Below are 60,948 nucleotides of genomic sequence, written 5' to 3'. Positions count from 1 at the left end.
TTCGCTGCCCTCTCCCCTCCTCTGGGCTAACGATCTGTGATGGTGCTGTTACTCTGCAGCATCCCTGAAGGGAAACAGCACCCGCCTCCACACTATCTGCCAGAAACCATCCTGGAGCAAGGAAGAAAACAGAGTTCAGACTGAGGTACCAAAGAGTTAACATTCTTCTAGGTTTACAGACATATTTGTAGGACTTGTACTATGTCACATCTATAGCCATGAGATATTATTTTTATGCTGTAAACTTTTACAAAATATGTTTTTAAAGAAAAAAAAAAAGTTTAAAATTAAAGGTGTTTCTTTTTGCAAAGTGTCATCTCCTCCTTTCCTCTGCCTAGTTTCAGCTGTTTCCACCTGCATCAGCTCATATGGGGTTGGGAATACAGCTTAACCGTGCCACGGGTGAAGGCTAAGCACGTTAATACGCTGTGCATGACCCCAACGCTTAGCAAAAGCCAAGCTGGGAACCAGGCAGAGAGAAGCCCAGGGAGTGAACCCAGGCATGTGGGAAGGAGCAGGGGCTGCAAACAGGGCAGGACCTTTCCCAGCTCTCCGGTACCGGAGCAGCCCGTGGGCCACGCCGCGCCGAGCGGAGGTGAGTGGATGGGAGGACAGCGGAGCCATCGGAAGGTGCAACAGGAACACGCACATCCTGCTGGTAACACTGCTCTGGGATGGGGTGAACATGTGGGTCACCAGACTGGAACAGTGCAGGGTCGGGGGGAGGTTTGGGAACACCACGGTGCAGTTCATTTCTCTCCATGGAGTAATGGCTCAGTGCAGTGAGGAGCTAGCAATGGGAACAGGGCACCAGCGGGAGGCACAGAGTGCCTCATTCCTGGCTCTCCTCTGAGCTGAATTCTCCTGCTCTCCTTCTGGGAAGAACAATTACTTCCTAAAGATGAAACCCAGAGTGCAGGCTCCCCACACTATCACCATCTCATCCCAGCTCCTTCTGTCTCTCTCCTTTCCTACTGTTCTCCTCACCTTCCTCTTCATCCCACCCCAGAAGTGCTGCAGATGGGACACAGTCACCTCCTGGGGTCTAGCCCAAAGCTGCCTCCTCTCTGCAGCTTTGCTGAAACAGCTTCTCTCAAAATCCACCCCAGACTGCTGAGCAGAGCTGTTTGCATTCAGCTTGGAGCCACACGCTTGGAAAGGCCGAGGTTGCTGCACAAAGAGCGTTTTGAATTGAGGCTCAAACCTATTGACTTTGTTCCAGTTTTCAGGCTGTCTGATGCCGTCCCAGGGCAATGGCGAGCTAGCAGCAGTTGTGCCCATTTGCACAAGGATTCACACTTCCCACTTTCTGGAAACTCTTTGTATAGGGTACAAAGACCCAAAGCACCAGTTGCAACAGGAGACAGGTTCAAGTCTCAGTCTCCTCTTTCCAGCCCAGCCTGTCTTGGGTTCTTATCTCTATTCGATTTCCTAAAGAGGAGGTTTTCAGGCTCCCCAACCAGCTCAGGTTCATTCTCCCCAGACTTGCTCTGAGTCACCTGGCACGGCTCAGCCATGTCAGGGCATTTTTCTCCAGGAGCTGATTCAGCAGTGGAAAAAAAAAGCCCACCTCATCTCTGGAGAGACTGAAAAAAAAAAAAAAAAGGAAAAAAAAAAGGTTTGAAGGTTTGCAGGGAAGCAAGGAGGGGGTTTGTTAACGCTCAGCTAAGAAGCTGGCTCATTCTCACCACCTGATCCTCGTCCAGCAGACCTTTCACATGTGGAGACACAGTGAGAAGGAGCTGCTAGGAGGGAAATGAGAAGCTGCACTGTGGGACCTCCAGCAAGACATTTTCCCCACCTGATAGAAGTTTCTCCCCTCTTTCCTAGCAAGGACGTATTATGGGACAGGCACATTCCATAGGAGCCCAGGGAAGCATAGGAATTCAGACTGTGCTCTTGGAGGCAAACATGGCCTGCTGTACCAGTCAGTCTCCCCGCAGAAGGACTTTTAGCTAGTTGGGCACCAACAGCTGACCCAGGACATGGCTATTTCCCACCTGCCGCTGGCTGCTGCAGGGCAGTTGAGGCACTCAGCGATGCTGTGGCCAGCTGTGTACCTGGACAGGCCTTGTGCCATCTCCTAGCATGGCCATGGAGGCCTCCACCATCATCCTTGGGCTTCAGGCGACCCAAAGCAAATAACACCCTTCTTGCCCAGAGCTGCTTGGGCACATAGGCCTGCCTGGGCAAACAGCATCAGCTGGCCATGCAAAGCAGAGGTCTTCTGCATAAAGCTGAACCTGTACAAGACTGTGGCAGATTTCATTATGGTTGTATCAACCCGCTTGCAAGGCTAGGGAAGGAAGCTCTGATCATATGAGCTGTGCCCATCCCAGTAGCACTCCGGAGGCTGAGCTGCTGCTTGCAACTTCGGCATTTGGTGGGTGCCACCCTCAGGCAGGAGTAGACTGCCCATCCACGAGGCAGGAAGCCCAGCAGATAGCCTGTCCACCAGCCTGAGCACCCTCACGTGTGCCTAGCCCAGCTTAGGAACCATGTGCACTAGCTGTGACTTGTCACCTGCAGACTGTTTCCATCCGAGATTTCTGCAAGGGGCTCCTTAAAGGCAAGAAGGGAGACTGAGAGATTGCTTCCCTTCTCTGTTAATAACCTGTCTGGTTTAATATTTGCTCATACTAGTGAGTCAGTTCTCTGAGCTGGCATTTGTTCCTGGAAAAAAAAAATTAAGAAGAAGAAGGAGGGAAACAAACATCCTTTAAAAAGCCCCTTTGGCTCAAAAGGAGGAAAGATAATCAGCCAGACATATCCCGCGGCCCAGTCACTCTCCAAGGCCCCAGCTCTGGGCAAGAGCCCCCCAGCACACCACGTTGTCTCCGCTTCATATTCTTCTTCCCTATGTCCTGCCAGGAAAAACTGCTGAGAGGAAATCTTCTCCAGCCAGAAACTGCTGCAGCTTTGCTCCGGACTCCTGCACTGCTCAGCTTCCTCGTGCTCTCCAGGCATCTCTCTGGCCAAAACCTAGAGCTTTCTACTCATTCTCATGACTGTTAGTCATGTTCAGCAGACTCAGCCATGTTCTCATCTCTTGGCCCCCAAGATATTGCCTTCCCAGCATCTATCTAATCTCCAAGGCTTCCCTTTGGAGAAGCCCCCAAGACCATTCCCCTCCAGTCTGCAGAAGCACAAGGAGGACTCCTCTGACAGGGACTTTTGACCTGTAATTGCAGATACCACAGCCACCTCTGTGCAGGCACATCAGTAAATCCTGACTCTTTTTGTCTAAACAAGGCAGCCCATCTTTCTGACAGCTCCCTGCTGACAGCAGATGAGCAGCTATATCTCAGTGCAGCTAATTCATAGCCCCAAAGCACCCCTGGAGCTCTTTCTCAGCCCATGCTACCAAGTAGGGCTTACAACTTCCTCACCCAGTGCTGTCACCATACAGACCCTTTGCTGCAAAGTGAAGCTAAGCAGTGTTGCAGCAGAGAGCAAGGTGGACCCTGAGTCTCCCTTGATATGCTAATGTTTTGCTGACATGACTGTCCCTTAGCAAGCTGAGTTGCTTCAATCCTATCCTCACCCCTAAGAGAGTTAACAAGGTACCTCATTAGTGCTCCCAGGTGCTGATCAGGCTGGCAATTAGAAACCACCTGCACAAAGCTTCCCTGCCAAAGCCTTTCCATGAGATGGAAGAGCCTTGCAGGTAGGAGGATGGCAAGGTAGATGGGATGTGTTCCCTGGGGTCAGGGAGAAGGGTCTTTGGTGTAGCTTGGCAGTGGGTCCCTGACTGCTGTCCCTTTTGATGGCTTTGAGATGGCTCCATGATACTGGCTGGAACAATGCAATGTCCCCACAAGGCTCAGGACCCATCCTGTGGTTCATGTCCTCTACTGAAACAAAATTATTTGTTGTCCTCTTGGGCCTCTGCTACTCAGAAGCCACCTTGGGCCTAGCCTGAGACCTCTCTTAGGACCCGCTGCAGGGGAGTTGGTCCACCATGCCCCTGGGCAGATCCTTGGGGCCCAAAGCTGGCAAGAGCCACAAGGCCTGAGGTAAAACTTATCCTGCTGAGGTAAAACTTCACCCCCTGCCACCCAGGTAGATGCCAGCCTGTCTCTTTTCCTCCCCAAACAGGAGGTGAGAGTGCAGTAGCCCTTGTAGGGCTGGGTGGCCATAGCCAGGGTGAATCAGGGCAGCTCACCCTGAGGCCCCTTGCTGCCCCTCCTGCGCGGACTGAGTTTGTCACTGATGACGTCCCAAAACAATGCTTTTTTTTTTCCTTTTCTTCCCTCCCATTTCAAAAACAAGCTAAAAAAAAAAAACACAATTTCTTAACTTGTGGTCGACTCAGAAAGCAGAAGCTCTTACCGAGAGAGCGCTGGGGACGGCGCCCGCGCAGAGAGGAGCCTGCTGCCCGCGTGGGTCTGCTCGACCACCCGTGGGGTCTTTGCTGCAGCCCAGCTCCGAGCTGGGGAGGTGCCACCATCATTGGGAAGATGGGCCCTGGCCTCCTGGTGCTTCTGATCACCACCAGCATCTGGCATGGTAGGTCCATGAGCCCTCCAGAGCTCCCCTCTGTTACCACGTCTCCCCAGGGCGGTTTTAGGATGTGGTTCGGGTTTCCCGAGAGTGCAGAGATGTGGGAGAACCCTGTAGTTCAAGCCTGTTGTTGGGCGACATAGGGTGATGGCCCCCTGGGGCTTGTCCCTGCAGAGGAAGGAGAAATGCCACAGTTTGACCAAAGCATAGTCGGCTCCCAACTGTGAAGGATGCAGCTGGGCTCCCGATCGTGTCAATCCAAACCCCAAAGTACTTGTGCGGGCCTGTGGGATGGGATGTGGCAGTCAGGCAGGTCCAAGGAGCCTTGGAGGAGGCAGATAGCGGGTGAGGGAACTCTATGGTAGGTGTTTAGCTGCAGGAAGAAACAACAGCGGCTGTAGCATCGTTCAGGGCTGGCTGCAGTGCAAGAGGAGGACAGCAGTGGAGAGAGGCTGTGTTGCTAATCCATGTTCATGTGCTGAGGACTCCTGTTGGCTCCCTCTTTCCTTGCGAGGGGAAGGCCAAGATGTGCAGAAAGGCTCTTGGCAACAGTGAGTGAGGTGGTTTGGGTCTGAAGGTGGGTTAGGGGGGAGAAGAAATGCAGCAGAAAGTGTGTCCCAAGGGAAGCTTTCTGGCAAAAAAATAAAAAAAAAATTAAAAAAAAATTAAAAATAAAAAATTTTGCATACATGAGACAAGAGCTGGATATGCTTGGCCTGCAGGTGAGAAGAAGCTGGGAAAGATACCTTTAGCAGCCCCTTTTGCTGCACTTCTTTGCCAATAGGAGAGTGGTGGGTGAGGACTGCTGTTCTTTGGTGGTATTGGCTTGTGCAAAAGGGCAAGAGAGCCACTTGTTAGACCCTGTGATGGAAATCTAACCCAGGCAGCCACCAGAGGAAGGCAAATACGCTCGGTTTTTGAGGCCAATGAGATGGCCAAGAGGTGATAGCTCATTACCTTAAGACAGTTGAGATGTACAGCCAAACACAAAGAAGTCAGCTCCTGTTCAGGGTCCTGTGTTCCTGATCTTGCATATCAAACACTGACAGGCTCTCCACTCTTCTCGTCCCTCTTCCCTTCATTTTCCTGCAGACTTCATTCCCTTCAAGAGATGATGAGACTCTGGGCAATTCCCCCTCAAAGGTTATAATCTCAGTAGGGAAATATTTGGCATATAGCAGGGAGATGGTGTTTCCATCTCAAGCCACTGCTGCATTCATGTTTTCATCCTCAGAGCTTTGCATCTGTCTTGCTATTGTACTGCACAGTGTCTCCGTTCAAACCACATCTCCTGCAAGCTCTGCTGTTCCCAGACTTGCTGTGCTGGGAGCTGAGTTGTGAAGACTGCAAGGTCCTGCAAGAACCTCCTGTTCTGGTTCAGGGAGTCTGGCCTGAATTCCTTGCCACACTTGTTCTTGCTTCCAACCCCTTCCTTACCAGCTCCTGCTGCCATTGTTGCACTCTTGAGGAGCAAATATGTCTTCAGCATCTTTGGATCCAATTTTATATTTGAAGTGTTGCTTTCTGAGTCACAGGGTCAGGACATTGGAGCATCTTTTGCGAGATTCTCCCCAGCTTTGCCTTTTGCTGAAGGAAGTATTTTTAATACTTTCTTCTCCTGCCCCAGGCTGCACATAGGACTTGATGTTTAATCACTTATATGATTTAGCCCGCTAAAGAGAGTGTTGCTGCACTGATTATCCCTGTAAAGCACTGAAGAGGGTAGTTGGGAGAGCATTGATTTGTAGAGACTGTTTGTTTTTTATGGGTTTTAAGGTAATAAGGAATGGACGCTCCTGATGTACATGTGTGAGATCATAGCAAGATCTGTCAAGATCTCCCCAAAAGCTTCCCTAAAGCACCTGAGTGATGCAAGTCGCCAGTCATGACATCCTCATAAGGCAGTTTGGCACATTAGGGAGATAAACTCATGCTGTTCTCAGTCTCATATTTCTTGGCTATCTCCAGCACAAAGCCCTGGCATGCTGAGGTTGTTTAAACAATCCCTAGGTCATTTGGAGCCTGATTCCCTTCTCCTGCCTTTTGGATTTTGGGTGCATGTTCTGAGAGTGTCTATGGCTGATGTGGTGTGACCCACCGTCAAATGCAGTATGGGCTGTGCTGCCTTGAGACCTGGCTTTTCACTGCAGGATAGTGTTGGGCACTCAAATCCCAGCTTCAGATAAAGGAGAAGAAGGATTTGAAACCCAAGGATCCCATGTCCATGTTCTCAGTTATCTGGAGAGGTCTTCCAACAGGTTTTGGCTTTTTTGTTGCGGATGAATCTAAGCCTCTGAGGAAGAAGCCCCAAGGAGAGAGGCACACTGAACCTCCTTCTCTCCACCCAGTACAGCAGGTGACTCTCTCAGAAAGTGTCCCCATAGACCAATTCCTCCCACCACCCCATCACTGTGGGAAAAGCAAGGGGAGCCCAGACCTGATGTGGGTCCCTCCAAGGGCCAGATTCTTGCCCCCAGGATCAAATCAAGGGCCTGATGACTATCTTCTGTGCAAACTCACTGAGCCTCCAAGTCTTATTAGCCTCCATTTCTCCTTAACTTGCCATTTCTAAAACCTCAGCAGAGCAGAGCTATATTTTGGCTGTGATCAGAGAGGCAGGGATGGAGCCTGCAGCTGTAACTAGAGGTCATGGTTACACAACCCGAGTGTGGCAAAACCTTTGGCCGGCAATTACCGGCAGTGTTGAGGAAGCTGCTGAGGAGCAGCAGAGAGACATCCCTGGGCTTCGTGCAAGATTGCACACTGGTCAGCAGGGAGCCAGCCTCCGCCAGCAGCCCCGCTTCCCCATTCCGAGGAAGGGGACAGGGACCTCTGAGTCATCTCCCAGTGCATGCAGAGGATTGGGCTCTTGGATGGCCTTTACCTGGGAGAGCCCTATGGTCAGTGTCCCTGTGTTCTGTCCTGTCCATCCTCACCTGTGCAGAGCGCTTTTGCCATTCCTAAAAGTCTTCAGTGACCTCTTGAAGGCTGCTGGCTTCTTCATTGCAGGACATTAGGTACAATAAGCACTCCGGGACCCTTTCCAGCTGTATTTTGGGAGCTGTTAGAGACTGATAACAAGGACGCTGAGTGACAAGACTATTGCTTCTGTCCTGTTGTTGTGGCCCCATCAAGGACCAGTTATAACATGGTCTTTTCCCAAGCTGGTCTGAATGCAGCCCTGTGAGAAGGGAAGTTTGGCTCCCTCATCAAACCATGCTGAAGCCTTGGATGCAGACGGATAGCCAAAGCGTAGAGCTGGCAAGGCAAGAGTGTGTGGTGGTAGAGAGGAAAGCAACAGAGATGTGTCAAGCCCTGCTAGAAAACACAGCTTAGCAAAGAGGGAGGAATGCTGCACCTCGGATATGTGGAAAATGTGGCTTTGCAGAGGATTCTGGGATATGTTTTTCTCCACTTTGGGAATAAATGAGGCTTTTCCTCTTTCCACAGACAGATAAAAACATCACAAAAAGAAGAAAAAATAATAACCCTGAGGAGATAAAATGTCAAACATTCCATGCTCCCAGGCTCCCTGGGCCCCGCTTCCTCCTCCGGGACAGCAAGTTTGATTCAGGCCGTGTTTGGGTTTCCCCGGGGCAGCTGCATCAGTGTCACGCACCAGCAAAGCTCTCCAGGGGCCCAAGGCTCCTGTAGCTCTTCCCTCCGTTGCACAGAGAGAGGGAGACTTCAGGCCAAGGCTGCTTTAGAGATGCTGTTTGGGGTCTGCCGTGGCAGCCCTGAGCAGAGCAGGGAGGGCAGGGTGTGCGTTTGCACCCCAGCCACCCTGTTCCTCGCCAAGCAAGGGCTGTGGACAGGACTGAGCAAGGGCGCATGCTTCTTTTGCCAACCCCCTTAGAGGGACAGTGTCCTCTGCCCAGAGTGGCATCTGGGGACTGCAGTGCTTTAAAATGTCCTTGCTGCTGCTGCCCATGCCCACAACCAGCCTTCCATGGCTCTCTTCCTTGCAGCAGACTTGGATAGGGAAGGGCTGTAACCTCAAGCCACTGCTCCCCTTCTCCTTGCAGATATGCAAGTGCAGCTGGATGAACGGTGTCATCATGGGACATTTGTCCTTTCTTACTTCCTGCCAGGTTGGGGCCTTTATGTTTCCTTGGACAACAAATGTCTCCACCTGCAACCTACAGAGCCCCTGTGAGTTGAGGTCTGTGTCTCCAGCAGTTTGGTGCATCCCAAGGCCAGATTTGCCCCTTGTTTCCATTGCCACCACCCCAGAGCAGCTCTGCTCTCCGGGATGACACCCCTGCTAAGAGCAGCTGGCTGATAACTTGGGCAGATGCCTTTCTTATTATTATTATTTAAACCCTAGTGCATGTCCCTTTAAGATGTGAGGATGGGTTAGCAACCGGGAAGAAAAGCAGAAGTGGGAGAATAGCCCTGGATAGGGGACGGAGTGGGGGCGCAGAGCCCCCCAGGCGCGGATAGCCATTTGCAATGTGTTTCCTGTCCTCGGCGAGGGCCTGGCTGGGGGTGGCGGTACCACTTCTGCCCTAGCTCCACGACACTGATTCATTTCTCACTTCCCCCCACCCTAAATATAGGTGGTGAGTCAAAGAACTTGCTGATGCAGCAAAACAGGGGAAAAAAAATATTTCCTTCTGGCGCTGAGAGCTGGAGTGGGACTTTGGTTCCCCTTTAATCAGACAGTGGAGAAGCCATCTTCAAGGCAGAAATGGCATCGGAAATCTGGCTGGATTGCAATAGCAAGTGACAGCATACAAGTGACAGTGATAGAATTATGGCTTTGGGCTTGCATGAACCATTTACTTTCATGTGCCTTAGTTTCCCATTCCATGAATAACAGTGTTGACTGTTCACTTCCTAATACATTGATGGGAGGAAAAACAAACTCTTTGGCTCTGTAGCTGTCTTTATACCCTTCAAAATCCACTCCTTCACAAGTATAAAAGTCAGGCTTCCCAAAGCACCTGCACCAAACTCCTGCTCTGAGAAGCTTTCCAGGCTGCTTCTAGCTGATGATAACACCAGGACAAAAAAGAGAGCTCCATCCACTGGGCTTGGACTGAACTTCACCAAATGGCATTATCAGCTCACTGAACTCCTGCAGTACTTCTACTTCCACTACAAAAGGAAAACCTCTTGTGAAAAGAGGCAAGACTTAACAGGAACTATTTCCAGGTAGCACCTAGCCTGATCAGTTCTAGATGACTGTATTTCCTTTACAGTACTCTGCACATCTAGATATGGCTTCATTTCCCTTCTCTGAAATTCACTCTTGAAGGTTCAGGTCACTGTATCAGTCTGGTGAGGTGGGAAACGGCCAGAGTAATGTGACACAAAAAGGAGGTCTGCATCCCAAACCCAGTCTTAAGATACTCTATGTTCAGCAGTGTGAACTTCAGCAGAGCATACTAAAGGATCATTTGTGCATCTTCCTCCTCTCTCTTTTCTGTTTGCAGGCTCAGCATCCCCAGTGATCAGCCCTGACAGCCCTGCTGTGGTGGTCAACACGGGTGATCCAGTCACCTTGCGCTGCTCGGGAGATTCTGAAGTGGAATGGCATGGCCAAAAGAATACATCCACCAACCACACCAGCAGCACGCTGAGTATTCCCGAGGCCACTTTCAGGAATACAGGCACCTACAAGTGTGGTTATGTCAACAGCAATGACAAGGGCATCGCGTCTGTGCATCTGTTTGTTCGAGGTAACTGTTGTCCTCTCCGCACCCACGTGCAGGAGGAGTGACCTCCTTTGAGGGAGCAAAGCCACTGTGCAGGTCCTCTGTATGGCTGTGGCCCTGCGTGTCTGGGGAACAGTGCAGGCTCCTGTCAGGACTGTGGCTCACAGCCTGGAGGTCCCTGACTGAAGCATTAGGGTAAGGCACACAGCACCTGCATCTCCCGCAGATGAATGACTGGCATGAACCTCTTCCTCCATTTACCTTGGTTTCCCTTCCTGAAAAAGGGGATGAAGGCCTGTTTTTGGTTGTAACATGCAATGAGATCTGGAAATTAGGGAAAAGCTCTATTCTCAATACCCGTGATATGGAGGAGATTCACATTAATCATGTCCCCACCATGTGAGCTGAACCCTAAATGTTCTTTTATCCCAAAAGGAGTTATGCTTCCATTATGCTCCATGGTGGAGTTACCCTTCCCTTGCACCAGGGACACTGTCCTGCACAGGAAAGGTGGAGATCTTACGAAACAAAACCAATACCATGGCTAAAGACTGAAGAGTGCTAAAAATGCTTTTTAATTTCTTGTCTGTAAGCACTCATAACTTGCTAGCTCTGCTTTCCTCAGCTGCCTTACCTGCAAAAGGACTTGTCATATAAGGTTTGGAGGCTGAGTGAACCATGCATTAAGCAGGGATGCTCCCAACTCCTAATGGGTAGCAATGCTGGAAAGGACTCATCTTGGCTAGAATGCTTCCTTCAGCTTTAAGGCCTGCTTTCCAGATCTGATTCTTTGGCCTGTTTTTTGTCCTCCATAGATCCCAACAATGTGTGGTACACTCCAACTTTCCGGATTGTTGTGACTGAAGGCAGCAATGCTGAACTCCCTTGTCTCATCACGGCCCCCGAGTACGGATCCAGTGTGACTCTGACAATAGACAGTGCTTCTGGCTACCCAAGGGGGACCAACTATTCTTTCAGTGCAGAGAAGGGAATGACACTCTACAATGTGCAACGCCAGCAGAAGGGCTATTACTATTGCCAAGCAGTGATAAATGGAAAAATAAAGAAGTCATCAAGAATAAGACTGATTGTAGAAGAAGGTAAAGGGCTGGGGTTGCTACTGTCCTCAGGGGAACAGCAATAGCTCAGTTGGCCCCAGCTTTTCCTTCCATAAGAAAAAGCTCCTGAGGCTCCCAGGAAAGATCCTCTCAACCTACAACCTTTTAAAGGTCTTTAAGGAAGGCAAGATATGAAATAACACCAGCTTTTGATAAATTGTCTCCTTTAGGTAGGTTTCCATGGGGCTTGGGGTATTCCAGTCATCACAGGCACTACCATAGAACATCCATTAGTCTCCCTGACACTCTGAAAGTCCTCGGGCAGCCCTGGTGTTCAGAACATAACTATTGCACAAGGATCCCCTTCCCTTTCAACTCATAGTGTTGTTTAGTGCAGTCTCACCTGGCTTTATTGTTTCCCCATATACATACGCATACAAAAAGGGGCAATATTCCCTACAGAAGAAAAAACCAGGGTGTAAAGAATGAAGGGAAAACAGAAGGCAGACAGTCTTTGGGGGGCAAGTGGGTCATTGGGCCAGCCAATATTGAAGTTTTTCATGCTTGCCTTTATCTAGCCCTCGAGAAGCCTCTGTCAGTGATGATCGACCCAAGGGAGCATGTGCGAATCATGGGTGAATCTTTCACAGTCACTTGCAGAGTAACTGCTCCTTCCCACAAGTACAACATCGAATGGGTGGCAGCGAAGCACGTAAGTTGGGGGCACAGCTTCAAGGGTGGATAAGGCCTCTCAGGACACCAGGGAGAAAGAACCACCACGGACCTAAGCTGGCTGCAGCAAAGTTTGATACTGCCCAGCCAAAGTAGCTATTAGCTATTTATACTTTGGCTGTAGATATCTTAATATGGCCATCCTTTCCTTTAGGTGGCACAGGGTTAAGAAACACGTGTGTGCTGTCAGGGTCATCCTTCAGGAAAGACAGAAAGGGACAGGACACATTCAGGACACCTGCAGTGGAATATCTGCCCTGATTACTTAGCTTTAATATCCCTCTTTTTCTCCATAGAGATGAATTTTAGTAACCGGGGTTCTATATCAAAGCTCGGTAGCCCAGAACACACCATGGTGGATACGTTTGATATAAATATTGTTTTGTTCCATCCAAGCAAGTGCTTGATGCTCTTTCCCTGCCTGACAGGCCAAGAGAACTACAGACATTAGCTTTGAAAATGATCACTACATCATCAGTCACACCCTGATCATCCCAGCGGTGACAACGGAAGACAGTGGGAAGTACATGTGTATAGCCAACAATTCTGCAGGATTCAAGAATGTCTCAACATTGCTGCGGGTAGTAGGTGAGTACTTCCCAAAAGGGCCAGGAGGTGTGAGCTGCATCATGCCTGGCCCTGAGTATTTGCTGCTTCTACCACCTTCTCCTAGTTTGTTGGAGACATCATTCTTGCCTCTGTGTGAAAATGCACCCAAGAACTGTGCAGTTGCTAGGAAATGAACTGCTCACTTGATGTCTTGAAGAGTAGGAGGAGATTTTTGGGTCTAGGTGAAAAAAACAGAGAGCCTTTCTTGATTTCGATGTGTTTTTCTAAACATCTTTGAAACAAAACAAAAAAAAAAGCAGGGTATGGCCATAGTAAAGCCTTGTTTGGCTTTAGTCAGCCATCCCAGACATGCTCTGCAATATTTCCAGGTGAGAAGCCAAGAATTTAGCTAAGGGTAGATCTTCTATAGATGGTGAGCAGATATAGTTAGCAGTGTGTAAAACCTCTTGTCCTATGTAATTTCTCTAGAGTTCCCAAGCTCTCCTTGGGTCGAGTGTAATCCAAGCCATCGTGGCAGAGAGGAAATTTTAAAGCATTTTGATGACATGAAACATGCAGTTTGAGTAATTTCATCCCATCCCCAGTCTCGTAGCTGAGGCTGCTATTTCCAGTAATGATCCATTTGTGAAGCTGGTGTAAGCTTGTTGCAGGATTTTCTCCTCTCTGTGGACATGCCTGCTGACGGCCCTGCTCTCCTCTGTCCTTCAGAGAGAGGTTACGTGATCCTGACCCCAGTGCAAGCCACCAGCCAGGAAGTTGCCTTAGGAGAGAGTCTGAACCTTCAGGTCCTGATTGAAGCTTACCCTGCCCTTCTCCGCTGGGGCTGGAAGCACACAAACTCTTTGAAGAAGTCTTCGACCACCACACTTAAGAGCAAAATGATCTCTGGAAACAACTGGTATGTGCTTTCTCTGTTCTACATGAGCCATGGCATGTTTCCATGTGAGACAACCAGACCCCATCCAACTGGTTGACAGAAAACCTTCTGGTTTTAAAGAGGGAAACTGTTTTGCCTTTCTGTTTTCTGCTTCCAGCATTACCAGGAAACCACAGTGAGCAGGCCTGATCAGGTCAAGGAGGGCATCACCCTTCTCTAACTTGATCGTTTTCTCTTTAGAAAACCTTGGCAAAGTCACTATCACATTTGTTTGTTCAAGTTTTCCCTCTCTCAGCAGGAAGAAATTGCAGGGGTGGGTGTATAGGACAAAAAACCTGAATTCTTGCACTGCCCCTCAGACCTGTGCCACACTGTGCTGCCTGGGGAGCTCATGCACCAGCAGCCCCTTGCATGTCCCATGTCAAGGGAGGCCAGAGACATCACTGTGAGGTTGTGACAGGTTCTGATCTAAGGGGAATCATCCTCCTCCCAAAGTCTACAGCCAACCCAGATCAAAAAGGAGGCTGAAAGCAAGAGACTGCCCTGTTCGTTGGGTGAGATTTGGCAATTCCCCTTTCATTTTCTCAGAAACCCGAAACAATCCACAAGAGGAACTGTGTCACCCAGCAATGGCTTTAGAGTCAAAATTCATTTGAATCAGGATCTGGGAGTTGTCCTGGGGGCAGAGGGGAGGGGACGCTGGGAGCTATTGACTTGGTGGGTTAAGAGATAGAAAGAGTGAACTACTCTCACAAAAACACAAGGACCAGCATGTTCTGTCCCTTCCCAGGCAGTGATTTGCATGTTAAACTCTATTCCTGAGCATTTGCCTACCTGTAGCCTCTCAGAAGCATGGTGCACTCTATGGCAAAAGCCCTTTCCTCCAAGGGGAAGCTTTTCAACAACTGGTAGGATCAGACCCTCCTTCCTTCCCCAAGGAAGGAGGCAGCAGCTTTCCCACCAAGTCTGGAGGTAGTGATGGGAAGGGTTCACCTGCTCCAGGGCACAGGCAACAGCCACATTTTGCAGAGCACAGAGCAGACTGTGTGAGATTTCTTAGCACAGCTTTCCTCACGGGCCTTATTCTCTCTGTGGGAGCAGGTACAACAACACGCTCTTCCTGAATCGTCTGCAGGAAGGGGAGAATGGCCTCTATACGTTTTATGCCCTAAACAACGACACCAACGCGTCGGTTACCTTCAGCATCTCTGTGAAATGTAAGTGCTCTGTATTTACCCTTCCTTCATCCTGCTTGCCCTGGGTTTACTGCCCAGGAGGCAACGAGCATGGCTGAAGCACCAAGGCACTGGGCCAAGACAGCTTCCAGCCCGATGCCCAGAGTGTATCTGGGCCCGGTCCCAAACCCAGACATAGCACAGGAATTGCTATGTTTTATTGTCGATCGCATGGAAGGTGAATCAGAGCACAGGGAACGTGATCTTCCCCTGGTCCTAGCACCCACTGCCTCTCTGCCTTCCCAACAGCCGCTCCAAGGGTCAGCGCCGTCAGGGTGCCAGCCAATGACTCCAGCATCCTTCACTGCGTGGCCATCGGCTACCCTGCCCCACGCATTGAGTGGTACCAGTGCCCCATTCATTCTACCAGGTAAGAAACACCCTGGAACCTGGGCCAAGTGACACTTACAGCACGTAGAGGGCACTTGCCTTTGCAGTGATGGCATTTTCTGAACCGCAACACATCCTCGTGAAGGCTGGTTTGCAGGTCATGTAGCCAGCCCAGTAACTTTGCCCAGGGACATTGCCCTGCTGAAGAGAGTTGTTCTCAGGAACTATCCAAGGTGAGGGGGCTGGTACGATTATGAAATTCCTGAGCATGAAGAGTTCAGCTACTTGTGATTCATATTTTTCTAAGGCTTTTCTAACAAGTATGTGAGTCTCTCTGAGAAGTGCCCTGGCATAGTTTGCTGTAAAGCTGTATTCTGGTTGGTCCTAGACATTTTTCAGGTTTCTCCTAGAAGACCCCACTGTCCCAAGGCTCTGCCAAGCTCTACAAAGCCACCAGTTGCAAACGTCCTCAGCTGCAGTGTGATGGGGTACACTGCAGCCCCAGACAGGGTCTCCCCCATTCAAGGAGGAGCGAGAACATAGTGATGGCCACATAAAGCCAGTCAAAGCTATGTGTCAATATAGGGCCTTGATGTTCACGAAAGGTCTTTATTTCTCATAGAGCTGCAGCCCTAATTCCAAGTGTTTCCTGACTGCTTGAGACAGGCACCAATTCACTCACGAGGAACTACCCAGCAGAGAAACATTCAATTCTCTCTTCTATGGTATTTCTGCAGATTCAACGAGGACTATATGTTGCTTCTGAATGACTCCAATCCCCATGTGGTGGAGGTATTGCCTTTCCAAGAGGTGAAAGTGGAGAGCATCCTCCCATTCCAGAATCTGGGTGACAACTTCACCTTCTGCTGTGCGGCCATTAACAGAGAGGGGAATGCCTCTGACATGCTTCACTCCGTCACCGTCACCAGTAAGATCCAAAGGGAAGATTTTTGCAGGGAGGATTTAGGCTTTGGGAGGGTCTAAAGGCTTGCATCATCTGCATGTTCATGCTCACATCCTTGCAAGAAGTGGAATAGATTCCACAGCCACTCATGGTAGGGAGGCTGTGGTATTTGCCACTCCTAGGAGGTGAGTGGGGGTTTCTGGCTGGGCAGAGACTGAGCTGTGCAATGAACGTTCTGTAATTGCAGGGCTTAGTTCCATGTGCTCAGCCCACTGGAGCCTGGAGGCTGCAGCTTTTGATGGGTCTGTTCTTTCTGCAGAGGTCTCAGTCCCCAGTCAGCCCAACTTGCACCTCTTCTGTCCTGGTGCTGTTCGTGTGCTGAGGGAGGGGAGCTGGCGTGGCTTTGGGTTTCATGTTAAGAGCCACGGGGATTCAAGGGAAGATGTTAGGGATGCCATTTCTCACCCCTGTTTCTTTATTCCTCCAGGAAATATCGTGGCTCCCCCAAACAAGCTCTTCAACCCCATTCTCTCCGCCTGCATGGGCACTTCGGTCCTGCTGCTCCTCCTACTGCTCTTCCTCCTCTACAAGTACAACCAGGTCAGACTCCCTGTTGCTTAGCAAGGGCTGCAGGTCCTGCCCACCCTCAGAGAGCACTCCGCTTGGGCTGGCAGCTACAGGCAGAAAGCATTCAGCTTGGAGATACCAGACAAGAGGAGCCAGGCTACCTGCCCCCTTCCCAGCTGCCTCCCAAGCCCCTCAGGAGTTTCCTGCTGCCAGGCAAAGCCCATGAGGCACCAAACCCAGTGTGTGAACAAATCTTCTCCCTTAGATCCCTCAGGCTTGCAGAACAGAGCTGACTGCAAGCATTGATCTGCACCAAGGGTGCTTGTTCTGTGCTGTCAGATGCAGCCAGTTTTGCATGAATCTACAAATTGAGTTAAATGGGGAAAAAAAAAAAGAAAAAAGAGGGAGGGGGAGGTTATGCAATTGCATCTACTGCCTGCTTTATTTAAAAAAAAAAAAAAAAAAAAAAAAAAAAAAAAAGCTGTCTCCATAGGGAAACAGGCTGATGTCAGAAGGCAGTTGTCTCCAGGAAGATTTGGTCACTATTTTTACTCAAGAACTTGCCCCATTTTCTCTGCAAGATTCCTTTTCAGCGTTTGGATTCCTTCTTGTTTTTCCTGTAAACTGCACCAGTCAGTAGCCACCTCCGCTTCATCAGTGGATGAAAATCTCCTGTTTTTCAGTCTTCCCTTTGGCACATTCCTCTCCCATTGAGGTTCAGTTTTGCAGGAGAGCTCTGAAGTGCCTGGTTGTCACAAGATGCAGCAGAGCACTCTCCCAGGCAAGGATCCACAGCTTTGCATGGAGAGCTGTCCTTGTTCCCAAGAAACCTCTGCACCAGCTGCAGAGATCTTCCCTTGTGGAAGCAGATCTGGCCAGTAGTCCATAAAGGGAGATGAATGGAGGTGTGAGCACAGCTCCAGAGAAATAGCCTCTAGGAGGGCTTAGCAAGTCCCAGGGAACCAAGACGTGTTTGATCTTGTGCCACCCCTGGGCTTCTTGAGCCATGGCCGAGTGCTGCATTGGGAGGTGACTTGTTGAATGGAAAAGAGCAATGCTCACCCTCCTGGAGAAGGCAACAGCAAATACACCCAGTGCAGGTTGCACTGCTTATGACCACTGCTGGAAACACTTTCTTGGAATATTACAGAGGTGTCTTTGATGGACAGCCTGGATGGACACAGATGTTTAACTCAGGCAAACAAAAAAGGAGCAGAGTTTAGGAGAGAACAGAAACAGATGCTTTTCATCAAATTGCAGGAGATGTGTTTGCTCCAGGCTTTGTCCTTCACTCCTTTGCTAACCCCACTATGGGCATCTCCCCGCAGGCTGCATCCTTCTCCGTAACTATCCAGGGGAAGTGGTGAGGAGAAGCCTTTCTGCACATACCCTCCAGGAGCTGCGACCTGGTGTGATTCATTGCAGTCTGGCTCCTGCTTCCCCATGTCTGGTCTGGTGGCCCTGAGACCCTTGGTGCCACTCCGAGGTGCAGGTCTCTGCCGGTCTCCACAGACCACAGCACAGGCTGTGCACAGCGCGCTCGTGCCAAGCTCCTTCATTTCCCTTCCCTGCATTTGTGCCCCTAGGCTGGCTCCCTAGTCCTCCAATGTGACACCCAGCCTAAGCTGGCAGCTGCCTCTGCCCACAGGCTCCAGCACTGCTTCTCCCTGCACTCACCGGGTTACTTCTGCCATAACACTGGTGGAAAAGAGAAGAAATTCTTACTTCTCTTTCTCCATTTCTTTTTTCCCTGTAAGGGAAGCTGAGCTGGGCCAGCTCCACCAGTCTGCTGTGCTCAGCAACCCAGGGTGCCCGGGCAGGAGGAACAGCTGGAGATCTCTCTCCAGCACAGCTGGGCACTGGTCAGTCACTGCTCAGAGGGGACAGGCTGGGTCCCCCAACACTGCTGTCCCCAGTGAGGCCCAGGGGCTTCCTTGCTAGGTGGAAGAAGCAAGGGGGCCTCCTTCAATCATGGTGTAGGACCAGGAGATTTTGCATCAGCAGTGGGACTGTCCTGTCTAGACCCAGCTTCCCTTGCTCAGCACAGATTTAGAGTGAGCAGTATTTGGTGGTTTGAAACCCAGGACACTGCTGTGTGCTTTCAGGTGGGAGCTGGAGTGTGTGTTGGGACAGGGGCACCCTCGGGCCTGCAGGAACATTGAATAACTGAAGTCTCTTCCTCACAGAAACCCAAGTACCAGGTGCGCTGGAAGATCATTGAGGCCTGTGAAGGGAATAACTACATCTTTATTGACCCCACTCAGCTGCCATACAATGAGAAATGGGAGTTCCCCAGGAATAATCTCCAATTCGGTGAGAAACCTTCCTTGCTGCTTATGTGGTGGCAGGCAGCTCACTGCAGGGCTGAAATGCTCTAAAGGGCAGAATCAAAGCAACTAGGCTACATCCAAAGCTGCATCCAGATATTAAAGCAGCAGCATCAACCAGGCCCTGCTGTTTTTTTCCGTTCAGAATGTCAAATGCTAGGGTACAACCTCCCTCCATCTCTCCCTTTCTTCAAGAAAGGTTGAGAGGATCCCATCCCTCCTCTTACATCTAGTTTGCTCATAAGGCATAGAGCTATTGAGCCCAATTTTTGGACATTCCTTCCTTCAGACTATCTTTGCCTATAGTAGCACTTCCCTTAGAAGTACCAGCTTCTGAGCAAACATTGCTCATGTACCATCTTGTCTGGGCTCAGCAGGAATCTACCCATCGGACCTTCTCAATGTTGTGTGCTGGACAACTACCTAATCTCTTTTTAGAAAGGATCTTATAAATGCATCTCTTTCTTCTGCAGGAAAAACTCTTGGAGCTGGAGCCTTTGGAAAAGTGGTAGAAGCTACTGCTTTTGGGCTGGGTAAAGAAGATTCGGTCCTCAAAGTGGCTGTGAAGATGCTGAAATGTAAGCCCAGAGCAGTTTGCAAAGGCTTCAGGCAGGATGTGGGGTGTGTTTGTCACATCTGCTGATGCTTCCAGGCCGTAACATCTACTTTTTTTGGACATTTCTGTGATAAGCACTAGATAGATGAGCCATGTTGTTTGTGGATGCATAGCCAGAGGCACACATTCCCCTCTGACTCTTTCCTCCCTTTGTACCATCTCTGTCTCTACCTTTTCTGTTTTCCCCCATCACTTTCTTCTCTGTCTTGTCTCTCACCCACTCCTTCACACAATCCTTCTCCTTTTGGCTTCCAGCATCAGCAGACACAGACGAGCAGGAGGCTCTCATGTCTGAGCTGAAGATCATGAGTCACTTGGGACACCATGAGAACATTGTTAACCTGCTGGGAGCATGTACCCACGGAGGTAGGATCCCACCGCCCTGCTGTCCCCGGGAATCCCACACACACACCCAACCTACTCACTGAGGCTGTTAATTCTCTTCAGCCTCACAAGGGAGAGGTACCTCATGAGCCCGCTGGTCTTTTCTGATCCTGTAACTCTACAAGGTTCTATGGGAAAATATATAAATATTTTCCCCAGCAGTACAGCCTTCACAAATAGGTGATTTAGAGGGGTTTAGGTGCCTGAGACAAGCACACTGACTGATGCTTATTCCGGAGAAGGAACTTTCCTTATAGAAACCCCCTGTACTTCAAGGTGGAAGTGATGGGTGTCAGCACAAGCTCGGGAAGATCTGGCCATGTGAAGCAGCATGGATTCTGCTGCTCTTCCTCAATACACTCTGCCCTGGCCCCCTCCAGACTGATCCCTACCCTCAGGGTAAACAGTCGCTTCTTAACGAATCCTTTCCGCCTCTCTCCCAGGCCCAATTCTTGTCATCACCGAATATTGTCGCCATGGAGATCTGCTGAATTTCCTGCGGAAGAAAGCTGAATCCATAATTATCCAGGATTCGTCTCTGGACACCTCTCTGGACAGCACTGCTGACTACAAAAACATCGACCTGGAGAAGAAGTACATCCGCAGGTAGGAGCCGAGCCCGGGCCGTGGGGCCCAGCAGTGCAGGGCCTGGGTGCTTGCAGAAGGGTGTCCAGAGGGCTGTGCTGTGGTGGCAGGTGAAGGACAAAGGTGTGGGGATCTGCAAAACACAAGGATTTAAAAGACACTAAGAATGCAAGTGTTTAGACAAGTTTTCAAAGAGCATTTCACTGGAACTGGTGAGATATCTGCAATACATCCAGGTTTCAATCCCATCTGCCCTCCCACAGTCTGGAATCAAAACTGCTCAGCTTTGTGCACTGCTGAGCACGTGAGTTTTGCAGAACAAGAGGCTGAGGGCTCTCCATCAGCCAAGAGCCACCCCTTTACAACAGGGGAGCAGTATTTGAAGCCCCCATACCACAAGGCACCTAAGTTCCCTTTCTGAGCCAGCCCCAACATCGACTCTGCCCTTCAGCCTCTAGCTAAGCCACTTCCCACAGGCAGGGATGTGGTTGCTCCACTCAGTGGATATGGAGAAGGGCAGAAGGTGCTGCCATAAGGTTGCTAACCGCCTGCCTCTGTCTCTGTTGCTCCCTGACTCAGTGACAGTGGCTTTGCAAGTCAGGGTTTGGATACATATGTTGAAATGAGGCCTGTGTCATCATCAACATCAACATCTTCAGCATCAGATTCTGCTCAAGTCAGGGGTGAGTTAAAAGCCCGTTTTTTTTTTTTTTTTTTTTTTTTTTTTTGCGATTTCTTCATTCTGGTCATCCAGTTTGAGTTCTGGGAACTGCGATATTGCCCAGTTTGCATTAATCACCAGGCTGCTTGCACGGACTCCAAAGCTTCTCTTTGAATTCCAGGAAAAGGTTCAGAAGAAGAAGAAACCAGGGAGGACCTCCGTCCCCTTGATCTCTCTGATTTGTTACAGTTCTCCAGCCAAGTGGCCCAGGGCATGGCATTCCTCGCATCAAAGAATGTGAGTGCAAAAGGATGACGGTCCCCAGTCCCCCAGCTGGGAGCCCTCAGTCCAGTCACCTCCTCTGCACAAGAGTCACGATGGGGTGGCCAAACCCCAAAGCTGCTGCTGGAAATGAGCCTTTCTCCCCACGTGCTGGGCTCTGTCATCACGTGTGGGCTCAGACATGCTGGGGACTGATGTGAGCAGCGTGTTTCCTTCCACGCTGCCTCCACCAAGCTCTAGGCAGGCCAGCCCAACAGGGCAGCATTGAGCGGGGGAACTCGGGGCTGTGCATCGTGTTGGTCTTGCCCCTTCTCCCCAGCTTTCACATGAGATCAAGAACCTTGATGCAGAGCTGTCTCGCACTGTTCATTTTAAGTATGCCTGAGAGCAGCATACTCATCTGATGATCTGAGACATGGGAGCAGTGCCAGCAGGCCCTGGTTCTGAGTCACCTTCCACAGGGAAGCTAAAGGCCAAGTGAATTATTGAAGGACATAGCATAAAATGTCACTGTGTTTCACCACGTGGGCTGAAAGGAGATAGTCCCTACTCCTTGTATGTGGCACGATGCCTTGCAAGACTTGCAAGGACTTTTATCCTTTAAGTGTGGTTATGGAGCTAGGCCCAGGTTGTAGGAGAGCAGATGGGGACATGGGCTGGGGTCTCAGTTGTCTCTCTCTTCTCCCTAGTGCATCCATCGAGACTTAGCAGCCAGGAACGTGCTGGTGTCAGATGGACGGGTAGCCAAGATCTGCGACTTTGGCCTGGCCCGTGACATCATGAATGACTCAAACTACGTTGTAAAAGGCAATGTAAGTGTTTGAGATAGCAACAGGCAAAGGTGTGAGGAGCAAGGGTGAGGGGTGGTGATGCTGGAGAGAGGATAATATAAGCAGTAAGTTCATCCCAGACTGGACATGTCTTTGCTCTTCCAGGCACGCCTGCCCGTGAAGTGGATGGCCCCAGAAAGCATCTTTGACTGCATTTACACTGTGCAAAGTGACGTGTGGTCTTACGGCATCCTTCTTTGGGAGATCTTCTCCCTTGGTAAGAAAGAAAGGAGCCTACAACCGCCCTTTGGCTTCCATGAGCACTGCGCTACTGTCTTTGCAGAAAAGCTTCCAAGGATTTCTCAGGGCAGGGGCAACTAAATTCTAGGAGCAAGAGCAGTGCTGGCTTCAGTGCTGCTCCAAGCTATCTCCTCCCACCCACCAAGGCACACGTCAGGCTAAAGGGTTGTTAAAGCTGCTGCCCTGAGCACTGTCCTGGCTCCTGTCCCTGTTACAGGTAAAAGCCCCTACCCTGGCATGGTGGTGAACAGCAAGTTCTACAGCATGGTGAAGCAGGGATACCAGATGGCCAGACCTGACTTTGCTCCCTTGGAAATGTGAGTGGATTGTGCTGAACTGCAAACAACGAAAGGGGGGCTGCAGGCACATCATGGAAAAGGGTCAGGGAGGCTGCGGGGAGCCTGGCACACGTCTGCCTGCAGCCCCCAGGCAAGGCCTGGGCCAGGAGGGTCTCCCCTGAGGACTGAATCTTACCAAGTTGCCTCCTTAAGATAGGAAATAAGACCTGTGACAGTCAGTTATGATGCTCTGCCCACTATTTCCCCTGCTCATGTGAGTTCTCCTTGCTTCTCCTCCATAGCCTTCCCACTTGTAAATTTTGACAGCTTCTTTTTCAGCCATCTGATTTTTTATCCTGAGCATGTGAGAAGCCTGAGTAGGCTACAGCAAAGGAACAACTTTCAACTTAAAGAAAAAATTACTGGAGGCATCAGGTCTCCTGTAGACAGACCAGGGGCCTGGAGAAGGAGTTTGCTGTATGTGCTCCTGCACTCCCCCTGCCCTGGAGCACTGCACACACTGACCACAGTGGTAAAGAGAGGACAAGGAGCCACTTGGTGGCCCAGGCCCGACCCCGGTGTATGAGCCCGTAGGCTGCAGGGAAGAGCTGGGGGTTGCAGACTCTCCTGCAGCTTTTGGCCTGCTCATTGAGCCCTGTCTCCCTTTGGCTCTGCAGCTACAGCATCATGCAGGCGTGCTGGAGCCTGGAGGCCACGCAGAGACCCACCTTCGAGCAGATCTGCTGCTTCATCCAGAAAGAACGGGACACGCGTAAGGAGCAGGTGGGAAGCTTGGGAGAGGAGGGAAGGGAAGGCAGGAGTTCCGTTCTCCCACAGGACAGTATTCCTGGACAGTTTTCCTGGTGACATCCCATACCTCTAATGCATCAGTCCACAGGGCACCAATCCAGGGTGGTGAGAAGTGCAGAGGCACCTGGATTTCCCAAAGATGAAGGGTCAAGATCAACCCCCACAGTGACCAGACAGGGCTGGACACAAAAATAAGAACACTTTGCTGAGCTATAGGGGTAGCAATACGACTAATGCCAGTGCAGCCCTGCCCCTTCTCCCTGAATTTCATGTATAATTGGTCAAAAGATGCTCTGTCCTGTCAATAGCCATTCTGCAGCTCCACAAAACCCATGGACACAGCACAGGACAGTCTCCTGTTAACATCCCCAGCTCGTTATCTGTGCAGGGAGAGAGAAGTCTTCCACTAAAACCCCCTTTGGCTTTTTGCTTTCAAGGCCTACACCAACCTTCCCTCCACTGCTGAAGAGGACAGCGGCTGCGACACCTCCGGCTGCTGCGAGGAGTCCTGCGAGCACGAGGAGAGCGGGCAGCCCCTTCTCAAGAGCAACAACTACCAGTTCTGTTAGCTGCTACCAGCACCTCGGCGTGACGGGGGACCTCAGGTGATCGCCACCCTCCAGACGTGCAGCTCCATGTTCACACCATGCACCATCCATAGGATGGGTTGTTTGGGTGTTTCTTTTTTTTATTTTTAATAGAAATTGCAGCTAAGTAACACACTTTGAAAGGTCCCTCACCAGCACACTCTGGACCTCGTGTTTCACACGGGTGCATGTGCACAGACACGGGCAAACCTTGGAGAACATCATCAGTGAAGAAGGGAGAAACTGCCTTGCAGCAGCAGCAGCTCTTGGACCTGGCAGTTCTGCTCTCTTCCCTGGGACAGCCAGGCACTGGGTGCTGCAGAGCATGGGTTTAGACTCAGTTAAACCTTCCACCCTGCATCCAAAAAGCATTAACCTCTAGACTTCCTCCTGCAATCTGCTTCTCTGCAGCTGATGCTTCTGCAGGGATTTCTTGGGTGAAATGGGACAACCTAAGGGTTTTTATGTGAACTTGTGTGTGCCCCAGGAGCAGGGCGGAGGGGCAGTTATTCCTCAGGTGAAACGCAGACGTGACCAGCACTCTTCCAAACAGCCGCTGAACACAATCCCAGCCCAGGAAAGAATGGCAGCTTAAACAGATCCAGAACTGATTACCCTAACACATATCCTGCAAAACATATGAACTCTCAAACATGTAGCAATTCACTGCCTTTCCGGGAATTATAGACATGCTCTTGTATATAGTTTCTTTGGTTTATTTTGATAGTAGAGTTAAGGTCATTTTTTTCATAAGCTAGCTTGGGCCTAATGCCCTTAAACTTAATTCCTAGTCTAGTTCTCCTCCAGGGTCACTAATGCCACAGCCACCAGGTCTGGTGCAGCTAGCACAGGGGTAGCTAATGACCCTGAGCTTGGCCTGGGTGGTAAAGGAGCAGCATTAAAAGGCCCAAGCCCTGACAGAGCTTAGGCAAACTCTGACAAGACAGAAGTGCTGGGTGACATGTGGCTTTTCCCAGCCTGGGGGCAGTGCTGCTGATTGTGCTACACCTCCGTGCTCATGCTAATGCCCAGTGATTGATTCTTCCTTACTAAATAAAAAGCCAATGTATTTCTATGTGGCAGCCGTATAAAAAATAAAGATACTTAACAAAGCAAGTCTTTCCCGAGGCTTTCGGGATTGTTCTCAGAAGGGAAAGGATCAGAGCAAGGGGGAAACAAGGCCCTGTCCTCTCGCTCGCCACCACTCTCAAGACCATGAAATCTTTTGGAGCTTAGGAAGCTTATTAAAAAAGAAGGTTTTGAAGCACTTTGCTCTGACGAGCCTGCCTTTGATTGAGGGAGATGAAGTATTCATCACTATGTGTCAAGATAACAGGGGGGCAATTTCAAGGGGCTCGTGGGACCGCCGCTGAGGGTGACCGTGCTCAAGACACGGGCACACAACAGGCAGAAGGTTTAACTTCCTAGAGCAGAACCTCCTCTACCAGCGGTGAAGACACAACGGGAGCTGCAGGTGCTGGTGATATTAACCTGGAGAGAAGTTATGGCACTTGCTGCAGCCCCTCCTCGCCAAGGCCTTGGCAGGAACCGCGGCTGGTCCCGACGAGCAGCCAAGGCTGGCGCAGTCCTCTTGGTCTGGGTGGTCTCATACTGCTCCTCAGCCCACGTTAACTAAGTCGACTTCAAATCACTTCTGCAAACTGAAATTCTGGATCCTGACATCTGTGTTAAGTGGTCTGAACCAGAGATGCTTTGATAGTACTGTGTAATTGGTTTTAAAATAAATTTTTAAATGAAAATAGCTAACAAGAAAACTACAGCTGATCTCTAGGAGTCAGAGAAGGAATGTGGCATCCTGAAATCATGCAAACCCTGAAAGGGACCATTGACTGCAGAATACCCTGGCTGCAGTTAAGAGAGTAATTGTATTGTGGAAGTCTGTATTTGCCCCTCTAGTGAGGAGCTCAAGGAATCTTGCAGCCTTTTCCATTCAGAACAAATTGCTCCTGTGAATATTGAACTTCCTCCTCCTTTCCCCCTGTATTATTTCCACCCCTGACATGACGGGAGCACGCAGCTCATGGCAGTGGAGCCTGGAATCACAGCTTATCCACACAATGTTTTTGCCCTTGCCCCAGGCAACCTTCAGGGTCTTGTACACCAAGAACAACTCACTTGGCCACAGTTTCACCCCAAAAATTGGAGATAATTTATTAAACTTTATCACTGACTGCAAAAAGTCACTAATGTCTCTTATAATAAGTTAATGTTCTTAACAGAAAAACCCCAAGCCATAATTACTGCATTTGCTCAGACTTAATACATTTACAGTACGGTACTCAATAGGTTCCCCTTCACAGAAGGGAGTTTTCAACCACACCACAAGCCTCTGACTCTTCCCCACTGCTCACGCACCCAAAACCAACCCCCCAGATGGCAATTCTGCAGCGCAGCACCCCCTGCTCTCAAACAGCCACCTTCAGATTTATTGCCAGCAACAGCCCAAGGGAGCTGAGAGTCCAAGAAGCTTCACAGACAGCACCTAAGGTCTTCAATAGATATAATGCAGGGGCTGAGCTCTTAAGGGGTCTCCTTTAAGGGAGCAGAAGCAGCAACCTGGATGGCAAGAGACTCAGCTGCCTTGTGCAGAGCGGGGTGGGCACCGGCAGGGCAGGGCTGCAGAGCCCAGCTCGGGCCTCTCTGCTCACGCTGCATTTGCTGGTTCTCCTCACTGCCACAGCCCGGATGGCAGAACAATACCAACCCGAGTCCTCAAACAGGATGAAACTGCTAAAAAAAGGTAAAGTGTCCGAGAAGACAGCATGGAAACTGAGCATCCTTTCTTGTTTCATCAGCTATTACCTTATACAGCACTTCTACAGCCCTTCGATAAACTTGTTTCCCCTACGGCTTACTTTACCTTTATGTACAACTTTCCTATGTGTTTTAGCTTCTCAATTACTGCTCTTACAAAGGGACAAACAACCCAAGAAGGTCTCGGCAGCCCAAGTACCTGAATCCTGGACCCACAACTGCAGCTGCCAGGGAGGCTCCCCAGATTTGGGGCATTACAGCTGCACGGGGGCCTCTCCTCAACTAAACACCGAATGCAGCCAATACATGTGAGAGCCCTACAAAATTTCCAAGCAGAAGTTAGCATCCTAAACTGATCTATTCAGTGTGTTTTGGGGAAAATATTTCTTGGATATTTACTCTCCTTCCAGGCCTGCTCCCCTGCCCCCAACCCTGCACCAATTTGCACAAAGAAGTCAGCAAGCAAGATTCAGAATTAAAAAACCTGTGCGCTTGACCATGCAAACTCCCAGCCCCCAGAAATGCCTCTCCCTTCTCCACTCTCCAACTGCAGGGAAGCCAAAATTTCACATGACTGAACAGTGGGTCCATCACACACCCTGGGAGGGAATTGCAGCCTTCAGCAAGGAGGGCAACAGCCCCATGCTCAAAGCAGCAGTCATGCTACTCTGGAAGCACACAGCTCTTTGGTCAGTAACAGCAGTCAAAGCCACCAGGCTCACACCTCCAACTTGCAAAAATAAACTCTCAAGCCCGGCAACTGCCCAAACCTTGCAGAAGGTGGCCCAGACCACCCATCTAGATGACCAGAAAGAGAAACCAACACGCTGTTTTTTATTCAGCAATCTCTTTATCTTCTTCCTGGTTCTCCTCTTCATCCTCTTCTGTTTCAGTTTTAATCTGGGCGACTCCGAGCCGGTAGAGAGCATCCCGAATCACCACCTCCCCAGGCTGGCAGCTCTGCACGATCTCCTGGATCTGCCGGTTCACGATCTCCCTGCTGGTGAGGAAGTCCACGAGGCGGTTGTAGAGGTAATAGTGCGTGGCGTTCTCAAAGGTGATGGCCCTTTGGCGGATGCTACTGGTTTTGCTGTCGCCGATGGCGGCGATGACGGAGCTGTAGGGCTCCAGCTCCCGGCACAGGGAGATGCAGCGATGCCGGGCGGTTGGATCGTGGTGGCTGTCCTGCTCCGAAGCCATGTGAACGATCCGGCGCGCGGCCGACTTGGTGACCGGGTGCTGAACGGAGTGCTCGGCCACGGTCATGTCCACGCTGTAGTGCTGGTCGAGCAGTTCAGGGCAGGACACGTACTGCAAGAGAGCACACGGACACGAAAGGTAGAACCAGAACTTCCCCAAGGTTAAGAACAAGACAAAATAACATTTGGCTGAAGCCTAACCATCACTACGAGCTAGGACAGAGGGGGAGCTCAGCTAATCAGGCTTTTCCCCGAAGGCCACAGAAAGATGGTTCAGCACATCCCCTTCCCCACTCTTCTATCTTCACAGATAATTCCAGGGGACAAGCAATCCTCTCCCTCTCACGTTTCTCAACTAATAACGCCAGCTTGAGGGAAGCAAGTTGCAGGGTCAAGATAAGCTGTGTGTTTCAAAGTTCATGGGCTGCTCTGCCATGAAGAGCTTCCAGCGCAGCCCTTCCCAAAGGGGAGAACAACCCAGTTCAACACCCCAGGCAACACTGAGGGTTAAGGAAAAATTTCTTCCCAGTGAGGGTGACAGAGTGCTGGAACAGGCTGCCCAGAGAGGTTGTGGAGTCTCCTTCTCTGGAGATCTTCAAACCCGCTTGGACGCAGTCCTGTGCCACGTGCTCTAGGTGACCCTGCGTGTGCAGGGGGTTGGACTAGAGGACTAGAGGTCCCTTCTAACCTTAAGCATTCTATGATTCTATGATTCAGCAGTGTTCAACAGCCATGCACTGGGAAAGCTGTCGGTCAGGGAATGTTCACCAGCTGCATTATCCTGTGGTACAGTACACTGTGCTCTACCCCTGCTCTGGACCAAAAGCAGAAGAGAACACCTACCTCTCACTATAGTTAAATGCATCATTTTTGCATGCATGTGTGCATGTTTTTAATTTCAGTAGTTTTTCTTTTTTATGTTCAACCAGCACACTAGATAACACAGGTGGCATAACTAACCGTTGGAGGATCCATTGGGTCAGAGAAGCAGCCCTGGTTTTTCCCCCACATCTGGGAAGTCAGGTCAGGACAGCAGACGTCTGCACACAGTGCCACTGAAGAGGCTGTATCTACTACATACACTGGAGGCCAGTGACGTGAGGAGACCAACAGGTCCACATGATCCCGGGCATTTTCTCCTCTTACGATGTATTTTGAGCCACACACAACCTAGTAAGAAAAAGGATTAGCACCAAGCAATACAATAGACTTCAAAGCTTATGACAGAAAACAAAAAGTTAGAAAGAAAGTAAAACTTGCTTCGTTTCAGACAGTTACTTTCTCTAAAGATATTTGGAAAAAGAGAAGAGATAATTTTCAACTCCACCCTAGCAGCCAGATCACACAGGTTTCAATGACTCTAGCCAACCCTGGAACCTCCTGCAGGACACACTGAACGCCCCCTAAGTCTGCCAAGGCAGGGTCCTCTTTCAGTAACAAGGCTCAGGCAGGCCCACCCCTGTTTAATGAGGGAGTTCCACACTGCAAGTCAGATAAGAGTAATTAGCAGGATAAAAAAAATAACACTGTTTTTGGATCCCTCCTTACCTGATGCGGACACACTTTATAAACCTTCCCTCCTGTGTGATGGGCAGAGGCTTGTTTCACACTTGTCCCATTCTGCACAAAGTCATAGAGAGCCAGGAGGCAGTAACAGAGGTGGTCCTAGAAGAGAGTCCCCAGAGAAGGTTTGTGACTAAAATTAATGGTCTCTCCTGGAGGGAGAAGGCTGTGGAAAGGTCTCCCAAGACCCAGTTTGCACATCTTCCAACAACTTAACAACCCACCAACTTAGCCAACTTAACCATAAGCATGACAAGCAATTAACACAACCCGTGACAAGGGAATTACGGGCTTCTTTTCTTCCAGTCCAGAAAGGTTCAGTTTGTTCCATCGTGTAAGTTACCCTGCAATCTGCAGGCACTCATTTCTAACATACTCCTGCCCCCAAGCATTCCCAAGTGGGAAGTTAATTATCTGGAATGACAAGGGTGAAAGCGAAAGCTGAAGAAGAATGGCTCCTGCAGGCAGGTACATGGGCAAACAGGACATTACCTTTGTATCTGAAGCCTCCCAGGGAATGCCACACTGTGTCAGAAAGCTCTGCAGCTCCTCCTTGCTGTAAGAGCTGATAAGCTCAAGCCTGAAGGTTTCCTCCTGAAGAAGCCTCACCAAAGCGCTCCCATTACCTGCAAGGGCAGGAAACAAGTCTCAGTCCTCATTCTCTGAGGTGGAAGTAACCAAAATAATTTATTTCGCAGAGTACAGAAGCAGAGACTGCACAACGAACCGTCAGCAAGAAAAAGTCATGCCCAGCCCTAATTCCAGAGTATGGCACAGCCCACACTTCCCTCTCACCCGTCATTAGCAAGGTGAATTCAATTTTGTTCATCTAAATCTACTCATCTCATTGTTTCGTGTTACATGCAGCCAATGCCCTGATACGCTGCATGTTGACAACACTGATCAGGACCAACACGTCCACCTTCTAGGCTTTTTTTCAATTCCTGTTAAGGAATTATTAACCCTTCCTAGAGGTTATGATATTGAGGTACAAACACTGTCTGAAGTTTTCACAATGCAGGTATCGTATCAGTCCAACATGAAATATATGCTGACTGGCAATCAAGTTATGCAAGTATCCCTTTGCCTTCAGACAGTATTTCAGTTGAGGTGCAGCATTTTCCTATGTTTTCTGCATCTCAGATGCCTCAGGACTCCCTTGTGCATTCAAGCTTCACTGCACAGGCCACAGCTCAAGCTGTTAAGTATCCTGAGAAGTCCTAAACTCACCCCAACACGCTGTCTTCTGTCAGCAGATTTAACATGACTCTATAAAACCCTGCACAATAATTTCTCAGTTCTGAAGCATAAGCAAAAGACTGTGCTCCACTGCTTACACCACTCCTCAATGAGCAACACCTCAGCAGTTACCTGGCACTGGCTGCGCATCCAAGTTCTTGTCCTTCTCAGTATTGACCACCACTGCTCCTCGCATCAGTGGGGGGAAGAAAGGAGCCACAATGGAGGCATCAAACTTTGTGATGGGGATGCTGGAAGGAAAAGCCACCTGCTCAATTACTTCCGTCTCCATTGTGGACCAGAAATCTTCTACATTCACTTCGCTTGATGCCAAGAATTCAGGCCAAGTAAACTAGAAAGAGCAAGACAACACATTGTCAAACACAAACCACCACAGTGGTACAATACCAGCCTCACTCGGGGCAGGAAGACTGCCCAGGAAAGTGCTCAGCCCAAACACAACATGATGAACATGACGCCAGAAGGCTCCTTTCTCTGTCCTGGAGCTCCTCACAATCGCTCTTCACTTGGGAGAGTCCAAACAATCTATTTAACCTAAAAGCCAGGCATCCTGCATACTACTATTAGGGTATTTCTCCTCACTAGGGAAGACAGCATGTCAGGGGAACCACTACTGAAGAAAAAACAGAACACTTTTATCTTAAAGGAAGAAGATCTAAGTTCAGCAATTTTCACCCAGGTCCTTTCTTTCAAAGGCTGCTGGACTAAGACTGTGGTCCAGAAACAGAGTAACTTGTTTTCTCCAGCCCACAGATCAACACCTTTAAAAAGAAGTGCAGGCATCACCACTCCAGCCACATCCTCTTGCCAGGCCTCAGCAGAAAAGTGCTTACAAAGGCCTCGTGTAATTACTGTGCACTACAAAGACCAGGCTCAGCAAAAGTCATTATGATCTGCTTTGAACATGAACGGGATGCAAAGTTTAGGAAAAGCCTACCTCTATGCTTTTCAGAGCCAGGACATTTTCCACATTCCTCTGGGCTATTTCCACCTTGGGGGTTATGCCACAGATCCCACAGATCATGTCATTGTAGTCCCGGACGGTGAGGCACTCAAAAGCCCAGTAGCCATTGCACAGCAGCTCCTGGAGCTGAGCCTGCTCCTCAGGGCTCAGGATTCTTTCTGAAAGGAGAACATACCACTGTTACAACTTTCACTTCCCAAAGGAAGCGGAGAGGTAGGAAAAACTCTTCTAATCAGAGTAAGAACAAACCTGTCCTCTGGAGAATTGTTACAGAGAACTGGCCACAGAAATACCACTGGGTTTAGGAAGTAATTTAACAGAAACACACCACACCAGAAGAGGTGGCTTTTCCATTTTTCTAACCTACAATCATCGGCGAGGTCACAGAGTTTGGCATAAGTGTTATGATTAAAAAAAAAATGAAAAATGAAAAAAAAACCAAGAAGGGAAACTCACCGGTTTCACCAGCTTGCTCTTGAACAGAGTCCAGAATGCTGCTAACAGCCACTTTGGGATCCTCTCCAAGTTTAATGTGGTTTCGGATTGCAAACAGAAGATCCAAGCTCACTAGCAACTTGTTGCCCACATTGAAAAGGCCTGTGGTTATAACAACACAGTTATTGTCTGTGGGGTTCCAGATCGTCCTCACAATAAAATATATTCCAGAAGCAGCTAGATAGGGCTTCTGGAACTGATCCCTCTGCATATTAGCAAGATCAAATCTTCTTCTAGACCTGCTTTTGAACATAAATAGTTAGAAGAGACAAGGGTCAATCCATCTTTTCAGCTCCACTTTGCTCTGGAGGTCGTCTGCAGTCACTGCCACCCAAGTCTCACCAGCCAGCACTCAGAAACAGCACTCTGCAGAGATGGCTTTGACCACGGCCTCAGGATATGAATCACAGAACATTTACCCCCTACACAAAGCATTGCTGCACTGATAAAGCAGTACATAGTCTTCCTCAATAAAGTATTGATGTTTTATTAGCTTACTCAAAGCATAAAAGCAGCAGAACAATTTCAATATAGTGCAAGGGGAGGAGGCTTCTCTACCTGAAGAAAATATCCTGATACAGACCCAAGGCTTTAGAAGGGTTTAAGCTGAACTCCTGCTGTAAACTGTATATTTCCTACCTGTGTAAATATCAGTGAAGCTATGAAGGGCCAGGCACTGCAGATTCAAGCACACTTTGACCTGAGCAGTAACCACTTGCAGCCTGTTAGCTGTCAGCAGCCAGCACTCCTGAGGACCAGCAAGGGAACTGTAACAAAGCAGCAGAAGATGGTCCATATTAAGACAGTTGAGCTAGTAGGTTTTTCAATCCAGCACTACTGTAAGTTAAATTGTTCTCAATCAGACCAGTTTATTAGTCAGTATGTTAGTCAAAGCCAGTTCACATAAATCCACATACTAAAAATGTGCTGAATTTTTCCAAAGATCGGGTCACTGTTCACATTCTTCTAACAGCACTACAGCAACTCTCCCTCTCCCTACACCCAGTACACAGGATGGGAGGTGGAAAAAAGCTTTAGCCCCTGGGCAGAAGCGCCAGCCCTATTGCCTGTAGTAACAAGCAGCAATTAGATCCCAGTAACACTGTCTACCCAAGAGTCTGTCCCTGCACACACTGAAATGCTGCAGCATCCACCCCTTTACAGCAAGGCTGTTGGAGGGGAGTTCAGGGAGGAAAGTGTCAGCTGTACCTAATGGCAGAATTACACTGACCACCTGAGAAAATACAGTCAAACTCAAAGCCAGCTCCCTCCCACAGAGAACAAGTTAATTTGAGCTTATGTAGGCACACGTGAGAATCCCAAATAGGTTTTCGGAGCACTGCAAAGCAGTCCAGCACAAACCCAAGGGTATATAATGCACAGGTTCCTGCATGGTAAGTTATGGGATGAGAGACAGAGCCCAATACAGGACCTGTCTGGAGATTTTACTGAATATAGAAAGTATCTCTGTTGGAAAAATCTCAATTATTACTAGCTTGAGCAAAGTAAACATCTTTAACTGGCATCAAGAAAATGGTCTTGGTTCAATAAAGAAATACAACAGTAAAATGAACCACATCTTGTTTTGGATATGGCTCAGCTCAGGCTTTAGACAACAGGAAGATGCTTGGTAGTCTCAGTGACATGATATCCTATGTACTTTCATATATATAAATCTAGTTAAGGCAATCCAGACCACACATTGGTGTTTTCTCAGTCTTTCAGGTTTCAACGGACTGTTTGCTTCAAAAGAGGATTCACTCAAGCCCACAGTAAGTTATGAAAATACTGAAAGAATCATAAGCAAAAGGATCTACACAGTAAACAATCATATCAGGATGAGAGAGAACAGGGAACTCACACAATACAAATCTATAGTCCCACTTTTGCCTCTGACAGCCTCAGAAACATCAGAATAGGAAACAGAAGAGATGAGTAATGAGGAGAATCCATTTCAAAAAAAAAAAAAAAAAGCCAGCAACATCTAGACTAAGCAGTGACTATTGATCAAGCTCTCCTGCTATACAGGAACTACAGCAAACTAAACTGCTCAGGAGAAACAGAAACAGGTCATAACTAACCAGCTAAGCACCTTCCACGGACACGTAGCTTATTGAGCGTCACTTACACCAGCTTCAACACCAGCTAAAACAAATACTACTCCAGGCATATTTGTAACACACAATATCAGCACGAGGTTGAAAGAGTCACAAGTCTAAAACAGAGTCTTACTTCTGTCCCCCTTTGAACAATGGGCTGTTACAGAGGAGGCACTGCGTAGATGGAGACTCATAGTAGTTTGACCAGGAGGTCTGCTCTATGGTGACTGTCTCCTCACTCACGTTGGACAGGATGAGCCGCGAGCTGTTGAGTTCATGGATGAGCGTGAAGACCTCGGCCAGTTCCGATTCATTCTCTGGGATCTGCATGACCTTGCGCAGCAGCTGCAGGGTGGATTGACGCTGGATCTCTTTCTGGGATGGGGTTAGGGGCTCACTGGTGTTCAGCACATCAGGCTGACCTGGGCTGGCCTCCTAGGAAAGCAAACAAAACACTCATTTTCTACCAGGCAAGCACGGGACTGAAATATTAAGAAGCCCAGGGGTCACAAAACATAACAGAAGCACAGAAAACTTTCTGCCCAGTGACTTGACTTTCACTCTCCTGCTCACTGAGTGACCACAGGGAGTAGTAGCTTTAACGCTCGGTTATTTCACCAAAAATACTTCTTCCATATACATGTAAAATGTATGTAATGTTTGTATATATAAAGTTACACAAAGTCCAACTCTTCAGGAACTTCCATAATACTGCTCAGAGACCACCACAGCTTTATCACTGAACCAGACTGTGGCTCGGGAAGGGGGAGACAGCCATCAAGAGGTATACAAACACTTCAGTACTCCTGACAATTCTGTCCCTGCCTTGCTCCGCCAGTTATCAGGCACATTCTCCTCTACAGCATGTGCAGACAGCCAGTGCAGTCCTCTACAGAAGCCAGGGGGTAAGTGTTAAACAAGAACTTGTGGATGCAACGTATGGAATCCTCTAAAAATATGTCTGATGACGCACCATCCTTACGCACACACGTGCTATCAAGTCAAAATACACAAGAACAAGAGAATCAACTTCTAGGTGGCTGAAAAGATCAGAGAAAAGTAAACAGGCTAATCTGTTTAATCACTTAAACCCTTCTGCCATGGTTTTTTGTCTACTCTAACATGAGAAAAATGATCGGTCCAACCAGCAGAGACAACAACCAACTGGGTAACAGGAATGTTATACACAGCCAGAACCAGAAAATAAAAACAAAAAACCCAATGAGGAAGAGACAAGCCACATGTCTCCCAAAATGCAAGCTGAGCTAAGCATACTACTGTTCCTTACACATCTGCTTACGTGTGGTTTTCACACAGGCTATTTGAGTTTGCCCTTTTCTTTTTTTTTTGGCCTCCAAGTAAACATGACACAAAGTTATGTTCTTCAAATAAATAAATAAATAAAGGCAAGTGGAAGAGTCAAATTACCATACAGTCTGAAATGCAGTCTATATGCTGAGTGGGCATTTCAGCAAACAACAGAACAGATCCTTTTTTTTTTTTTCATAAGCAAAATCCTTCTGTATGACAAAAGCTGAAGTTGAAACTTCAGATGCAAAAAAACCCCAAACCCTCAGAAGCAAAAACAATTTTATTATTTACATCCACATACAAAAGCAGAAGACAACTTGAATTATGTTCTTCTAAAATAGAAAAAAAAATCATATATGTAGAAATAAATTTAAAAAATCAGGCTGCAAGTAAACTTGCACTACAAATTCCTGAAAATAGAAAGCTGTAATACAAAATATACTAACTCAGTTAACTGCTGTCACAAGCTGCTTGATAAAACTGAGCTTACTTGGGAATTTACTGATAAAGACTGAGGTTTAGCAAAGTTGATGCAACAAATGTGACTCCTAGGGGCGATTTCCCCAGTCCATACTTACTTACACGCTTTAAGTATTTTAAGTTATGGAGACATCCAGTGGTAGAAACAAGTGTAATCACTCTCATTCTCAGTCAGAAATGCTGCTGTTGCAAGGGTTTGGACAGTAAAAATATCACAGCTATTTTCAAGAGAACATTTTTCCATTAGAAAAGGTTTTATAATTATTATGGGAAAAAAATCCAAAGGGAACTTGCAAATTAAGGTACCTCCTCCCACCTCACAATGTCCCGTTAACAAGAAAGATGATTTGCAGAACCTTACCAGGGATTTAGCTGTTTTCTCAGCTCTGTCTTTGGCGAGATTGTAGCCACAGTTTGGGCAGATTGGTGGCTTGTGCCTGTTTGTATAGACATAACTGCAAGAGGGGTTCTTGCATTTCCCTCTGCCACGTGACGTTGCCAAGCCCAAATCCTGAAATGACACAAGGGAAATATTTGTTGTACTGGATTTTGGATGCCAGAAGGAGTCTAGAAAATACTGCTCAAATATTTTTTTTTTTTTTGCAATTTATACCACCTAGTTTAAAGGCTAAATTATAAGCCCTTCACTTTGTACAGAATATTTGAACTGGTACTCAGACATTCAGGAGCAAATTTATAGACCACAAACACTTAGCACATTAATCTGATTCAGAAGCCATTGATCCTTAACCATTAACCCAAGACAGGAATTACACCAGGGCATGAAGAAAAAAAGCAGTCCTGAATGTGACTGCAACCTAGTACAGTCACCCCAGATTAGGTCAACAGATAACATACAAAGAGCAAACTGTCTCACACTAATACATTTCTGCAAGTCAGTAAAACAAAACAAACGAACAAAAATCACAGCATTTTCACCCCAGAGATGGCATTCCCCACAAATCAATCAGACATTTGAAAAGATTCTCACCAAAGTTACAGTGCAGCTGTACTTGTAGGAAGGGAATAGCTCTGGTTTGACCTCCACCACTTTAACCTGTGATGCCCTGTTGGCCAAAGCACTATTAATCTAGAGAGTGAAAGGAGAGAAAAAAAAAAAAAAAAAGAGAGAGAAAAATCACACTACTGGATACATATGCTCTGTAAGCAATGGCTATAAGTTTTGGGGGTTTTTTTGAGTTAGTGTGTGTTAGTTAATAGCAGAGACTTGAAACATGCTATTTTGTGTACTAGAGTACTAGGGCACTAGAATTCAAACAAAAATATTCCAGCATCTTTGCATACTTTGCTTCACACTCCATGACCTTTCATAGGCGAAATAGATTTTCTCAGTATGAGAAGATGAGATTTTCAAAGCACTAGCAAATCCTCTGAACCCCTCCTGGAAATAACTGGTAGGTTCTCAAAGCAGCACCTTTCAGCTCAGGTCCTGTGCTCGACTAGCTTTCATGCTCTTTCAGAGCCACCTCATTTAAAAGCTGCCAGTCACAGATCTCCTCATCAAAAGGCTGCCACAGTTTTTTACTCTATTTCTCACCACTCAGGTCATATGCTGCTCTGGGAAAAAAAAAAAGTCCAAAAGAAAAAACATGTTTGAAGAACAAACCATCGATACCTTTCGTTCCTCAGCACCCGGCGGCTGCAGAACCGACTGACCCAATTGTTTCAGTGTACTGGGCTTCAGGCCTGACGTTCTCACAGGGGGTTGCTTGTCTTGAAAGCAAAAAGGCATGCAGCAGGTTAGACAGAATAAAACAGAACCTGTTTTTCTGTGACAGCTTTGATAAATGCCATCACAAGTCATCACATGATTTTTCCTTGAACCCAAAATGACCTAGACAGGCCTTTCATATTTTGTTCGCCTGTACTCTCAGTTAAAAAGAAATAGGGGACTTTTTAAGGGGGGAAAAGGAGGATGGAGAATTGGGAGGAGGCACCCCAAATTTTGGTTCTGGCTTTACAAAGTACAACAAAACTATCGGATTCTGGACAACTCAGCCACACACATACTTAGGCTCAAGCTCCCTAAGACAGCTCACTACCTCCCTTCAGCATTATCATATCATTGGATAGAAACCACTTCAATATGGTGATAAAACAACAGCCGCAGGAGAACACTGCTTTTACCTGTGCTGGGAAAAGCTTGTCTGTTGCTAGGCTGCTCAGCACTGCCTTCTCTCCCCAGGCTGGCTGGTGCAGGGAGAATTGCTCTCATGGGTCTTGCTGCAGCCAGCAAGGAGGGCTTAGGTCTCGGTTTGCTTTTTACTTCTTGTCCTTTGTGTGAAGCATCAATTCTGGAAAACAAGAGCTATGCTTGACTCAAAATATCCACTTTTTTTTTTTTTTAATCCCTCCTGTTTTCCAATTTTCTCCTTCTCCTGAACTCCTTTAATAGTATAATGATCACATTTATTAAGGCAGAAAGGAGACCAATCTGCCCTACGATTACCCTAATAATTTGTCACTTAAAAGAAAATTAGACCTGACTGATGAAACAAGCTTTTAGGAGCAATTCCAGACTGGCAAGAAACAGACAACACATAGAGCAGGTCCTACAGGAGGCACTGCCAACAGCCTTCAATTCCTTGGATTAATCCCATCGGCCCCTAAGAGGCATCATGTGCATTCCTAACATATGGAAAGGCAACTCACCCCACTGCTTTTTTCGTAGAGGAATTTGGACTCTGCACCTCAGAGGCTGTCGGTAGCCCCAGCCCTACACAATCTTTTTCTGTGTGCTCTGAAGAGGCGTCTCTTTGCAGTCGGCTCTCTTGACCCAGCACCACTCCAACAACACTCCCTCTGTCTTCAGCAAGCACATTATTTGCAAGAATGTGATCCTCAGAGACGATGACTTCCTCCCACTCCGTCTCCCGCATCTGCCCTCCAACAGGCACCGCGTTCAGGAGCTGGCTGACAGCTTCAGAGCTTTCCAAGGCAGATTTGGAGGAACTCTCACTAACAGTTGCCTGTTCAGTGACAACCATCTGTTGACCTCTTTTAGCTGCTGGAGTCCTAAGAGAGGTGCCTGAATTTTGCTCAGATTTACTTTTTGGTTGCTTTTCCTAGAAACAAAGAGACAGTCACACTTCAGCGCTTTTGACTTTCACAGGTAAATAAGTTATTTTAGAATATGCCTGGTTTGACACAGGCAATTTAGCATCTGAATGATCAAACTATCAAAATACCAAAATCTTAAGTGTCTAAGCAGAGCACTGTACACGACAGCAGAAAGACACCACATCCTACAAGACTGAAGTTCCTGCTAACATTTTATCCTGCTTCATGGCTCTTTACTATTATTTCAAACACTACTTTGAAGTCTTTCTTAAAGCCCCTCAAATAGCAACGTTGGTATCAAAATCCCTAGTCATCCATCACCTCTTGTAACAAGGACCTATCTTCTACATCTCCCTTTCATGGTTTCAGCTCTCTGAAGATGTCTGTTCTTCCACCTATTTCTTTCTACAACGTTGGTATTCATAGGGATATTCTAGGGTGTTTTTTGTTTTGTTTAAACAGACATCCTCTCACTTAGTCCCTTTTCCTACTAAGGACAGGGAACACTCCTGGTACAGGGTTCTCCTAAGGCATGAAAACAGCAGAACAAGTGGAATTGTTCATGCAAGTGTGTTCCCAAAATAAAAGAATAAAACTGAAAGGGAAACAAAGGCTTCCCTTTAAAACCTTTCAGTTCTAATCACTGTAGGATTTAATTTAACAGGAGCTGGCCTGCCATATTCCGACAGAGCCATGTTTTTGCAGTTGGCCATTTATCTGCTTCAGCAGGGTTACAGAACAAAAGCTAATAAGCTGTCATCATCATTTGGATCCTAGCACACAGGAGGCCCAGCCAGGAGCTCAGACACTACTGAGTTTGTAAGCTCTCTAACAAAGTTCTTGCCCCCAAATGCTTAATGAATCTGCGCACAGAACAAAAGACAATCATGACAAATGTGTTTAAAGCCACTGAATATCAGTGCAAACTTTCACACTGAGAACACCCTTTAACTTGTGTCTGAGGGAGCCTGTGCCAGACAAATTTAATGAATACATCCCTGTCCAGAGCTGACTAGTCTTCACAGGCACAATTTAAGAAGTTACTTGTATACAGCTAACAGGAATGCCAATAATTCACGTAGGGTTGGTATTAGGTAGAGAAAGATTTTTCCATTCAGTCAAGGCTGTGCCCACAACTTCATGGACATCTGTGAATTTCCTCCCAAACACAGGTGAGATCCCCACAGATTATAAGACACAGCAATGTAAAAATCCAATAGCACTGAAACTTCCTCTTCAGGATCCTTAATAACTGACTCCCAAATGGTCAAGTACTACTACTATATTTCAGGTTTGTTCTCCCTTCTGTTGATAAAAACAAATTAAAACACCAACAGACCTCAATTTATAGAGGAACTACAAAGATACAAGATAAATTATAAGACACACCATTAAAAATTGGTTTAACTGACTCCCTGAGCTACAGCTAAGCCTGTAGCAGGAAAAACAGGCAGTGCTTTGTAATCACAGAAAACCATAGTACGAAGGGCCAGAAGAATTTATGCCTTCTCAGGGAGTCAGTGCTACTAAAACCAGTCCCCTCTACTCTAGCTGATAAGACTATGAGTGACATTTTTACACAGGGAGTGGGAATTTCAGTTTTGTCTTGCCTGGGCTGAAAGTCTTCTCCAATGGTAACCTACTCCAGCAAGAGCACTGAAATACAAGCACAGGAATCAATTCTATCATATCCGACCTACCGCACTAGTTCTACAAGTCTAGGGATATCACAGACATTCATGAAAATGCCACTTTTCAGCTAAAATAAAAAATAAAAAAAAAAGAAAAGGAAAAGCAAAAGTACCTTTGGGATCCACTTCCCTCCCAGGAAGTTCCCACATGTCGGGCATTTTGGAGGCTTATGCCTGGTGACATAAGTGAAGGAACAGCCAGGATTGGTGCAATTCCCATGTCCCCTGCGAGTGTAGGTTGTTGTCTGAAATGAGAGTTGTCAAGAATTTCTCTCAAGAAGTGTGAAACACAGAGCTGTTCTCACTCATTCCCTTTCTCCTGGTAGCCTTTTACAAACCTTAATCAGCAAGTCACCACAGTGCTCTGCTATTACTCATCTTGCTGATCAATCAGTGCACAGAGGTTCAGTATAGCTATGGTGCTGACTTATTAAGTGTTCAGTCTATACAAACGCTTTCTGCTTCATCAGAATTTGGATCAAATAGCAGAGCAGAAATGGGGAATGCACATACACTGCTGGAGAGGCTGAGCTTGCATTTACAGTTACGCAATAGCTCTCTTATGACTATGAAAGTGTCATAATAATACAGTAAGAAATTGTTCAAAGAGCAGTCCACAGTAAGCTAACATGAGAGTTCACATCAACAAGGTCACAACTGCAGATGAGAAACGCTCATGACATGAGTTAGGTAATTTGTTGGCATTGTGCTCAGTGGTAAAGTGCTCCCTGCTGCTTTACTGTAACTTGCTATAAACTACTGTAATGCCAGCAGCCCCAACAGTCACTATTTATAGAGACAACTAAATTTGTGGCTGTCATATTAGTCAGGACAACTGCACAGGTTGATCTGCTGTCAGGACAACACTTGTTAAGATTCACATGTCCTCAAAGCTCCAGAGGGAGCTGTTGTGCCACAAGTTGGTAACTAGGAATAGTTTTTCTAGAAATGTAATAGCTTAAATTGTTTCATTTCCTTGATGACAGCAAGGCACTGCCCCTTGGGAACAAAAACCTGAGCTATCTCCATTTTCCATAAGACACCTGGAAGATTATCCCACTTTGCAGGACTACAAATACCCGCAGGGTACTATCAGCTGGTTGTATAGAGGACATTTAAAACAGGATTTGATACTGAGTTGCATACTAGGAGCAGCTGTGCTGACTCCATGGTAAAGTCTTACAGTGATTACAAAAACACAAGGGATTGGGGTGGTTATGTTAGAAAAATGACACTATCCGTCCTGCTGCAACAAGCCACACAGCCTTCACTTGGATTCTCAAAGCCTCAGGTCACTGCTCCTCACACAGCCAAAGCAGGAGCCCTCTGCCAGGCTGTGGAAGCCACATGCTCCAACCACAAGAGGTCCGAGAGGGGACAGCCACTTGCATTTTAAGCAAACAGGTACATGTTCACGCAGATGACACACATGGCTATAAAGACACTTAAAATAAAAAGTAAAAATAATTTTTTTAAAAAGGCAGAAGTCAACATGGAAGCTGCTGCTGGCTAGATGGGTTGTTATAGCATTATTTACCCCTAATGATCTCCAAGAAATCCTCAGGGAAGAAAAGAGAAAAGGCCCCTAGTTAAGAAGGTCTACAGAGACAGAGGCCTCCATTAGCATACACAAGGCCATAGAAGCCTAACGCCTCTGTGACAAGCCTACATAACACATGTATACCTTAAATTCCACAGGAGATTCTGAAATTCTTACCAATTTAATCGATGCTGGGTTCTCCACAACAGAATGAGCTGGCAAAGGCAACATAATAAATTGTGTAGTGGGTGTGGAGGAGCTGTTCTCTTCAGTATCCTAAAGAGAAGTCAGAGGGAGAACAAAGGCTGAAAGCAAGAGCTGTGGTGAACTGTGTCCCACCCTTCTATGAGTGCTATCCTTGAATACAGGTCTTCAGGACTGATAAGAACTGTAATAATTTCAAAAGCAAAGGCCTTACCAGGACTGCACTGCAAATTATCAAACTCTTCACAGATTTCCCATCTCACAAGAGTAGGAAAACAGGCTCAATTATTTAAGTTTATCTACAACTGACTCCTAACACTACAACTTTAAAGGACTCCTTTCACCCAGCCCGCTCCTTTCACCCAGAAAAAGCTATCAGGAACAGAAATAAAATATTTAGACTCCAAAAAACCTTGCAGTGCAACTGTGTAACCCACCCCAAATAGAGTGGGAAATCAAGTAGTTGCTGTAAGACAAGAAAATAACAGCACATGGCAGAGTCACTATCAGGAGCGAGAGCAAGCGTGATCGTTGCATTAGAAAAGCTGCTGTTTCTCTGAATACTGAGTCCCGACCCCCTGTGCAATACGGAGCCTCCCCTGGCCACCAATAACCAAATGTGTTGAGCAGCACTAAGATTTCAGGTGAGAGGTTGGCAGAAGGCATTTGAGTACTTACCCTCCCAGTCACCACCGTCACCACAGAGAGGCCATCTGACACCTGAGGACGGGCCACGGTGGTGCTCCCGTTGGAGACATCCGTGGAGTTGCTAACTAGGGTCTCTTCAATAACTACCCGAGTTGTTTGATATGGTTGCCCTTCTATTTCCAAAGAAGCCTCATCCAAAAGGACATCTCCAGCCACTTTATCTGTCACAAGTGCCACATACTGGGAGAGGACCTCGGACGCAACCACTTCTTCCACAGCCTCCGGCTGAGCGAACGGAGCCGTCTCTTCTGCCAGGCCTTCGATGGCGACGCACTGCTCGGAGACGCCGGCGTGACTCGAGTCCACAGCAAGGACGTTCTGCACGGCCTCGGGAGACACGTTTGTGATGCTGCCAGGAGCACTTGACCCTTCAGACGCTGCCTGGCCCTGCGCCACGCAAAGTTCCAGGGACTGTCTGCTCCTGTCCTCCTGGAGAGTGGTTTTGGGAATAATAATATAATCGGAGCGAGGAAGAATCTTACGGAAACCTGGAATGTCTGGAACTACTGCAGTCCGAGTGGACATCTTGGAGTTCTGTTGGCAGAAGCAGAGTATAGAATAAGTAAACAGGAGTAAAGAAAGATTCAGTTCTGAATCCTATTCTTGATTATTTTAGTGCTTAAAATTGAAGTGGTTTCCCCAGGTTGCCAGGAAGCTCTCCATGCAACAGAGCCTGCAGAATCCCTCTCAGGTCTTTGTCATCCACTTTACCACGAATCTATCTGACAAGACACAAGACCAATGCAATTCTCACCACCAGGTACAAGACAGATCTGTTTGACTTTCAAAACATTATTCCTTGACTGAACGGAAAGCAAAAGCAGAAGAAATCGCCTGCCCTGCTCACTGCTTGTAGATAGACCATCCTAACCAGACTTATGAACTGGAATCTGCACTTAAACGATCTCTCACCCAGCGCTATGTGGACAGGCAAGTGCCAAAGCGGTTACAGCCATTGGCTTCTTCTGCACAACCCAAGAAAGGGCAGAAAAGGCAACTTACCGGGTCCAATCCTTCTTTCTCTAGTTTGGCTCTCTCCAAGTAGTAGCTTTTCTCAGCCACGCTGAGCAACCTCCAGCTCTCGCTGATCTTTTTGTTAATCTCAGACTGAGGGAGGTGAGGCAGCTCCTGCTGCACTTTCAAGTAGATATCATAATAGTAGAGGAGGTAAGCGGATCTGAAACGCAACCAGAGACCCAGGTGATAATGGCATTTTATACAAACACCTTTGGAAAAAGAAATCCACAAGTTTTATGCTGGTCTCAAGATCAAGCTACAAGCAGGTTATTTTCAGGTCTCTAAAAAAGCACTTTCTAAACCAAATGAAAACTAAGATCATGAGTGGAAACTCTGTAGCAACAAAACAGAGTTTAAAGTAAATTATTCCAGAGAAGACAAACTTCATATCAAACGACAGTAGTTTCCATAAAGGCACATACAACAAGGCAATCCTGAAGTCAAATTAAGTTTCTACACACGGTATTTTATGCTAAAAAGTGTTCCACGTGTAGCACAAAGTTTATTTATAACAGAAAGAATTAAGAGTGCTCCCACATTCTATGTGGGAAATAAACGAAGCCAGAGGGGGCTTACCGAGGCTTTTTGGCTTTTTCCCCATGATCTTCAGCACTTTTGTATTTCTTTTTCTTCTTAGACGGCACTGGAGACGCGTAAGTGTAGGTGCCCTCTATCTCCTCCATTACCACAGTTACTTCAGTGCCATCGTATGGAGCCTCCATTGCTACTAAAAGCAAAAAAACAAGGATCTTTTATGTTACATAGTCACCATAGTCACCAAGTTATACGGCATTTTAGGCGATGAAAACTGCTGCGTTCGGCTTTGCAAACTGAAAGCATCGCCGGCACGCAAGCTTGGGCTTTATTAATTAATCCCCTCCGCGCTGGGTGTTAGGGAGGTTTGGGAAGGCGACGCCGTTGCTGCTGCGCGTTGGGCGCCGCCGGCCCCGCGCTCGCGCTTTGCGGCGCCGCGAGGCCCCGGGGCCGGGTCGGGAACGCGCCCTGGGGGCGAGGCCGGGGCTGAGCGCGCTCGGAGCCCGCGCTGGGGCGCTCGGAGGGCCGCGGGGAGCAGCCGCGGGGCGACGCCGGGGGCTGACCCCGGCAGAGCGGGGGGTCCCGCCGCCACTCACGGGTCGCGTCGCGGGGGCCGCGTCACGGCGGGGCGCGCGGGGGCAGCGCGGCGGCCGCGCCGACATGTCGGGCCGCGGCCGGGCCCAACTACCGGGCACCAACGGCCGCCGGAAGCGCCCGCCGCGACCGCTTCCGGCGCCCCGGCGGCGGGGTGGCGCCGTTAGCTAGCCCAGGACGGTGGCCGGGAGGTGCCAGGATTCCCGCGCCCGCGCGACGGACGGAGCGGGGCGGGGAGGCGCGCGCGGCCGCTTCCCGCCAATTCTCCTCAGGGCCGCGGCGGGGGCGGCGCCGCCCTCCGCCATGAGGCGCCGCAGCCTCCCGCGCCGTGCGGGGCCGTCCCCGTGGGGACAGCGGGGCCCGGGACACGTCGCCGCTTTCTGCCACATCCCCACGTCCCCCCAGCTCTGCCATGGCCGCTGTCTCAACACAGGCGCCCCCAAAAGTCAAGCCACGCTCCTCCCTCCTAAGCATGCGGCAGGATCCAGAACTCGCATCCAGCTGCAAAAACAGGAAAGCTCAATGTCACCCAGCTGAGATGGTGGTTTATTGTATTTGTTTATTTTTCGCAACGTTGTCCCACTGTGCCACCACCTCCTCTACATTGAGGTCTCCCTATGGCGGCCATGCCGTGTGAGCCCCGTTGCAGCAGCCGCTCCAAATACCCACGGGATCTTGGGGTCCCAGGACCGCCCAGCATTTCTCTGTCAGCTCTGAAGAATGCTTTTTTTTTTTCATACACACCCACAAAGAGGATATTTTTTTTAGCTTTCACACGAAGTGAAAGCTGGCATGTTGCTCCCCAGGGAACAAGCAGCCTTCTAAGGCTCTCTACCCTGTTTGTCTCCCTTTGAACTTTCTGGAAAGCGCAGTATCGTGCAGCTAGTGCTTCAACACGTTTTCTAAATTACACATTTGCCTTTTTTTTTTTCCTATTCATATCTATTTCTGTATTTTACATCATGAGTTCCAGCTCTAACTTTAGAGAAATGTAAACCACATCCATCTATGTCCTTTCAAATCTCGGAGAAGCAGAATAAGGGCTCCTCTTGTCTACTCGGTCGTTAATAAAAACCCACAAAGTCGTGATATGACGGCCAGCGTTAAATCTGCAAGCAGTTATTTATCCCGCTGACATTCTGCAGCTGTTTGTGCGGTCTGCTCGTGTTTATGTGCAATAATTGGTGGCAAACTGTCTGTTCTGTGTCAAGCGCTGTGCAGCTTAATCCAAAACATGTCCATTTTTTTGGAGCTCCATATTCTTGTCCAGATCAATATATGACCATTACAATTTTGTTGGTGTTATCACCTAGGTGGGTATTTGGAAGAAAAGGTTGAGTGGCCACACAGTGCTCATGTGCCACGAAAAATCAAAATGCTTGAAATGCAAGAGCAAAACCCACCTCCTTGAAGGAAAGCAGCCATGGTTCCCTCTTGTTCTTGGAGAAATTCCTCACTGCATGTATGTTTTCAGCGGCATTGGAAACTCAAAATTTCTCCTAAATTGGGCATTTGGGCTCTGCCACAGACATTGACTTTATCTTGGAAAAGTGACGTTAGCAGCAAGTAAATTATTTTAACTACACCGTAATAGTATTTTGAGGAACCGGGAAGACTGCTAGGTAGCAATACCTGGTAAAAGTCTGAAGCAAATTACGAAAGAATAGCTACTATCCTCTCCACATCACACTTTATGTACCCCACCTCAAAAGCAGAAATTAAACAGGGCTTTTCCTCTTCATTTCACTCATAAATTACAAGGGGTACATTGAAAGAGTGCAAAAGACAACCACAGACAGTGAGCTGCAGGTGACAGGGTTTATTTTCCAAGGTTTGCCTTCACGGGCTGTTTAAGCAAATGAGATGTGGCAGCAGATGATTAGTCGTTCCATCCAGCTCTGGCTCCCTCCGTTGCGGAGCCTTCCAAGGCGCCTCTTTCCATTCCATGGACGTAGCGCTGTCACGCAAGCGGCGTTGGGCCAAAGGGGACGACACGTAACTTGACATCATCTCTGTGTCATCTCACAAGCAGCATGAGCCTCCATGGGGCTTGCGTGAAGCTGCCCCTTGGGACTAGGCTGTGCAAGCCTGCAGCAAAGCAGAAAACACTACAGGGAACAACAGGGTTATTTTCACAGGGGATGTGAGGGCTTAAAAACCTGGGGGAACCTCCTTTGAGCTCTATCGATGTCGAGGGAGATATGTGAGTAATTTAAGCGCAGGCTGAGAGCAAAAACACACTTCATTTTCACTGTGGCTCGTTACAGATCTACTAGAGCTCCCGTTTCATCACACCATTCATGTTCTTCGCCCTGGTAGTAACTGCAACAACTTGATAGAGCAGCAGAGAGGAGTGGAAATACTACAGGCAAAGAGTGATGCATGGGTCTGAGTGCAGAAGGGTAAGTGAGCCCTTTCCTCCACCCAGAGATGCTGCTGTAAAGATGTTACTATTTTTAAAATGGCACCAGTGAAAAAAGCAAAAGGAGTTGTTTTATTTCCGTTGCATTCTGGTATGTCTGAGAATTGTTCATAAGAACAAACATTGGGGCTGTCAGAAACACTAACATTTTTCTTAATTATATACACAGCTTAAAATAGGGAGGAAGGGGTGAGAATACCAGTCATTTCCGTTATCTCTCACTTAGAACTTCTGCTTTGGTTTTACTTTTTCATTACGATGCTTCATGTATACAACGGTGTTTTTGTTTTCCAGGCCCTATTTCAAATTTAGGGGAGCTTTCCCCCATGCTCTACGCAGACAAGTTATTCCAAACAGAAAAATATCCTCCTACCAAAGCAGAGGTTAAGAAGAGGGGACTGTCCTGAGCTTAGGGCAAAGAGGATTTGCACTTACTTCTTTATTCAGCACTCCCTGCCCGTCTCTAAACCCATATTGCCTTTTGATGCCCTCACTTACATGAAGCTGAAGAAACATTTCACATGCGGTCCCCAAGGACAGGGAGGACATCAGCAAACGCAGTGGAAGATACTGGGTCTTAAAGGCCTTGTCCCATAACTGAGTATCACACATCAGGACGGAGAAGGTTTGGGGAAATGGGAGTTACAAAACAAGACCTCGGCTCCTTAGATCCTTCTCTGCTGGTTACAGCATAGGTGACACATGGCATGATGCTATCGCATGAGGAAAGAGACTGGAAGTGCTACGTTCAATTTAAATTAAGTAGCAAATGGAAAAGTATTTTCTTATTTTGTCCAAAACAAAGCCACTGTTAAGCTCAGAGAATAATTGCAATGATTTCTCATTTAATCTTACAGGTTCGTAAGCATTTCAGTTTCCCAACTAGGCTGGTATACCTGTCTGTAATACTTGGGGGTCCTTAAATTTATAAATCAAAAGCAGCCTCTCTTTGAAATTGCTTTGGTTTCTGAAACCCACTTAACCAAATCTATTCAACGGTAGTCAAATAGCACATATTTTACAGTAAGTATAATGAATTTCTTTTAAAGAGCTTACATAAACATTTTCAAGACATCTTTTCAAATTTTCGTAGCAAAATAGGAGCAAGGATTCATGTTACTCCTCTATTGTACTTATCTCAGTAAAAATTTCAGCAAAGCTTAAAGGTGACTTTTGTATTTTAAAGGGAAATTTTTATCTTTACCCTTTTTTTCTACCCTTTCTACAGGTACAAAAGTGTTGTTGTTTGAGGTAATGAAAATAGTAATAGCTACGAGGAAAGGTTCAGTTAAAAAGACCAATGTTGTCTGGAGAGTTTTGGAGGGAGAAGGAAAACACAGCTGAGAATGTGATACATTTGTGTAAAATACTGAACAGAGCCCGGAAAGGGCTAGGGAGAGTTTGCATTACTTTTTCATTGCAGTTAAAGGACAAGGGAAACTTTTGGAATTGAAATAAGAATTGAAAATTTCAATTTCATTCGGAGTTTGGAAATGAAATTGAAGGGTAAGCGTTTAACACGGGCAGGAAGAAATACCCCCGGCCTGTGGCCAGGTAATCCCAGAGCAGCAGTGTCCAAGAAGCAGCCAGTGTCCTATGGATAATGTGAGCACCTAGAAAACGGGGTCAGAATAAGGAAATCGGTGCTAAATGACTTGCTGCTTTGAGTAAAAGCTCCCTGCTCTCTAAATGACCAAGAAAAGTTCCCTGTGCCCCTAACAGTCATTTCCAGAGGGTTGTATAGAGACGTTTGCTTTTAAAGACATTTTCTCTATAGGCTCTTGAATGTATTATCTTTAAATAAACATTTTTGTCCTACTCCTTGCCTCAGGCCTCAGAAATATCAGGAATAGTTTATCACAGGCCCTGTTTTAGCTCTGAGTTTTCCCCCAGAGAGCCAGGGAGAAAAGGGTCTGAAAGCAACGCGGGTGTTGAGTCTCCCATCCTTTTCCAGCTGCGTTTAATATTTGCTTGAAATAAGGAAACGCGGAGTCCTGAGCACCCCAGCTCTGCCGTAGCTGCCGGGAATTACCGTGCGGAAAGCCCAGGCGGGTGGCAGCGCCGCGGCTCCGACGGCCCTTCCAGCATCCGCAACACAGGCAGGCAGCAGGGGCAGCACGATAAGCACCTCCGCTCTTTAATGAACAAGGTAATGAGTTTCAACCACGTTGTGTTTTTTTCAGGTGTTGCTGTTTCCAGAGGGATGTGTTTGCCCAGATCCTTTCACAGCTTGTGAAGTACTGGAGTGCGTTGCAGGGGTAAATGCGCTCATTAGTGAGGAACCACTTAAGAAGCCGTGTCGCCTTGAGAAATTAAAGCATCCTTTGTGCTGCGCCTTTCGAGTGCCACAAGCTTGACTTGGTCTGCAGGTTTGTGAAAGAGAAGTGACCTGGGGACTTGGCACTCGCGGCTGCTGCCCTGATGTGACACTTCCCCAGCAACAGCAGTGCAATTTGCGGCGTTAATTAGGTAGGTCACACGAGGTGGGTAAACAGTGCTTCTCACCACCCATTAATGATGAGGATGCAGAGGAAAAGGGAATCGGGGACTCCTAGTTCACAGGAGTCATTGGCTCCAGCCTCATCTCCGTCAACTTTGGGAAAAAAAAAGATCCCAATTAACAAATGGGGAATGACGCTGCAACAGAGAAGTTTGGAAAGGCTCTTTCCTATGTGCTGCAGCTTTCAGCATGCCCGCATCCCTGGGAGCTCAGAGCATCGCAGGATATTTGGGCTTCCCTAAAATACTCTCAACCCCAAACTGACGGCCTGGATGCAGGCAGACACCGGAGGCCGATTCCCATCCTCTGGAAAGGTGTGAATCCCTCCATAGTCTTGCACATTCTCCTCTGTGAAGTATGAGAGGACCCTGTTTGCTCTCTGATGTATTCAGGGCACATCTGGGATGCTGTCAGCTTGCAGCACAGCTGGGCCTCCACCAGGCCAGCAAAGGAACCCTCCAGCTTCCCCGTCCACGTAACCAAAGGCTCCACCACGCTAGAAGCATCGTGCACCCCTGCGAGGAGGCAGTTTTCCTGAATGCAGAAAGCAGTTTTGATTATCACATACAAAACGTGCAGTCCTGCTCTCCGTGGTGCTAATCTGGTTTCAAACAGTGAGGCTGAGAGGAGAATGCAGTGCCCCGACAGTTCGGATTTTCACAGTGACATTCCGAAAAAACTGCCTCTCCTGGTGTTTTGAACAGGATAATGCCATTCCCGAGTGCAGTGCTGCTGACCTTCTCACCACTCTCCTCCTGAAGGAGAGAATACCTGAGTGTTAATGTTTGCACTCCCTGCATGGGATCTGCCTACTAAATCCCACCAATCCCCTCTCCTCCCTTTTCCATGCGGAGCTCAAACCTCACTTTATCACCTCCAGCAGTTGTCTGTTGATTAAAAGAATGGAAAGGACTTTGAACCGTGGCCCAGCTTGCACAACTGAGCATTTCTGAATGTTTGCAAGTCTCTGGCAAGTAGACCTAGGAGTCACTTGGCATCTTCTCCGCTCCAGAGGGCTGCTGAACAGACCCTTGGCAGAGACACAGCCAAGCTGCCTCCTGCCTTCAAAGCCCCAGCTTCTAATGGGGGTTTTGTGGGTTGTAAAGTAGTTTGACATCCAGCTGCAAAGTCACAGCCCCCTGTAGCCCTGAAACTTTCATGCATCAGCATCCTTTCCAAAATCCCTCCGTGCTTTGTTCCAACAAGCACTGGCTTGTTCATAGTCTCCCCTGAAAATATACGGCAGGAAAGTGCCAGCCAAAATAAATGTCTTTGTTGTGCTGCTGGGGCTGCACCTGTTTCTTAATGTTGGAAAGCATCTGAATCACATCCACTAGCACAATCACACAGGGACAGAGGGAATGAGCTCAGTTCAGGCTAGTGCTAACTGTAAAACTCAAGAAAGCTCAGACATCCAAGAGAGAATTTCTTCATACAGCACCATGAGTTAATGAAATGCCCACAGTACTGTAGAGGAAGAATTTTTAGATCAAAATAGCCTGGTAATAAGTCTGCATATGCCTATAACTATGGACTGCAAACATCAAATCAGTACTGAGTTGCAACCAATGCAACATCAAAGATATATTTTTCTTTAGAAGTGATTTTTTTTTCCTTGCTTTTATAAATGTCCAATCATCTGCTTACGTAACTGAGTAATTTTTATCGCAGAACCGGCATTCTAGTTTTTGAATTGGTGTAGTGAAAGGTGCACATGTGAATAAGTAGGTTTTTCATTTATTTCTCATAGGGCAGTAGAGGTTTCAAGAAATACAGGAATGCTAGACATGATGAGAAGAATGTGACAAAGGGGAAATAAAAGCTGAGAAAAGCTGAGAAACAGGGGGAAAAAAAAACCTGCTCAGAGTAAGGTCTCTTGATCTTTGTAATAACCCTATAAGGAACCAAGAAGACCCGACAACTTGAAACAGAACTTGAACAGGCCAAGTAGTAACAAATGCATTGGGGGAACAAGGAGAGCCTGCGCCAGCTCTTCCCTCCACAGGCCTCCCACGAAGCTGGTGTCAGGGCTCTTGCTGCTTGTTAATGAGGAATCTCTGCCAGAGCTCAAACTGGAGATTTAACAGTGGAGAAGTAGGTTAAAAATTCCTGGGAGGGGACAAGTGCCCTTAAGGAAAATAGAGGAATGGGCTGCTAACAGTCACATCTTTTGGGGTGTCCTGTGGTGAAATATAATTTTTAAGATACAGATCCCTAGAAAGCCAATTACCCTCACATCCCACAGGCCCAAAATTCAGAAAGTGCCAGTGGGGTAGAAAGCTCCGTTTAGCTTGTTGAATTTAAACAAAATTTGTCAGAGGGGTCAAGGTCTACAAGATGTTTTGTTTGAAGAGTTTTGTGTAAGGACACAGCAGGTAGGGAGCGAGACTTTATTCAACACCAGAGACAAGGAGCCAACGTTAGGCCATTAGAAATCTTGGCTTTCCTAGTTCTGCAGCTCACAGAACTAATAGATTCATTACCAGCTGCAACTCACACTTCCATAGGGAGCAGTTCAAACGTTGGAATCCAGCCCCTGGGGAATGTAAAGCATTTTGAGACCCTTGAGAAAGGAGAAAAGGTATTTTGTGGAAAAAAAGAAAAGAGAGAGACAGAAATAAATGTCCCCGCCAATAACTGATGCAACACAGACCACAGATCAGTGAAGAGATGACCCTATAAACCTGATCATAAAAGTCAAGACACAGTAGTCTGCTTTCTGGCTTCCTAATCTGGCTGTGATAGATGGTCTGCCCAGGAGGTCACCTCCACACTGCTCCAAAATTTAATTTTTTGTCTTGCTGACTGGAGGGGAATGCACGTTACGCTGCGCGTCTGCTTCGTAGCCGGGATGGCCCGTCCTTCTCTCCAGGCCGGTCACTGCTGCTGCAGCCCAGATATTGTCGTCTTCCAAAGTGGTGCCAGCAGAGGAAGCTCCTTATTCCAGTCGCATATCCTAGCAATCACCAGGGAGGGAAATACAAGATGAGTTGGCTAAAAATTGCTGGCTTTTTTTTTTTTTTAATTAGGCGCTTGGAGCAGAAAATAACTATATGGGCATTTCTTTAGAATTATTCCTGTCCAAACAATCCAAAAATACTTTACAAGCATTGGAGTGAAGCCTGTGGTCATTCTTCCATCAATACTCATGTTCCACATTGAAAACAAGAGATGCTACTGAAAAATGCTAGATGCTGTGGCTGTTAGCAATCCTCCCACACCTACATTCGCAAATCATTGTTTTCTGAGAGCCTAGAAAAAATTACAACTGAAAACTCAAAATCTTCTTCTCCATGAATATTTGATAACACTTTCCAAGTAAGGTCGGCCTCTTTAATACACAACTGTTGGAAACAAAACTATTTTAAGATGTGTTCAATTATAATGCTTTTTACTGCAGAAGCACTTTCAGCCAGCACATGCAAAATGTTTTACAGGCCTCTCGTGCTGTAGCTGCTGCCCTGTTTCACAAGAAAGGAGCAGATCCTAATTCCTGCATTCCAGTATACACAGTGACAGCTCCAAAAATTCAGCATTTCTCCAGAACCCCTTTACCTGCTCCAGTCCTTTTGTTTACCTGTAAATATTGGCTATTGAACATAAAAAATCCAGAGGAGTGCTGCAAGAAGAAACAGAGGTGATCCCTATGAGGATGGATAGAAAGAACTGGCTTCTTTTAGTGTAGAGAGGTTGGAAGGGATGCATCATAATATCCTTTAATATGTAGAAAGTGTTGGACAGAAAGTAATAAACTGTTGACCTTGTCTACAAGAAGAGGGCATGAAGTAATGGACTTGGATTCAGTAAGGAAGATTTATAGGCTAAGCTTTAGACTGTGCTGAGAGTGCGTGGGATTTCCATCCCAGGAGCTTTGACAGAGATGAGATGTCTGCTGTCACAAGTGATTTAGACAAAGGAAGTCCAAGTCCTTCCATTCATTTTCTATGATTTTTTTAATAGTATAAACACAATTAAAATACCCTGGAACATTTGACCACTGTTCGGGAAATCAATGGGAAGTACTTTAATGCCTGGATTTGAGAGAGAGAAATTCTTGCCAGGTCGTTGCAGCCACTTGGGATGCAGTGAGTTAACTCATGTCCTTTAGTGACATGATTACAAAGTCCAGGACGTCCCGAACAAGGGAATTTGGGGTATTGTAGACCCAATTCCCACTGATTTTGCATGAAGCTGGTTGGAATCTCACATGATGAAGGGCACCATGACAGGCAGATTTCACATATGCCAACTAAGCCTATGTTTTTGCAAGAAGACATCTTTGCCACTCCAGCCATCTCGTGTTATTGGGCTTCTTCAGAAAACAGACAATTTCAATCTGTTCTTGCTACACGAGTTTTGCTATGATAGCTTTGCTTCATTGCTTATTGTAGGGTTGTCTCTGAGAGTTGGGACTTGTTTTTGAAATTGCTTTGATTCTTTGATCTAGGCTAGGAAACAGAAATGGGATTTCACATAGCAAAGTTGTCAGCAACAAAATTGCACCAAGAACATTGAACTGCTGTGTGAATGTGTTTTCTGGAGTTCACTTCCATATCCGTGGGCTGAGCTTGACCCCAGAGATTAGCTCCTAGCAATTGAAACCCTAAATTATTGTTTCAATAATCATTTCTGAATTCCCGTTCGAACTCAGCTGCCATTGCAGGAAGCCAGTGACACTTTACCCTGTTTTCATGCCTGAATTTGGTATCACTGTGTGTACATCCACCAGGCCTTCAGCTTTGACTGCCCCCTACCCAGGTTTTACATGGAAATCTCTTGCTGATTCCTCTTTGGAAGGTTTTTGTTTCTGGTTCTCAGATCTTGGCTGACAGGAGCACAACCACGCTGTGTGCTGATTGCAGCTGGCAGGTGGATTAGAGCACATTCAGATGGCTGTGAAATGCCTCTGCTAGACAGAAATGGCAGAACAAGCGATTATTCCACCATAAAGAGCCCAGAAACTGATGCAGACAGTCACACTGAGAAAGGCAAGCTGGGGAACGTGCAGATATCAAACACTTCTTGCTTACGCAAGCCCCAAGAGCTCTCAGCAAAAGTTTGGGGGATCTGCTGCCAGTTCCCTCCCTCCTCAACAAAGCTGGTTGCTTTCTGTGAGGTGCAGGATGTTCTCAAAATCTTCCAAAATATGTGGGAGCGACAGTTGCCAAGTAACAGAGAAGCTCATTGCTCTTTTTGTGAAATGCAAAGCGCCTCGTTTTTTCTGTCAGGTGGAAAAGGACTGATGAAACTGTGATTTAGGACACCGTTCTGGGATTGGGATCATTTGAATCTCAGCCTCAACCATAATAAAACGTCAGAACCAGAGTTCAAGGAGAGGCAGGGATCTGACTGCCCATGTGGCTTTGGACTTCGCAAACAAAACTGGAGATGTGTTTTATGAACCAATTCAGTAACCAGTATAATAAGATGTTGTCAGGAATCCATCAAAACTGTAGGACTAGAGAAAGAGCATGACACTTTATCAAGACATATCCTTCTTCCTCACATACTTAGAAGGCCTCATATGGCTGATCTCAGGCAAGGCTGGAACTTCTAGGACTAAGCAGAGTCATCATTTAAAGCTGATAAATCCCACTCCTTCACAGGAAATGGGAGGATAATTCATCCGTTTAGGATATTTGTGGAATTAGAGAAGGTTCAGAGAAGGGCAAAAAAGTGACCAGGGATGAAGAAGCCGCCTTAAGAAGAGACAATAAAAAGATAGTGACTTCACATGGGAAAGGAGAAGGCTGGAGAAAGAATGTAGGATCAAGTTTTACAAAATAAAGAAGGGTAAGCTGTACATTGAACTGCTATTAGAAAATCCCACAGTACTGGAAATAGAGGGTATTTGCCGAAAATAGTAGGAGATCGCTTTTAACAGATAAAAGAAGGTAGTTCTTCACACAGTGGGTAGTGAATTGGAGAATTTCCTGCCATGGGAGATTGTGGAAGCAAAAAGGATTGTCTGGGTCGTGAAGTGGACAAATTCATTGACAGAAAGTCTAGAAGTGGGTACTAAAAGGTGTAGATGAGCATGTCCCATCTATCACCTCTAATTCAACCACTGTGAATGCTCCTAGGACTATGAAGGGAGTGGACAAGAAAAAGTGGCAACATTGTCATGCTTTCCGTCAATAACATCTCCTGTTGCCTCTATCTCACACTGCATATTGTGTGTGATATATCCTTTTTTTTTTTTTTGCTATTTTTTTTCTTATTTGTCTCTCTTTTGATGGAAGCCTTGTTCCTCCTGCACCTTCCTATGTTCCACTTCTCATACTGCTGATCAAGGCCCCAGCACACCCCAGTGATCTACTCCATGCTTCATTGAGAAACAGTTATTCAACTTCAGACTTCACCCAGCAGCACATCCTGTCCTTAATATCTTGAACTCTTGCTCGTGACCCATTAGCACCTTCTTCCTTCCACACAGCAGCAAAGAGAAGCATCTCGTAGCTGAGCTGCACGCACGTCCTGGAGACAAGCGGTGTCTGAAAGTTTGTGACACATTAGCAGAGCGGCACGGTAACGACTCCATGCTTATGCACTTCAATAAGCTAGTTATAAACAGAAGGTTTTCTCCTCTAATGTTCACAGGCTTTGCTACGACACTAGAGAGGACTGAGCATAATGAAGATCTCCTCCTGTGAGCTTCATGAGGCATCCACACTATTTCTTTTGTACTCATTACACTGAACGGAACATAAGACCAGAAAAAGCATTCTTCGCTGGCTATAAATCATGAGTGGCACTAAGGTATTGCTATTAGCAGCAGAAAAATGCTTTCCTCCCCCAGCCTCATTCAGCCCCATATACATACAACACTTAGGCAAACGGAATTGGTATGTCTGGATGGAAAATTAAACGGAGGTTGTGTTGTCTGAAGATAAATTGGTGCCTCCCGCGGCATGTGTGAGTGACTTGGTCTTTTTCTGATTTGTCTTTTAACTTAGAAAACACTGAGAGGAGAGATAACGATGAGCTTTAAAAATCTACCCTTCTCCCCATCCCAGGCCCTCTTAAACAAATCCCGTCATTGAAATGAGCTCAAAGAAAAGATAAATGTTCTGGCAGTAATATGCAGTGTTATTTTTGGCACTCGAAGAATCTCAGGGTAGATAAGGAAAAACCGAAAGGAAGACAAAGCTTCATTTTTTTTCTAATGCAAGGGACCAAATTCTGCTCATCCATGTGAGCCTACAATCCTTTCCTTTTTCAGATTATTGCAGTAATTCCTGATTTTCACCAGGTTAGCTGATCTTGAGACACTGAGAGAAAAGCACATTCAGACATTCAGATACCCCAGTGAAGTCACTCAATGGCAGTGGCAAAGGACAACAAAGGCAAGCGAAGAAAGCGAGGACTCTACAGCTCTACAGCTCCTGCCCAAATGAAAGGTTAATTTAGTTTCAGACTCTGTTAGCAGTAGCAATGATAAGATTTAACACCTTTTACCAAGGGAAGCTCCGAGCTGCTTGTGACCTCCTCCTGCAGCAGCTCACTCCAGCCCATCTCTCATTAGCATTCGCTGGAGGAACCGCTCCTTCCCACATCTCCTACGTATTTCCCTACAAAGCCTTTGTGAAAAGCTCGGAGCGGTGTTTCTGCTGACCCATTTAGGGGCCGATTGAATAAAATGTTCCCTGTTTGGCATTGCTCACTTGGGCTGCCGTGGGGAAGAGGAAGGGCAGCGGGAACTGGGTTCAGATCACCGGGGTCTGGTGGGAGCCTGGTCATTGCAGGAGCTCACGGGTCTTCCTCCTCACAGAGCCTTTGCCAGAGGACCCAGCTCATTGCTTTAAATGCTTGTTGTGTACATTGCCTTAAAACAACAAAATGCAAAAAAAAAAAACCAAGAACAAAAGCTTTGTTCTTTATTTCCATATATGCATTCGCTTGTTACACATGTATCTGCTTTGGAAACCAAATGGGAAGAGGGTTTCAAAGCAATGTCGGTGATTTAGAGGCAAAATTTCCAGCAATCATAGAGCCTCCTGTGCCCTAAGCACAGCCTCTGCTCTGCAAATCTCTGTGTGCTTTGTCAAGCCCAGATGTTTGATAAGATACGCAGGGACTCCTGAGAGCCCTTAGTCTGTAGTAAGAAGCAAAACTTATTAATGCTGCTGTTTTTAAATGACCGTGTTGCCACCTCGGAGCTGCTGCTGTATTCTTCTGGCATTTGAGTGATGATTGCTGGGGAAGGTTAGAGACATTTCCACCTGTGGTTTCCATTCAAAGCTAATTATCTGCTAGGGGTCACTTGGCGATTAAGAACTGCTGCTCCACTGAAACTTTCTACAGTACAGGATTTGTGTGGTGTCATCCGAAAGAGTTTTCTCAAATGGAAAACAGGGTATTTCTTGGGGAACTCAGAGCTGCTCTCCTAAAAGCTGTGAAATAGCCCCTGGTCGGATCAGTGATGGAGCATTTAGAGAAGGGTGTCTTGCTAGAATCAGAGAAGCCTCCTGGAACACTATTCAGGCAAGTTTCCATGAAACACTTGGTAATTTCATTTTTGTCACTTTTTTGTTAAGAAAATATCCTACCCTACCCAAATGAACTTTTGATAAGAAGCCCTACTGTCTTGCTTCCACCTTCTCTGATTCTCACTTTGGGAATGAGCACTAAGGCCGCTTTCCTTCACTCAAGACACTGGAGTTTTCCACAGGGTTGTGTGCAAACAACCCGGAGCTGTTTTCCCTGCCTGCACTGGGTGTGGAAGGATGTGACTCTTTCCAATAGCAAGAAAAAAAAAGCAGCAAGCTTGGAGACAGAAATCCCTTAGTAAACCTGTCTTAAACAAAGCAAAGAGAACTTTGCTCATACACTGCTTTCCAAGTAAATAGTTCCTCTTTCCCAGTTTGTTCCAGCATAAGCATCTCTCTGCCCTGTAAATGCCATTGCCAGTATTTATTTGTGAAGACCTGGGACCTATTTACTTATTTATCCATATTTAGTTTAAAAGTCTGGGCTCAAAGTTAAACAGTGATTCATAATGTCATTATCTGCTGTCCTCTGCAGTCCGATGTTGTGTGCAGTGTCACAGGACGAAACCTTTGGCAACGCCCTGGAAGAGCAATTTAGCTCCTCATCCATCTCAGCTGGCAGCGTGACTGGCTTCCAAGCTTGCATTGCTGAATGTGTTGTTTTACCCTGACATATATTATTGAGTGTTAAATCACTTTCTGAAGTGTTTATTGGTAATAGTGGAATTCTTTCCACTCATTTAGGCTGCCTTTAAAAAGATAAACATTTTCTTGTATCTTGGAGTTTGATGGAAACACATGGAGAATTCCTTGGGAGGGTGGATCATTGAAATGAAGAGTTCATTAGGTGGGAACAGAATTAACCAGGATTGCAGTAGAGAACATCCTCCCCTCCTATCAGGATAAAACAGCAAACTCCCACTGCCATGCCGTGGCACTTCATGTGAAGTAACAGTTGACTTCTGTCTCCTTTCTCCTATCATGTCAGTATTTGGTGACCCTTTTCCTGGAACACTGCTGACTTCCTAAGCAGGATCCTCACAGATCCTGAAGCCCCTGAAAAGAAAATCATGGGCTGTAATCTGGAGAATTAGGTGCTGGCCATCAGAATCAGGTCATTTGGCATCAGCATGTCCCGGTCTCCAAGGGTGGAAGGTGGTCAGCAGCCCCTGCATGGCAGTGATGTCTCTCTGGAAAGAACTCACCACTTTCTTGTATTTTTTTAGGAAAATTGAGCAGAGGATCAGTGAACACAAATAAACATAGAGATTAAATTCATCCAGTGCGGCAACCTGAAGCTGAGCTGGGGAACAAGGACCAGAGCTCAAGTTGGGAAGGAGGCAGGAAAGAAGGATTTCAAATAAGCCCTTTGGCAGTTCATCTCCCAAGCTCTCCAGATGTGACAGCCCAGCAGCCTGATCCAGGCTCAGTACTGTTAAGTCTTCTTACCCCTCGTCCTTGCTCAGGTGAAGACCTACAGATCAAAGCTTTTCTTTTCATTTTATCTTTAATGAGAAGGTCTGCTGAGCCTCTATCCTGCATCTGGGAGCTACTCTCCAATCTGATGAACACTGACTTTAGAGACAAGACAAACGATGAGCTGCTGAGATCACAGTAGCAATCAAGCCTCCTTTGATGGCAGAGCTAAAAATACGCTCCCCAGCTGACGGAGCCTTGGGAAGGAGAATGGTTGGATTGAGAAATCCTTTGTCTCCTTGTCTTCTTCTGCCAGAGGACACTACCTCGGTGACAACCATGCAAGCAGGTCACTTCTATCATCTGAACAGAAGCACCTGCACATGCTACCTCCAACCACAGGTGGAGTAAAGCTTTAAATCCCTCTGACTACTTTGGGAATGGACCATTGCAAGTCCCACTTCTCTTACCGTTCTGGCACCTGGTGAGTGTTGCATGGCAGGAGCCACATCTCTGCACTTGGAGGAAATCACCTTTGCCAGCCCCCGGTTCAGTTTCACTCTGCTGGAC

The 60,948-nt window shown here is 47.2% G+C and overlaps 2 protein-coding genes across 2 annotated transcripts; one reads left to right on the top strand and one right to left on the bottom strand.

The window, feature by feature from the left end:
* Positions 1–4,318: 4,318 nt before the first annotated feature.
* On the top strand, positions 4,319–24,253 carry CSF1R (colony stimulating factor 1 receptor). Its single transcript, XM_088536900.1, has 22 exons — positions 4,319–4,509; positions 9,942–10,187; positions 10,979–11,263; positions 11,800–11,933; positions 12,382–12,541; positions 13,232–13,421; positions 14,502–14,617; positions 14,885–15,005; positions 15,703–15,893; positions 16,357–16,469; positions 18,623–18,749; positions 19,237–19,341; positions 19,635–19,745; positions 20,207–20,369; positions 20,928–21,046; positions 21,203–21,306; positions 21,981–22,103; positions 22,227–22,338; positions 22,579–22,678; positions 23,317–23,422; positions 23,887–24,054; positions 24,160–24,253. The coding sequence occupies exons 1-21, from the start codon at positions 4,461–4,463 to the stop codon at positions 24,016–24,018; spliced, it is 2,907 nt and encodes a 968-aa protein (XP_088393026.1). The 5' UTR covers positions 4,319–4,460; the 3' UTR covers positions 24,019–24,054; positions 24,160–24,253.
* Positions 24,254–27,626: 3,373 nt separating this feature from the next.
* Positions 27,627–45,145, bottom strand: HMGXB3 (HMG-box containing 3). Its single transcript, XM_010227406.2, has 19 exons — positions 45,000–45,145; positions 44,409–44,583; positions 43,377–43,940; positions 42,672–42,770; positions 41,068–41,199; positions 38,856–39,268; positions 38,331–38,497; positions 37,819–37,916; positions 37,174–37,272; positions 36,544–36,693; positions 34,525–34,826; positions 32,932–33,059; positions 32,263–32,394; positions 31,771–31,955; positions 30,945–31,164; positions 30,066–30,199; positions 29,559–29,675; positions 28,971–29,180; positions 27,627–28,122 (listed from the first exon to the last, which is right to left on the bottom strand). The coding sequence occupies exons 1-19, from the start codon at positions 45,143–45,145 to the stop codon at positions 27,646–27,648; spliced, it is 3,948 nt and encodes a 1,315-aa protein (XP_010225708.2). The 3' UTR covers positions 27,627–27,645.
* Positions 45,146–60,948: the final 15,803 nt, after the last annotated feature.

Source organism: Tinamus guttatus, unplaced genomic scaffold (genome assembly GCF_059628265.1).
Source record: "Tinamus guttatus ecotype Peru unplaced genomic scaffold, ASM5962826v1 Tinamus_guttatus_pri_ptg000710l, whole genome shotgun sequence".
NCBI lineage: Eukaryota > Metazoa > Chordata > Aves > Tinamiformes > Tinamidae > Tinamus > Tinamus guttatus.
This window is presented reverse-complemented; position numbering and strand designations above follow the sequence as displayed.

What these genes read in the sequence shown, in the direction of transcription:
- CSF1R (XM_088536900.1), top strand. Translation starts at nt 4,461, where the DNA reads ATGGGCCCTGGCCTCCTGGTGCTTCTGATCACCACCAGCATCTGGCAT. An exon ending in GGCTGTGAAGATGCTGAAAT is followed by an intron (nt 19,342 to 19,634) that starts GTAAGCCCAGAG and finishes TTTGGCTTCCAG; the next exon opens with CATCAGCAGACACAGACGAG. An exon ending in GAGAAGAAGTACATCCGCAG is followed by an intron (nt 20,370 to 20,927) that starts GTAGGAGCCGAG and finishes TCCCTGACTCAG; the next exon opens with TGACAGTGGCTTTGCAAGTC.
- HMGXB3 (XM_010227406.2), bottom strand. Translation starts at nt 45,145, where the DNA reads ATGGAGGCTCCATACGATGGCACTGAAGTAACTGTGGTAATGGAGGAG. An exon ending in TCTACGAAAAAAGCAGTGGG is followed by an intron (nt 38,498 to 38,855) that starts GTGAGTTGCCTT and finishes CTTGTTTTCCAG; the next exon opens with AATTGATGCTTCACACAAAG. An exon ending in AGAAAACAGCTAAATCCCTG is followed by an intron (nt 34,827 to 36,543) that starts GTAAGGTTCTGC and finishes TTGCTTTCCTAG; the next exon opens with GAGGCCAGCCCAGGTCAGCC.